The 72089-nt window shown below is 42.6% G+C and overlaps 1 protein-coding gene across 1 annotated transcript; it reads right to left on the bottom strand.

Annotated features, from left to right (window-relative positions):
• Positions 1 to 43228: 43228 nt before the first annotated feature.
• On the bottom strand, positions 43229 to 71574 carry DPT (dermatopontin). The gene is made up of 4 exons (XM_074595139.1): positions 71139 to 71574; positions 61385 to 61510; positions 50324 to 50431; positions 43229 to 44649 (listed from the first exon to the last, which is right to left on the bottom strand). The coding sequence occupies exons 1-4, from the start codon at positions 71435 to 71437 to the stop codon at positions 44583 to 44585; spliced, it is 600 nt and encodes a 199-aa protein (XP_074451240.1). The 5' UTR covers positions 71438 to 71574; the 3' UTR covers positions 43229 to 44582.
• Between the last annotated feature and the right edge of the window lie 515 nt (positions 71575 to 72089).

Here is a 72089-nt window from a genome sequence, read left to right as displayed (position 1 = left end):
AGATGAACTAACTTCATAAATGTAGAGCCCAACTCCCTCCTGTTTAAAGAAAGTCAGCCCTTCTCAATGTGGAATCACGTACCTCTTCAATGAGGAATCTAAACCAGAGAATTAGGAGCTTTGGTTCATCCAAAAGAATTCACCACAGTAACCTTGTAAAATGATGTAAATAAAAACGTGGGTTTTAAAAAGCTATTTCATATATGTTTAACAGAAATGAAACTAGACTTTCTTTGCCAGCTCTGATTAATGTAGACTTTGTGGAAAAGTTACATTATGAAAAGACAGGAGATAGATAAACAGAAGGATAGAAACTGGAAGTAACCATATTGACTGAGCCCATCTCAGGCTGACTGAAGTGCAGAAAGTAAGCAAACAGATTCACTAATGGATCCATTTTACTGCCTTTGCTCTTGTAATTTACCCGGAATCAGGCTCTGCTATTTTACTAGTTGCCTTCATTTTATCCCTTGCAAGAAAAATAATGTGTGTCTAACACGTATGACTGATACAAACCAAAGATGTTTGTCTGCCTTTATGGTTTTTTTACAAGACGATAGCATTTGTACTTTCTTTGCTTTCTTGTTTCCTTCTCCAAATTATGGTTAATTGGCCTCAGTTGCTACTGTTGATGCTTAAGGTTGGAGTGATATGACAAACTGGACAAAAACACAGAAAGTTTCTACAGTATAAAAAGAAAACCTGAATATATGTGTGGAGTATATACATCTTTTGCCTTTATTATTCTAGTCGTAAACTTCTATTTTAACAGAATTATCATTGCAGAGTATACTCTGATCATTGACATGCTATATGAATTCACTATCTTAATCTTGGGCTCAGAAGACCATTGGGTCAGGGTGCTGCCAGATTAAGTGAATTACCTTTAAAGTAAAAGATGGAATACTGGCAGAAATATTCAAGCTAGGTTATGTATTAAGTTCCTTCATTTCCATGTTGCTCCTAATGTTGTGAAGAATTTATATCTGAAGATAGTTTACACTTTTTTGTCTAGCAATTAATCACCTCATGGACAAGGAGTTACAAGGCATTTTTGTGAGTCCTTCTAAGTGTTTGATTTGTTGGCTGCTATCCAAGATAGAGTCAACTGATTCCAAAGGAGATGGCATTGGTTGCATAAGCTTGAAGAGGGGTTGCGTCTTTTCTTATATACAACTTACATCAGTGTAGGCGATTCCTTTAATTGCATTGCATATCTTATGTCTGTCTGTGGTTTCATCAATTATTCAGAGATATTGGCCTCATGTAAGTTTAACAATCACTTCAGCTGATATCTTTGGGAAGGATATTTTTGGCCTAAGGAAGAATTTTCTTTGTCACCACAATAAGATCCAGGAACTCCAGTCTTGCACCAAGAACCATTGTGGCATATAATAAATATGTAACCAAAAACCACTCTGTGAAGGACAAGCCTGCACCTAAGTAAATAAGCTGAAAGGTCTATACCAAACAGGCACCAAAACCATGTTCGAAGGAAGAGCCCTCAGTATGACAATGAAGTTGTCACTATGCCAAATGATTTTATGATATGCTGTAGGTCTACCTAGCCACATAAACATTTATTTATATATGTGACAGACATTCTGTATGTTTCATATCGGATTTTTAGATAAGTCCTCTGTGTGTCTGTTTAGATATACAATATCAATAGCTCATCATAATAGCACCAACTAGACTGTTTACAGGCTTGCAGGCCTCCTAGCCCATTTCTCCTTCATGTAGGCAGGTGGTGAAATGTTTTCTTTTCAGGGAATTTCTGCTACAGAAGCTTCTGTGGTCAATGCTGACCTGCACAAGAGTTCATTGGACTTTCCCTGTGCATCCTTCTGTGCGCCTTTACTGCTTGCACACACAGAGAAGAGAATAGGGAAATAGGAAAGTAACTCCGAATCTAGTAATACAAAGTTGACATTGAGAAGAACTCAAAGACGTTCTTCTTGGAGAAGGCAAAGCTCAGCTAAACAATCTGTTTTGCACAACAAAAGAAGTGAGAGTTCTCTGTTACATTCATAAAACTTCTCTCCCAGCTGACGTTGATTTAACGATTAAATTAGTACGTTCATCTACATGACAGTTACAAGAGAGTGCATACTCATGTTGGTAAGGATGAGAAGTGTTAAGCTAAAAAAGGGAAGTGTTATTATTAAGAATTAAATCCAATAAGATGAAAATTTAGAATAAATACCACGAGTATGATTAATAATCAAATGTCTAAAAATGCATAGTACTATGAAGTGCAAGGGAAATGTTATCCTTTTTTAAAGCTAAAATACCAACAGATACAACCCAATGAAAGGCCACCTACTGAATGTCTTGCAAGGCCGGGGATGTGTTGTGGTTACTCCCAGCAGGCAGCTCAGCACCACCCAGCTGCTTGCTACCCTCCCAGTGGGATGGGGGAGAGAACTGGAAGGGCAAAATTGAGTACACTTGTGGGTTGACATAAAGACATTGTAACAGGTAAAACAAAAGCTCCATGTGCAAGCAAAGCAAAATAAGGAATTCATTCACTACTTCCCATCGGCAGGCAGGTGATCATTGCTTTTTATCTTTGGGAAAGCGGGGCTTCATCATGTGCAACGTTTCCTTGGGAAGACAAAAGCCATAACCCTGAACCTTCCCTCTTCCCCCATCTTTTAAGGCAAAGCATGATGTCATATGGCGTGGGATAGCCCTTCAGTCAGTAAGGGACGGCTGGGACAGCTGTGTCTCCTCCCAACTTCTTGTGAACCCCCAGCCTGCTCGCTGGCTGGGCAGGGTGAGAAACAAAAAAAGGCCTTGTCGCTTTGTAAGCACTGCTCAGCAATAACGAAAACATCCTTGTGTTATCAACACTGGTTTGGTCACAAATCCCAAACATGGCACCATACAAGCTATTACGCAGAAAACTGACAGCCAAAATGAGTACAGGATAAAATATCCCTTGCCTTTTGAAAATACAGAGGACTGAGAATTATGGCCCATAGCGTTAGAATTGTTACACGAGACTAAAAAAATTCTTGATATGAGTCTGAACAAGGGAACTCCTGAGGGCCTGGCTTCATTTGCTTAATTTTATCTCTTTTTCCCTTTCTCTACGTAATCATGTGCTTTGTTTGTTTGGCTTTTTTTTGTTGTTTGTTTTGTTAATGTTGGTCTATGGTCTAATGAGTCTGCATTGCATGTTTCATTAAGCTTATTTCCAGCCGTGCTGTCACTGGCCATGTTGGATAGCTGTTAATAACTAGTATCTGAAGTCTCCATTGGCACGTGTGAGAAGCATAAGAAAAGGATCTCAAGAAGCAGGTATACAAGTGGGATATCACCTCTAATGTTTTACTTGTCGGGTGCGTGCTCATGACCCCTTGGTATCAGAGAGGGCAGAGATTTTGTATGAAGTGGTAATATCTTTTGTTAGACCGGTTGAAATATTCAGAATATGGAAAGAATATCAGGGTCATGAAAGGCTTCACTGAAGGAGGAGTGGAGCTAACCTACCTTCAGCCTCTCAGGGACAGAAATGAAAACTACAAAAATATTCAAATTAGAGGTGGTCCTATATGGAGTCCCTTCCTTTCCACATGCTTTCTAAATTTGTTGCAAGGAGTTTATGTTTGGAAATGGTTTCTCCTTTTCCATCTGTCAATAGCTACTTCATGAGCTTGCAATCATAAGGTGTTTTTTTAAGGCCTTCTGAAGGTCCGAGGCTGCCTGTGCGTAAGTTCAAGGGAGCATGATTTGTACACCAAGAGGCAAAAGAAAGTGTAAACTGATGGATAGAATAAATATCCTGAATTTTAAAATCCTGATGATTGTTTTCTTTCTGAAAGGACTCAGCTACTCCAACCCCTCAGTGTGTCAGTTACACCATTGTCAGCTCCCAGGACCAAAACTTAGGTGATGGGGTATGAGTTAGTTGCTGGCAAGAGGGCTGGTAGATGTGTGTAGCCTGTGAGTCAGACCAGACAGCATTTAATTTAACATGACTTACTGGATGTATTGAGGGGAAAGACGGGCAGTTTTGGTTTCCTCGTTTAAACTCAGTGACTATATCTATGCTAATAAATTAAACAGTCCCAGAGGTTGTTCCCAGATGCTGAGTATGATTTTGTTTATAATGCTCAGCTATTGTCACTGACTTGTTTTGGCCCCAGACAAATAACACACTCCCAGATGCTGCACATGCACAGCTTGAAAGTTAACAAGGACTAAAATGTTCTGGGCTGTAAGAGAGTTGGGCTATAAGAGTAGGTGAAAAAGGGCCAATATGTACTAGAGAACAAGTGTTGAGCACATCTGTCTTCCCGGTATAGACATTATGTACCTAGTGAGTAATGTACTTTTGTCAGCAGTCCACAGTAAAGAAGTTGTGCTGTTACTTGTTATGAATTAACCAGGGCCGAATCTAATATGCACTTGGCAAAGGGTATTTTTGGTCACTATATTTGGTTCTGACAAGAAGGTTTGGCAGATCCCAGTGCTACTGTCTTTTCAGAACAGGTAGTCTTCTCCATCATGTAGTTTGCGTATCATCATGATCTGTATGAAGATTAAATAATTATGTTAGTGGTGTTTTGATTTGGTTTCCTATTACATAATAGTTCTCCCCCTGGAACCTGATCTGGCTGATTACCTTGTTTCATATTGGAGAAAACTGCAGGTACGTAAGAATAGTAGTGGAGAATTGTGACTCTCTGTGAAATTTTTTAAAAGAACCTAACCATTACACTTCTGAAATGCCATCATAATTCCTGAAAAGAGCTTTACATCGGTTGCTTTCAGTCCTCTGGTCGGCTACTTGGTTTGGGGCCAACTCCTTCAACTACATGTCCCATGATGCACCTTCAGCCTTGGCCACCCCCTCCCTGCAGGTGTGGGGTCTCTGATGCCTCCGGGCAGTCACCTGCCTTTGCTGATTCATCTGTGATGATACCTACTAGGAAACCTGTTTTCAAGCAGTCAGACATTTTTCTGCATAGTATTTTGGTCAAAATCCCATCTTTCCAATCTTTCCAGCCCTTTGTGGTTTCTAAAGAGGAGCCAGCCAGCCCAAGTTAATGGCTTTAACTCTTCACTTGGCTCTGAAAATGCTCTGCAGCGCAGCAAAAATACTGCTACCCCCAGCTGATAGGTAGGGAAAGCGAGGCATGCTGTCTAATCCCCGGTGAATAGCATAGCTTGGGAACAGAGTCCAGGTCGTGTGCCCCCCTGCCAAGCATGCTGGAATAGGTGACTTGGAGGTGAAAGGCCGCAGCTGTGAGACAGCCGGTCCGCCTTGTTTAGCAGCGATTAACATTCCTGAAAAGCCTACCCAGGCTTATGTCAGGTAGTTCATGATTTACTGTGTCTGAGGGTCTTTATATAAGGCTTTACATGCCGGCTGTAGCAAGCTCAGATGTCTCCAACCCTGAATTTTCATTTGTATTAAAGTCTATCCTTGATTTAAATAAGGAATATTCCTAAATGTTTTTACAGGAATAACAAGGAGATATGTCATTTCTTCTGCAGGAGGTGAACTACTGTAAAACCTCACTAGGGCATTGAACGGATTTGTTTAAAAAGAGAAAATTGAACCCAGAACTGAACTTTCTAATTCAGTTCCTTCCTGTGCTGGCACAATAGAGCAGTGGCTGCTACTGCATCACCCAAGCTTCCCTGCCTGCGGTGGTTTTACTTTCCTGCCTCCAGTATCGAGGTACCTCCCCTTCTAACGCAGCAAAGCTAAATTTAGCCCCTGCAGAGCACACATTTCCTATATTTAGTGTTGTGAAAGTCAGACTTCAGCAAGGAACTGGCTAAACTATGAGGTGTTCTGCAGTCCGGGAGACAGAAATAGAAACAGCAAAGTGCCTCCTTGGGTTTTCCCCTCCGGCCAGGCATCAACGGCAACGGAGGGGCCTGTAAAGGGCTGAGCTTTTTTAAAAAATATGTATCACGGCAGTTGTCATGGGATTCCTGAACGTGAGCAGGCAGAGAGCTGCAGAGCCCAGTGCCACTGGGAGTACGCTGAGTGTAGCTGCTGGCTTTGTGACGGAGGGAGGCTGCTTAGCAGCTCACCCAGCCCTGGCAGCCCGGTGGGGACACAGCACTGGTGGCTCTGGCAGGCTGATGCAGCATCCCCAGGTGCCAGGTGCACCACAGGGGTGATACAGGCTGCGTTTTACTCCCCTGCCCTACAGGTTTTTATCTGCATATATACAATATATGCAGAAATAGACAGGTGCCTGGAGATACAGAAAGGGCCCAATTCTCATTTACCCAAAGCTTGCCTAGTGTCAGCTTTGCAGGATTTGTAAGGCAATATAATACCATTTCTTAAGCCGGGTGATGTATTTGGAAGAGAAATGGGAAATTTGGGAGCATTCTCCTTTGGCACTTGCATCAGAGCAGGTGAAGGTATAGAGCATAGTGAAGCTATGTAGGGAAAAAATCAGGAGGGCCAAAGCCCAGCTAGAACTAAACCTGGCTTCTGTTGTCAAGGACAACAAAAAAAGTTTCTACAAATATATTAGCAATAAGAAGAGGACTAAGGATTATCTCTGTCCTCTAGTAGATGGGGCCGGCAACATAGTGACCAAGGATGAGGAAAAGGCTGAGGTACTTAATGCAGTCTTTGCCTTGGCCTTCAGCAGTAGGACCAGTTGTTCCCTGAGTACCCAGACCCCTGAGCTAGAAGACAGGGAAGGGGAGCAGAATGAAGCCCCTGTAATCCAAAGGGAAACGGTGAGGGACCTGCTTCAGCACCTGGAGGTGCACAAATCTATGGGGCCGGATGGGATCCACCCAAGGGTATTGAAAGAGCTGGCGGAAGTGCTCGCCAGGCCACTTTGCATCATTTATGAGCAGTCCTGGACAACCGGGGAGGTCCCAGCTGACTGGAGGTTAGCAAATGTGACACCCATCCACAAGAAGGGCCGGAAGGAGGATCCGGGGAACTACAGGCCAGTCAGTCTGACCTCGGTGCCTGGGAAGGTCATGGAACAGATCCTCCTCAGTGCCATTACAGGGCACATGCAGGAGAACAGGGTGATCAGGCCCAGTCAGCATGGGTTTGTGAAGGGCAGGTCATGCCTATCAAACCTAATATCCTTCTATGTTAAGGTGACCCACTTAGTGGATGAGGGAAAAGCTGTGGATGTTATCTACTTGGATTTTTGCAAAGCTTTTGACACTGTTTCCCACAGCATTCTCCTGGAGAAACTGGCTGCTCATGGCCTGGACAGGTGTACTCTTCGCTGGGTAAAAAACTGGCTGGATGGCCGTGCCCAGAGAGTGGTGGTAAATGGAGTTAAATCCAGTTGGTGTCCAGTCACAAGTGGTGTCCCCCAGGGCTCGGTGCTGGGGCCGGTTCTCTTTAATATCTTTATCAATGATCTGGATGAAGGGATCGAATGCACCCTCAGTAAGTTCGCAGATGACACTAAACTGGCCGGGCGTGTTGATCTGCCTGAGGGTAGGTTGGCTCTGCAGAGGGATCTGGACAGGCTGGACCGATGGGCTGAGACCAATGGTATGAGGTTCAACAAGGCCAAGTGCCGGGTCCTGCACTTGGGTCACAACAACCCCATGCAGCGCTACAGGATTGGGGCGGAGTGGCTCGAAAGCAGCCTGGCAGAAAAGGACCTGGGGGTGTTGGTTGACAGCCGTCTGAATATGAGCCAGCAGTGTGCCCAGGTGGCCAAGAAGGCCAACAGCATCCTAGCCTGTATCAGGAACAGTGTGGTGAGCCGGACTAGGGAAGTGATCATCCCCCTGTACTCGGCACTGGTGAGGCCCCACCTCGAGTACTGCGTTCAGTTTTGGGCTCCTCGCTACAAGAGGGACATTGAGGTGTTGGAGCGTGTCCAGAGGAGGGCTACAAAGCTGGTGAGGGGTCTGGAGGACAAACCTTACGAAGAACGACTGAGGGAGCTGGGCATGTTTAGCTTGGAGAAGAGGAGGCTGAGGGGAGACCTCATCACCCTCCACCTGAAAGGAGGTTGTAGAGAGATGGGGGCTGACCTCTTCTCCCTGGTGACAAGTGATAGGACGAGAGGAAACGGGTTCAAGTTACATCAGGGGAGGTTTAGATTGGATATTAGGAAACATTTTTTCACTGAAAGGGTTATTAAACATTGGAATAGGCTGCCCAGGGAGGTGGTGGATTCACCATCCCTGGAGGTGTTTAAAAAAAGGGTAGACGGGGCACTTAGGGACATGGTTTAGAAGTGGCTTTTGTCAGGGTAGGTTAAAGGTTGGACTCGATGATCTTAAAGGTCCCTTCCAACCTCAGCAATTCTATGATTCTATGATTCTATGATGCAGGCCACAGGTATGGCAGTAGGGGTGGAAATGTGTTGTGACTTCTACTCACGTGGCACCTATCCGGATGGATGAGTGGGGTGGACAGGCACCCTGATGGCAGTGTGCACTCCCTCTGCGCGGCTCTGCACGGATCCCCAAGAACAGTGGGCACCGCTAGAGGCCTCACAGACTGGCACTTACCACGTCTAAAAGCAAACTCTAATACAAATTGTAAGGTGTGCTGGAATTGAGCCCTTTTTGTGCTACTGGCGGAGGTTAACAGAGTTAATATAAAAGCATATTCAATGATCACTTCAGACTGCCTCTTGGGTACTGCAAACGATGCAATTTAATTCCTGCGTGAATCAGAAAGCATCTTTTGGACAAATATCAGATCGATTTGGTTGAGCAAATCGTTGTTTTTTTCATTCAAGTCTGCAGAGTCTGCACTTTAAACAAGATGGGATTAAAATTTGATCAAAAAGGCTGGTACATTACAGTGACAAGCCTCCGTCAGGGTATTTGAAGAGCCTTGTGGAAGCCTGTTTTCAGAAGAAATGTAAATGCCCTGGAAAGAGAATTATATAGGCCTAGAAGATTCCTGAAATGATCCCCTGCTATCATAGCCATCAGGTCATACAATGGTAAAACTTTACTAAATGGATCTTGTTATTTTCTAAAAATAGCTATGTTTTTTTTGCCCTCTGTACTTCTCCTGGGAGGCTCTTCCAGAACAGCACAGGTAGAACAATTTTCTAATTTCCAGCCTAATTTTATTCTGGCTCATTTATTCCCATTTGTTCTTGTGCCTTTTGTTCTTCATTAGCTCTTCTTCCTCCCCGATGTATCTCCTCTATAAATATACCTGAGATAATCATATTTTGTGCCAGCCTTTGCTTGGCTGGGCTAAACAAGCAGATCTCTTCAAATTGCAGATTCTGAAATACCCTATCAAGCTTCAGGACTGTTGCCACAAGGCATAAATACTTCCTTTTTTTCCTTCTTTTACCCCTTTGTTAGAGAACATTGGAAAAGTGGGGTTACTATGGCACAGGGAAAGATTGCCATTATGCCTTATTATGAAGTGTGGCATTAAGGTAGTTTACTGAGACAGAGCATTACACGGAGAACCATTCTATGATGCAAATTGCCAGCTACTGGTCTAGATGGGCCATTTGCCTTTTCTATCCTTGATTTCTAATTTTTGTGTGCAGATTAGCTTAGTTGCTATCAAGCAAATGATACTGTTGTAAGCCAAGGAGCATGACCTCAGAAAAGGACTGAAAACAAAGCAGCAAGAGAAGAGAAAAAAGAGCAGAGCCTTCAAAACATCTCAAATTTTCCTAAATTTTCTGTGAGATGCAGGAGCATATTAAAAGCATTCAGGACAGCATTCACCTATTCATTGCTTCTCACACACAGCCTGGTCCTTGGAAAGGGGAAAATGTTTCTAGCCTTGTGACAGTATCCCAGACTGGAATGAACCCTCTGTTCCTTTTACCTCAGTCTCCTGGCTGAGTTTCCATGCATGTAATGAGTTGCCATTGATGGCTTTTGACCACTCCTTTCAGCTGGGCGCCAGCAGCATGGAGCTGGCAGGTAGTAAAAACTCAATCTGTGTAGGAATGAGAAGAGGGAAGCATCTCTGAAGAGCACGGCTGAGTCTGTGCAGTGTTGTGTTTGTGCAGCAAAGCAGAGCTCACGGCTGAGGACAAACAGTCAGTCAGTAACCACTGCTGTCTATGGAATCACAAAACCCAAACCGTCCTGGGTGGGAGGTGTTTGCTGCACACTGTGGCCATGAGTGACAGGCACAAAGACAATCCTGTGCTGCTCAAGTTCTGATTTAACTTGTCTGTTACCCATAAAGCACACTCTGACTTGAGCATTCATTCATTTACACAAGCATCAAGTGCATCTGCAAAAGTATATCTATCTTGACATCCTTTGGCCCCATGTTCAGGGCAATGCTTTGATGAAAAAGGGGATTGAAAGGGCATTATTTTAGCTGGAGGCCAAAAGCTGCTAGAAAGGAATGGAATGGGAAGAGGATTCCATGCTGAAGGTAATTAGAGAAGATGAAGTACTTAAATGAAGTGAATGCTTCACTGCGCTTAGAGTTAATGCTGAATTTCACTGGTCTGGGAAAAAAAGCTGAAATGTTGCTGCTCAGATTTGTGTTAATAATTTTTTTATGTGCTACTAAATGACCCAACTCACTTTGTCATGGGAACAGAATAGAAATGATCCAACTGGTGTCCTGAAGACTCCAGGAAAAGACTCAGTACAAAGAAAGCCAGCTCTGTGCTATGTGACAAGACAGCGTGTGAATGATTTAATATTATCTCACTGGTAGATCCAAGAGCCAAAGGAAATGGAGGCCTTGCAGGGCAAACAGTGCCCAAGAGCTAGAGTCACAGCTCCAGTAACATGTAGTCTGAACAATTATAACAGAGAAACAAGGGAGGATGTGGCATTGAACTAATCGGGAGGTGAGAAGTGATAGCAGTGTGGTATGAGGTGGGAGCATGTGCCGCTCCAGCAAGCATTAGTATCTCACAAGCAATCTTACCCCAACTCTCCCAGTCAATCTGCACTTAAAGAAAGGTGATGGAACTTAAGTGCAATATAGCTGCTTCTGTAGCAGAGTCCAGCAGCAGAGTGACTGCAGGTAGTTTCCTATGGCCTGGCTGTGTGGCAAATGCCAAGGTGATGTCTAAATGCGCAGCTCCCTGTATAGCCCTGTCAGCGCATTGCCTTGCCTCAGCTGCAGGTCTCAGGCACAGCCTGGGGCACCTTCCGGCAGTGGGGAACCTTCCGAGCAGTGCCACCTGCCCGTGGCCAGCTGGGAGCTTCCCACGGCATGGAGCAGAGGTGCTTAGGGAGATCTGGCCACGGTGCATCCAGCTAGACAGTAATGCAGCTCAGCCTTCGTCCTGGCCTCAAGCTTTTGCCATTTCTCTGTATCACGTGGCACTAAAGCCATGGTGAAAACCAGCTCTGCTCAGGTCCGTAGCCAAATTCCCAGTGGCTCTCATGAGGCCAGGATTACAGCCTGGCAAGCTATTCAGTAGTGCCATCCTCAACAGCCATAGCACAATTAGCCAAGAGTTGCAAAACCCTTTGTGATTTTCCCCTTCATTTTCGTAGTTCACCTGCTAACTAGCTACTTAGTACCAGTTGCCATTTTTCTGTCTCTCAGGTACTTACGTCTGTTGCCAAAACGTCTCCCTCCCTGGCAGGCAACATGAGGGAGGATGGCACCCCTCTCTCCTTCCCCAGATGGTCACTGCCGTCTCCTCCTCAGCCACCAACTGCTGAATGTGAAAAGATTCATGACACGAGTGTTGACATAGCGAGAGGCTGAGAAATTCCCTGGCTTGTAGTACTGTCCTCAGCCCGACCTTCCTCTTTATCTATATTTTCATTTGCCGCTCAGGGTGGAGGAGTGTGGCCGTGAGTCATCCTGGGGGCTGATGACTCATATTTTCAGCCAGAGCCGTCAGCGTGCTGAGGGTTTCTTGAGGCTCTGCCCAAGCTTTCATGCCCGGAAGCTCAGCAGAGGGCTGTCTCCACTGGGGGTATGTGCACGGGTTTTCCTCACTGTGATTTCTAGCCCCCGGTTGTCTTTTCTCTCAACTTCATTGTTTCCTCCCTTGCCAGTAGCTTTTCCCTCCCCCATGATCCACCTCTGTGCTTTCCAGTTCCATACTGAATTTGCCTGTTTTCCATCCATGCTGATATTTTTCTCTAACATCCTGTACTTTTCTGCTGCTGAGAGAGAGCCCACTAGTACTTACTGTCTATATGAGATCCAGCTCTGTCATGGCTTGAACAGCCTGTGTCAGTCAGTGTGTTTAAGGTTGTGCTAAGAAATACCACATTCTTTTGAGCGCTCAGTCGCTAAAGTGTACATGTTGCTGTATGTTATCCCTCGCAGCTGGTATCACCATGGGTTAAACGGGCTGCTTTCCAACTGCGCATCTGTGGTTCTTAAAATACCCCTCCAGTCCTCAATTGAGGTTTGCATATCATCCCTGGTGACTGGCTGAAGCAGCTGCTAGGCCCAAGCATTACTTGTCTCCTTCTCTTGTTTGAGATTCACCTTCACATCAGACTACATCAGTAGCAAGAAGCAGCACGTGGGGGATCTTGGGGAGCAACGGCAGCTAGGAGGTTGTCCAAAGCTGAGGGGGGTCTGCTCCAAAAGGAGGTGATGAGAGACAATCTTGGGATAGTTGGTGAGAAGCTGCGGGAAACATTCTGCTTGAAGGGTAAGCCAGCGGTGATATAGGAAGGGGATCTGAGTGAGAAGGGCATATGAAAGATGCAATATGATGACACTGGAAACTGTAAAAGAGGATGGTATTGGAAGGTAGCAAAAAAGTAATCAAAGTAACCCTTCCCAGCTCCTTTGAACTGAGAAATACTGTGACATTCAAAGGCAACAAAACATAAACACTCAAAAAAATAACTTAGTTTTATTGTACGGTGCATGACTGATGTGTTGGCAACGTTTCATTGTCACTCTGCATGGCTTTTAATTTGGGTTACCTAGAAACAGTAAGGGACAAAAATGTTTCACCATGACTGAGTTCTAACCATGGGAGAGTTCATAGGAAATCCAAAAAGTACCATGGGGAAGAATGGAAAGCCAAATGATGTTTTCCTCAGCCTTTTTAGTTTCTCCTTTATTTGTAGACTTATATTGTAAAACACACACAGGGAAGTGACGCAAAGAGGTCACAGTTTAGTTCTGTCATATTTTTTTTGTCTGGTTTCTTTCCTTTTCCCAAATTGAAAAGAAAAAGAAAGGAGAGAGGGAAGTGAAAAATAATTCAGTCGGGGGCTGTTAATTGAAAAAAAAAAAACATTTTTAATCTTACTACAAATTTTCTTCATAATTTTCATTTTTGAAGAAGGCCAAAGTTTCTGTGTTTGTTGGAGAAGCAAACAAAACCAATGTGAATTGAAACTTTAAACCACTCTTGTGCCTGACAGAATGAGCAAATGGTTCCTGCTCTCTGCATACATCATTGCTTCAGTAGATCTAAACGTGCAGGATACATAAAAAAGACTTCATAACTACACCATTTACCAAACTGCAGTGCATCTCAGATTTTGTGTGATAGGTTAAAAAATTTGTATTTTATCTCAGCCAGCTCATGCATGGATAATAAATAAATGAGCTGCTAACAGGCTCTCAAGGAAGTGAAGCCCTTCTGCACCCTTTTTCTAATCATCAAGTTTAAAAAAGAGTATTGAGCCAGGAAGCGTATATACGTAGAAGTTCTCAGATCAAAGTGTCCTCAGAAAAAGGCTTTGCTGGAATAAAGCAGCTTCCAAAAAACTCTGGATAGTTGCAGTGTTAGGGGAGCCAAGCTCCCTGGAAGCTGCCAGCCACGTTGTGTCTTTTGGCACCCCTGCAACATACGTAAATAGCTGGAGACCTTTCTGCAGCCAGGAACAAGTGAGATGAGAAAAGGCTCTGTTTCTAAATTTGAAAAGAAAGCTGTAAACAACGGGCATGCAGATTGTAAGTATGCCAGGGGACTTCAGGAGTCTGCCCTTTGGTCCTCTGTGCAGGCAAGGTCAACCTCCCCTCTGTTTTTTTTGTAAACATAGACAGTGCATGAGCACAGTCTGGGACTGCTCCTTCCTTAGGACCAAATCCCAAACCAGGAAGAGGAAACTTATCCCAGTGTGATAAGAAGCCCCACACTCACACCTTTGTTTTAATAAGGCATTGCTTACCAATTGTCCAGAGTGACTGCCTTAACAATACGTGGTCCTGCTGTGCAATTCCTTTACTTAATCTAGCCTTTGAAGAGGTCAGGCAGGATTACTTTTAGTGGAAATTAGAGCAATAAATAAAGATCTTAGCCATGGGACGTGGTGCTAAGTTACGTAAATGGCAATTCACTACAATATGAGTGGGGAAAGAGCCACATCCTATCCCTGTCCAGGACCACCATGTATTTGGCATCTGGTGACATGAATTTGTAACAGATATTAGATGTCTTTGCTGTTCCTTAGTCCTATTCAAATGCCAGACATATTTTCAACTTCCATGAACTCTGCACACTCCACACAGTGGGTCGCAGATTCTGTTGATGGTACAGTTTTAACCACTTCTGATCCAGTCAGGAGAGAGCAACGTGGTCTACTCAGAGAAGCAACGCCATATGTTAAGCTATCTTTTCCCAGATTTCCATTATTTAAAGAATCAAGGTCTCATTTTAAAGTGTTTTAGTTTGTTCTTAACTGAAAATTTTGCTACGTTATGATAGAATCATAGAATACCAGGTTGGAAGGGACCTCAAGGATCATCTGGTCCAACCTTTCTTGGCAAAAGCACGGTCTAGACAAAGTGGCCCAGCACCCTGCCCAGCCAAAACTTAAAAGTGTCCAATATTGGGGAATCCACCACTTCTCTGGGAAGATTATTCCAATGGCTGATTATTCTCATTATGAAAAATTTTCCTCTTGTCTCCACTTGGAATCTCCCCAGGAGTAACTGGTACCCATCACCCCTCGTCTTTTCCATGTGACTCCTTGTAAAAAGGGAGTCTCCATCTTCTTTGTAGCCACCTTTTAAATACTGGAACATGGTGATAAGGTCTCCCCTAAACCTTCTTTTCTCAAGGATGAAAAAACCTAGTTCTCTCAGCCTTTCCTCATGTGTCAGGCTTCCCAGTCCTTTGATCATCTTGGTGGCCCTTCTCTGGACCGTCTCCAGCTTGTCCACATCTTTTTTGTATAGCCAGGACCAAAACCGAACACAGTATTCCAGGTGTGGCCTGACAAGCACTGAGTAGAGGGTAGTAGAGGATAGTGGCTTCTTTATCTCTGCTGGTGATGCCCTTGTTGGTTTTGCAGAGGTGTTTGTACAATTTCATAGAATCAGTTAGGTTGGAAAAGACCCTAAGCACCATGTCTACACATTCATGTATCTGAAGAGAAACATAATCCAACAAGGTAACTGAGGACTTTTCTGGCCACAGTGTTATGTCGATGGCATTTTAGTTCCTTTAGAAAAGAGGGTTGTATAGTACACTAGGAGTACAACTGAAGGCACTGACTACCTAGGTGGTATATGCCTCGATGAAAACTGGAACCGAGTAGGCAGCTGCATGTGGTGCATTTCACACCTCACCAGCTCATAACCAGTAGAATAACTTTTCAATTATTCCTTCCTGCAGGCAAGGTTGTGAACTCCAGAGAAAACATAAACCAATGGCTAATCCTCCAAATGGCTCAAGGTGCTTCAGTTTATTAAGCCTTTTGGCTGCTTTTTGCATGCTTTTCTAGTTCACTGAAGTGACCCTTTGAAGTTTTCAGCATGTTATGTGGAGCTCTGGCTACAGGCACTTTTTGTTAGCTTTTTTGCTAATGTGTTTCAAATACTATTCTTTAGAGTAATTTTTTCAGCAATTTTCTACTTCCATCTTTGTAAAGCTGAGTAGCAGAAGATCAGATTTTATACCCTTTTTTTTCTTTTTGGCTCTAGACTTGATGTAGAAGGGTTAGTTTTGTGGGGGCCACCAAAATGTTCATGGTGGCACTTTCTGTTCTGCAATCTGAGAGGATGCTCTTTCCTCCATCTGTCCAGTCACATTTACCCAACTGCTTTTTCCAGAATCCACAGCCCATTTATCACAAATGGTCCAGGCGTATTCAACCGTATGTGCAAAGCATGCTTTCCTCAGACATCTCCAGTCTGTTATAGTTTTTGCTTTTATTTATCTTTTCCACAGCATTCTTGGAAATGTCATGACCCTGTTCATTGATTGCACCTGTCACCACAATAAACTCAATTTTATTAGTAGCATGTAATGTTTAATAACATACACAGCAGAGTCTGGACACTATAAATGAGATCGGTTCCTCTGTTTCACAAGGGAGCACTGTTCTTCCTGTTTTATAGACAGGGAAAAGTGCCTTGAAGAGACTAACAAGGAAACCATGGCAAAACCCGGTTTGTTTTCTGAATGCTTTAATGTTATCCTAATCAGAGGACAGTCCTGCCTTGCTGGCATTCCTCTGGTGCTGCGAATTACAATGTGCTTAATTACCAAGTAGCAGTGTTCTTCTGTGCAAGAATATTTTGTTCTCAAATCTTCATCACTTCAAGACACGAGAAATAACTGTGCGGATGAAAGAGCTGTTGCTTTAGAACAGCTGTTCAAATGCACATAAACACCCTACTGAAATTTCTCTGGCTATTTTGCATGTGATCTACATCAGTAAGAGGCCTTAATAACTGTTTCTAGTATGAAATTTCTTCTCGTGCTTACAGCAAATGCTGGTACAAGTCGCAGCAGATTTGAGCGGTGCCAGAACACTGTTCTGCTGAGTTACCTGCCAAGAGTGGAGGTGGCTGGGGGAAAACTGCCTCAGGGACATGTAATGGAGGACCCTTCTTCTCACCCGTTGCCTAATAATTTTCATCCATTTTATCCACAAAGTTCCTACTTCTAATAGTTTCCTAATTCCTCTGTGATGGGCATTAGGATGGCTTCAATTACATTGCTGGTGAAGAGTTTCCATATCAGGATCAGCTGGGGTTTTTTTTGGATTATCATAACAAGGAAAGTATCAGGGCATTGGGGAGACAAAGCTGTTCCCTGAGTGCAGGGCCAGGCTAAAAGCTCATTGTGATGTGATGGGAACATATCTGAGGTGTGGAAAAAGAGAGGGCTGCCATCTCCATGACACCGCTGCTGTTCTTAAAGGTGCATAATTTCTTTTTCTTCTCACATAATGAGTTTCTAAGTGACTGACATGGAAATACAGAGACATATCAAAATGAGATACAGTACAGGGAAAACTGTATGGGATGATGTGTTAATGGTGGAAGCAGATATGTACATACTCACATTGATCAGATCTTGAGCAGGGATAAATTTGCTCAGTGTGGTGACCTTCATGGAGGTACATCACTTAGCAGTAGATGGTGGTTTTGACAGAGGTTCTTTAGTTTCTAACATAAAATGCTCAATTAAGAATATGTTTGATATCTGCCATTTGCTCCACTTTATCTTTTCTTTCTAAAACAGTTTTCTTAGGTCTAGTAGTACGACACACTGCATTTCTCTGTCAGTAGAAATATAAAAATCTCCTTAGTAGTGTTACTATAGCAGCAAAGCTTAACAGTTGTCAACCTGTCATAGGTACTGGGTGAAAATTTAAACAATTTCTCATTTGCTAATGGTAGTTTGTTGATTTTTTTTCAAACTTGAAGGTTTTGGCGATGATTTGTGAACAAATACTTAAGGTTGAAGACTGACCTTAATACCCAGGGAATATGATGGGAACCAAAAGCATAGTAATTTTGTCCTGAATGTCCTGTAAGAACAGGATCAAACCATCTCTGGCTTCACTGAAACACAGGATAATTGCCATGCCTTGCCCTTGAGAGGGTTGAGCGGATATACCTGTTTGGTGGGCATGAAGGCCACCAGAGATGCAGCCATGTTAAGTAAATAGTGAATGTTGTCAATATAGGTTGTTTATAGGTTTTCCTTATTAGTGTGTGCATACCTCCTGTCACATCCATTATAACAACTTATTGTGGGAGCTGGTCATTTTCCTTCCAATACACCAATTCAAACTCAGTCACAGAATCATAGAATGGTTTGGGTTGGAAGGGACCTTAAAGATCACCTAGTTCCAACCCCCTGCCCTGGGCAGGGGCACCTCCCACTAGACCAGGCTGCTCAAAGCCCCATCCAGCCTGGCCTTGAACACTTCCAGGGATGGGGCATCCACAGCGTCCCTGGGCAACCTGTTCCAGTGCCTCACCACCCTCACAGTAAAGAATTTCATACTAATATCTTATCTAAATCTACCCTTTTCTAGTTTGAAGGCATTACCCCTCATCCTATCACTACACTCCCTGATAAAGAGCCCCTCCCCATCCTTCCTGTAGGCCCCCTTCAGGTACTGGAAGGCCGTTATAAGGTCTCCCCGGAGCCTTCTCCTCTCCAGGCTGAACACCCCCAGCTCTCTCAGCCTGTCCTCATAGCAGAGGTGCTCCAGCCCTCTCATCAGCTTCATGGCCCTCTCTGGACTCACTCTTACAGCTCATGGACCAGTCCACAGAGAAAAATATGTTGCTGTCTGTACTGGGTGCTGGTGTCGGGGTTTTGGCAGTGGGGGGCTGCAGGGCAGCCCTTGTGAGGAGTGGCCGAGGCTGGTTCCAGCTGGTTCCATCCAGCTCCGACCGCCCTGCCCCAGGGCACGGCCAAGCCCCACAGCCACAGGCGGGTGCCTCGGGGAGAGCCTGTGTCAGAAAGGGCAAAACGCCGACCTGTCCCGAGGAGTGACGGAAAACTGTGCGAAACAGCCCTGTGAGCCCAAGGTGAGGGCGGGAGGAGGGGGAGGAGGCGCCCCAGCGGCCTGCAGGCCTCCCCCTGCACCCGGGGGCAAGGGGCTTCCATTGGGAAGGTTTTCTCCATGGTCCTAAGAGGTCGCGTTTGGAGACAAAATGTTACAATCTATGAAGCATAGTCCGCTGCTGGGCTGCGTCTGGGGCTGGTTCTTCCACCTTGAAACTATTGTTGGCATCTTGAATTGAAGTTTATCCCAGTTTAGAAACTGGGAGTTAGTGAGGTTTATAAATGTAGGGGCTAATGAGTGGGAAACTGTCTTACGTTTTTGTCAGGTAGTGACGTGGCTGTGTAAGTGAATACTCCCTTCTGATCGACCCAAAATAATGAAATAATGGTCTTTACCCATCTGTGTGATTATACTGCTTTTATTCTACTTGCAGGCTGGTAGGGAAGGCTGTCTGTTACACAGAATGAGAAAGACATATTTTCAGGTTGTTTTCTGAATGTGTAAGTCAGCTTGGCAGACAAGGCCCTCAGAAGAAGGACAATCTAATGCCCTTCTTGCATCAGGACAGTACAGCCATCGAAATACAACTTTTTCTGTGTTCTGAAACTTGAAGCTGTTATTATACCAGAGGTGCCAGTTTTTTCAGTGGTTTAAATGACAGTTTTTCTCAGGCTCCTGGCTTTCTGGAGAGATGCAGGCTTCTGAGCAGTCTAGATGGCTTCCTTCAAAAGTTGCCTTGGAGAGTTAGTCACTCGGAAAACTGCACTTCTCAGGGCTTCTTTTCAATGAAGTAACAGGATTTGTGATAATGAGAGAAGTGCAAGGAAGTGGAGAGTGAGGGGAATTAGATTATCACCCTACAGGGTCAGGCTGTCTGGCTGGGAATGTGTCCAGCGCAACAGAGGACCAGCAAGACACTGCAGGCCTCTTCCTGATTGCAGTCTGAGCGTTTTATGGCGTGTCAAATCCTTGCTCCTTCAGTGAAGAGGTTGCTTATGCTGAGACCCCACCCAGGTCTGGGTAGAACCTACGGAGCAACTCTGTGGAGTCCCAAGATTTTGGAATGGGCATCCTACAGTTTAGTAAGTCAAAAAAAAGAAAAAAAAGAAAACCAGAGTCACACCAAAAGAGTCTGCTTGGGCACGCTGAGCATCATAAATGACAATGTGGCAGAATTGGGTAGAGGTTAAGAGAAACAAGGATTTTGTGAAGAGAGGAGAGGAGAGATCATCTCCGTCAAAGGGAGAAGGTAGTGGGAAGATACATTTAAAGGATGGAGGACAAAGGTTTATCAGGCAAAGATTGTCAAAAAGGAGTATGCTTGTGCAATTTTGTTTTGATGAGCTCTTACAGATTGGCACCAAGGTATATACCTAGTTTACTTTAGCAGTCTAGATGAGCTCAACAGTTAATCTTCACCTAGCAATCAGCCACTGGCACTGTGATATGTTACAGAGAGAGCCTGTGTTTTAGAAGAAGAAAGTGATTTATTGAGAGCAAAACGTCACAAGCTTGTGTCAAGATAGAAGGGGAACAAAGAGACCGATACATTTGCAACTTCACATTCCCAGCAGCCTGATTACAGAACCTGCCTCTTTAAAGTGAAGGATGTCACATTTTTAAACACAACTACATCCCTAAGGATGCACAGAGGCACCTCATGGTATTCACAAAAGTGTCTACACGTACTACTTAAGGGCAGTAAGTGAAGTAACTTTAATTTCCTTACTTGCATTTTGGATGCTTAATTTTTTTTAGAAGGCTAATGCTGGAAGGTCAGATATGTCACAGCTTATGTTTATTTCCCGACTAATGTGTACGTGTGGTCATGAGTATTGTTTAAACATTTTCACCGTATTTATAGCCATCATAGAGCATGCGTGTCACAGGATTACTTTAAAATGGACTACATATTTTTTAAAGGAATTTATAAAGATTATTTTCTCCTTTCCATTTCTCATATAAAAGGCATAAACAGTACAGTGTATTGTAATGATGATAAGTAAAGTGTTAATTTATCTGAATCTGGAGTGAATCTGGGGCCTATTGTGATTTCCTTTCTACGGAATTATCCTTCTCTTCCAGAGAGATTTGATTTCCCCATGATTGCTTAATCATGCTTCTTATTATAAATATTGGGTTAGAGTAGGCATGGAAATGAAAATTCACCTTTAACAGATGTGAACAGTCAAACAAATCAAGTACGTGTTGCAGAATGCACAGATTGAACTACGTATCAAATACAACAAAATTATTAACCAAACAGTTCCTTTCCTCTCCTCTCCTCTCCTCTCCTCTCCTCTCCTCTCCTCTCCTCTCCTCTCCTCTCCTCTCCTCTCCTCTCCTCTCCTCTCCTCTCCTCTCCTCTCCTCTCCTCTCCTCTCCTCTCCTCTCCTCTCCTCTCCTCTCCTCTCCTCTCCTCTCCTCTCCTCTCCTCCAGTAGGTTCTGCAGGTAACTGGTTCATCAGCCTGCCTGCAGTGGGGACACAAAGCTCTGCAGACACTTCTACTTCTTGTGCTGGAACTGTGCCTGGTGTCACTTCGTTGTCCTCCATCCACAGAGTTGGTTCCAGGAGCACAGCAAGGCAGCCAGGTTAGCAGCCACTCTGGGAGCTGCATTCCTGCTACAAAACCCTAGAGATCGTCCTTTCTAAGTTGCCAGAGGCACTAATAAAATCAATAGCTCTTGACATGCCAACAGGCTTGAAAGGCCATCCTGCTGGTGGTATCCCCAGCGTCTGTCAAATTACTACTTGGCCCTCAGTGGTGAAGAAAAGTGGGAATTTGTGGTGAAGTGCGAGTCAGGCGCCAGTACGAGCCTGGGAGGAGGCGAATGAGCCTGAGAACAAGATTTGTATTATAATTAATGCTATTGAATAGTGCTGGGTAATACTTGTTCTTTCTGTGAAGTCACTGCGGGTGATGCTTGAAAATGCAAATGCTCTCTGGCTAGCTGGCAAAAAGATGCAAGTTTAAGCCAACTGCATTCCAGATAGGGCTCAGCAGTACCTGCGTGTGTTACTGCTGCTTCAGCTCTTGGAGGAGAAATGTGGAAAAACTGGGGGGACACCGAAATCTGAGTGAAGGCAGAGAATGGTAGATACCAGGTGCTGAGCTCTGTGTATGGAGGCTGTGGGCTTCCCCTTCCTGCCACAGGGATAGTGCTCGCTGCTCTGACCAGCTTCCGCTCTGGTGGAGCGCAGGGCTGGCACAGTCCACTGCTTTTCCACGTGAAGGGCCCTACAAATAGATGACCGGCAACAGCCAACCTAAGAACATGAGCTTGTTAAGAAGCTTGGAAACCTATGATACACAAACAGTGCTCCTGTCCTTATTCCATAAAAACTTCTGGAAGGTATCTTTTGATCAGAATCTTAAAAAATGCATTGTAACAAGAGATACAAACGGTCTGAAAAACAAAGAAGGTTGCTGAATGACATGGGGTGGGACTTGTCGGTATTAGCAGACTTCATTTTTTTCCTTCACATTTCTGATGCAAATCAGTTACAGCACCAAGTTTTAAGATTAGTTTTTCAGTAGAAGATCAGTTTGAATGGGGGGTGTTGGTATTAACTCATCAGGCTGTAGGAATATTTGGGACTTTCTTCCATCTTTGCTGCAGATTTACACTTGGGAGATCTTTACTTTTATGCTGTGGTGCATAGGCTTTTATGGTTTTCCTGACTGCTGTTTTTGTAGCCTCACAGTACTGTAAGAGGAATACCCTAGAAACAGCAGTCCACAGTAGTGGCTGTGGTTGACCTTCATCTTGCAGCACATTGTCACAGCTTTGTTATCAGCTGCTTTTGTGTGTGTTTCCCTCTAAAATTCCAATATATATTTCTCACAAATATCTACAAAAGACATTTTCGCCACTCTTCTAGTTTTCCATGGGCTGAGGTTTTCATAGCTGATTGAAAGTTGTGTGCAAAGTGTATGTTTCACTTGTCTTCTTTCCCTTGGCACTCTCGTATTTGAGGCAGGATGGGTACTAAAGTATGAAGTAGGAGACACAGTCACTTTTCATTTCAGTTTCATTATGCAGGGGGGTACAATTATGGAACAGAACTGGCTTCCTACACATTGCCAGACTCTTTTCATTGGTTCCCAGTGACAGGACGAGGGGCAACGGGCACGAGTTAGAACATAGGAAGTTACGATCAAATACACGGAAAAACTTGTTTACAGTGAGAGTGACAGAGCACTGGAACAGGCTGCCCAGGGAGGTTGTGGGGTCCCCTTCTCTAGAGACTTTCAAGACCCGCCTGGATGCAGTCCTGAGTGATGTGCTCTAGGCAGTCCTGCTTTATCAGGGGAGTTGGACTAGATGATCTCTGGAGGTCCCTTCCAACTCTGAAGTTTCTGTGATTCTGTGATTCTATATTAGCCAAGATAGGATAAATCAGGACATTGTTAAAAGGTCCTAGATACGATTGTCAGGGTAGGTAATTTTCAGGTGAAGATACTCACCTTCCTCAGGCCTGACACAGCCTTTACTGACCTAGATTTGCTAGGTAATCAGGCTAGTTCTCTGGCTTCTTCAATGGCGTTCGGCTGGGTGGAGAAGGGGTGTGAGAGAGCCGTCCTTCTATGGCAGGTGAATGTGGTGCTATTGTAGTTTGCAGACTGGCACTTAGGATGCATTCTGAGTCCTGTGTGCATTGTAGTTTTGAAAAACAGTATAAATATTTACAGACTGTGCTTCCTTCTAACTCTCCAAACAGACTTCTTCATGAGAGAGAAAACTGGATATTATGTGCTTCCCACGCAACCAGCAGGATATAAACTGGGTTTTGACCCTGTGATGATTGAGCCCGTCAGATTCAGAGGTTTGTGGACAGCCATGACATGGCCTTCATTTAAAAAAAGAGCTGTGGAGCTGTGACTGTGTCATATAATGCAGGACTGCAGACTACACTGATCAGTGCTGGTAGAAAGGCTTAATTTGCTGGTAATTGTGTGCTTGAGTTTGCAAAGCCAGCATTTGGGGAAGGAAGGGAGCATTATTTTTGTTTTGAGAGACTCCATCTTTCATCTGGAATTAATGAAAGGCAATAAATGTTGAATGAGAAAGTACCATATTTAGTGAATCTCTGCTCCGGGACAGAAACAATGGCTTCTGAGTTGATTAGAAATGTTGTATGTGTATTCTCAGTGGTTGTATTCTTATTGCTTAACAGAGGGGTTTACTACAGTTTCAGTATATAACTAAATAGGCAGGTGTGGCTGTGAAGTGTTCAGTGGTTTGGTCAGGCTTCCCCTTAAGTTAGATGATGAGCACAAATGAGCAGGAAAGGTTTTGCTTGGGCAAATAACCCTTGGCCTTCTATGCTTCCTGGGCAGCATCCTTACAATACTGACTTGTGCCCTCTGAGAGGAATTAGATTTAAATCATCAGCTGGTTTCTACAGCCACCAAGCATCACATCAGACTGTACCAGATTTTGGCCACTGTGAAACTGGACCACATTTAAATTGGTCATGTGGACCCGAAACGTTATCAGTCATGTTACAAACCCCGTGAATCGCTCGTCGCCACAGATAGGTTTACCCAGTTCTCTCCTCATCTTTGCAAGTGCTTTCCCTCAGTTTAATTTCAGTTTGTATACCAATAGTAACTGTTACTAATTTCTGTTTTATTTATTTTTCATGCCCTCTTCGTTTTGTTTCATCTCTACTGTAGCTGCTTCTTTATCATTATAAAGTGATCAAGCAGGTTGACACTCTTACAGTAAACTAGAAGATACAAGGGAAAAAATGAGTGCAGAGGTACCACCAAAATTTTGACCCACAGGTAACTCTGCTAACAGTTAGCAGTTTCCAGTTTCGTGAGATCAGTTCTTAACCTGAAAATCATTCTGACCTATTGTTTTATATAAAGATTTATTATGAATAGGGAACAAACTGGGTGACTCTTCCCTTGTGCATCCACAAACACCTACATGCTTTTATAATTTATCTCTTCTTCCCTTTTTTAAACTATAATAATGAGAGAAAAGCCCAAGTGAGAATTATGACTTGGCAGAAATTTAGATTAGTTTATGTTGAAATAATTTGATGTTGTTACGATGTAAAAACAGTTCTTTGCTCCTGCATCAGAAAGGGCCATATAAATCATCATCTTTTACCCAATTACTTCCCTAATTTTCTTCCTTGATGAAAGGATGTGACTGATGATTGTCATAAGTTAGCTAAATTTATTTGCAGTGTGCTGAGAGAATGTAATAGGATGCATGGGCAAGTGACAAGGTTTAGTGGCTGACTAAGCCATTAGCTATTTTTAATGACCTGCTTGGCCTGTAATGGTACCTGAGGCAAGAGTAATTGCTTTTCCCCACAGCAGAAGGCTAGGGGCGGCTTCCCCTGCTGAGACCCTGTAAAACAAGGTATTTTAAAAGTCTGTATGATTTTGAGAGGCCATGTGACTGCAACGCAACTTTTCCAGACAGTGATTTTTCCCAATGTGATTAGGCTGAAGCGCACCCTTCACAGCAAGCATTATGGGAAGATATTTCCACAAAATAGATTACCGGTTTGGCTCCCAAAATGTGGGACTGTCAAAATACGGGAGTTCAACATGTGAAAATAAGAAAATATCAGAAAGCTACGCATTCTCTATCTTCATTATCAACACCTGTAGCTAGAGAGCTGTCTTGGCCACCCAAGAAGGAAGAAGAAAGGATCACAGTGGTCTTCACTGCCAGGTGACTGACCTACTACTATGTGGGAGAACCCCACTGATGAAAAATCTGTACAAATACCTTCTCTGTTGGCTACTTTTTGCAGCTGAGGTGAAATTCCCGCAAAGTTCAGAAAAGAAGATAACAGATCAAAAGTAGCTCATCATTTCTGTTTTGTAAGGATCTTGCTTTTCCTGTTCTTTTCTCTTTTTATTTTGAAGGAAAATGTTTCTGGTGGCAGCATGCGGAGTGTGTGTATTTGACATTGGCCCTGGTAACACTCCCCGTTCTTTAAAACCTAAATCTGCAGTTCATCTGTTCCAGATGTTTCATCTGTTTCTTCATTTAAGAAAGCTATCTGAAACTGCTACCTTGTAAGGTGTCAACTTTGTTTAGTAAAGCTACTTTGATCTGAAATAAGTAGGTAAACTTCTCTGTAGGTGATTAGATTAAGAAGAGGATATAGGATAAGAAGAAAATAATTCCTTCTGTTGCCAGCTGCATGATCTGCTCTGGCTGTTGATAACTAAGCCAGATAGCTGTAATGTCATTAGCAACCAATCTGCTGATCTGCAAGGACAGGTTCAGTTGTGAGCAAGATTTTGTCATTCGGTGCTAATGAAACCAGTTAACAGTTTTCACTGGTATGGTGGGTTTCTTTTAAATTAATGTAATCTTGCTTATTTATTTTATTCAGGTCTATGAAAATTAGGGAGCACTGATTTACTCCTTCCAAAAGCCTCATGGGCTGGAAAAGTGTGAGGAGGTGAGGCTCTTGAGTTTATATGAGTTTACACTGAGTTTACATATTACCTACACACTTTGAAGCGTTATTCTTGCAACCTTTCAAGAAACAAGTATCATCGATGTTATATGTGACATTTTTGAAATAAATTATCCTTGCAACTGAGTATGATGCCACCAAATGTACTAAGCAAAACTATATGCTGGTTGTTCCTAAATGGACTGTGGTCACGCCTTGCACACCCAATAGGAATTAGTCATGGATTGGACTAGGCACAAGTAAATACATGAGAGACAAGAATATGAAAAGGAAGCTCCTGTGTTGAAGAGCTTGTAGCATTCACATGTGAATAAATGCAAAAAGGTAGAGGCTCTGGTACAGTTTAGACACAGGAGTGTATTAGGTTCTGCAGAAAGTGATCTGTTCTTTCCCAGAGCTTTGCATTGGGTGCTAGATGGGCTTGTAACTTAAATTTAAATTCAGGAATTGTAGCCAACTTTCAAATCACCCATGTGCTGCCTTTCTCTAAATCCCACACTTCCTGTAAAATAGAAGAGAGTTGGCAGCAATTTGACTATTCAGCGTATCATTTGTCTTTGAAAGTGCAAGAGAGACCATCCATTGAAACAGCTGCAACATATCATGTCACATAGCTTCTCTAAGAGATCCCCCACAGACAATCCAATACCTACTCTCCTCTTTTTGCCACTACTTTTCTGGGAAATCATATACTAGATCAGTTAGATCCAATATCTCATAGAAACTGGAGCACATTGCAAATTGATGAGTAATGAGATTTCTTTTAGTATAAACTCACCTTTAATAGAGACAGGGAATAAATTGTAATTGCAGGCCAGAGCTTTATAGTTGATTGGGAGTTACCAGGCTTTTTTTGAAATATGTTTTTTTATCCCAATAAAGATTTGTAACAGGTGCATTAGCTTTCATTTTGATCTACATGTGTCATAATTTCTTGATGTTTGTTGAAAATGTCCAAATAAAGGAAGAAAAACAGGCCAGAAAGTTGTTTTGTTTCATGAAAGATTGGATCCTTTTTTTTTTTTGTAACAACACAGGCACTGTTGTGTTTGCAGACATGAGAAGGCTCTTCCGTGCTGGTTAGCCAGGGAGGGTGTTTGAATGCTGGAGAGGAAGCTATGAACCTCATACGTGAGTGAGCTTGTTCTGTAGCACTGCTGTGAAAGAAGAGGGAAGTTTTCTCGGGCCTCGGCCTGTCAGCCTGTGACATGAGGGACTTGCAGCAGCCCTGTTGTCTTGCTGCAGTGTGTGCCGGTACAAATGGGTGAGTTCTTCTCTGGAAGAACTGCCAGCCCATGGTGCACAAGATAACAGGGTGTCAGTTTGGGGAATACGTAATCTCTAAACAAGCGCTGTTCCTGGTTGTGTGTGGTTGTGTCTTTTTTTTTTTTTTTTTGTAGTAATTGATGGACAATTATGGTTGAAAGACCTATAGCTGGGAGGCGAGTGCCTGTTGGGGGATCAGCTGATGGCCTGCTGGCATTACCATCAGGCTTGCCCGGCTGCTTTGCTTTTTCTGAAAATTGGACAACATGCTCTGATACTAGGTTACAGGGCAGCACATGAGAACCACCTTCAGGGATATGCCAAGGAGAAACAGGGATGATGTGCACTGTGTGTTGCCTTCATAGTCTTTTTGAAATAAATCCATTATGCAAATAAAGGAAACGTGCCTTAGGGGAGAGCGAGCAGGATTCTTGTCACAGTCTATGGCACTAATTCAGTATGATCCCAGGTAAATCCTTTCCCCTCGCTTAGACTAATTTTCAGGAGCTGTAGAATCAGACATAGAATAATATTTGCTTCTGTTATCATGCGCTGTTAGTGACTGGGAAATGCTTTGAGGTCTATAGGCAAATGGCACCAGATTTATGAATACAATGTGCTGCATAAAATACTGTTGTATTTGAAAAGGGTAGATGAAAAAGGGCTGATTATAGAGCCCTTTGAAGTTTATGTTAAAGTTTTCAAAGATTTCTGTGGGCTCTGGATCAGATAATCAGTGTGGAGGGAAGGGTGGGAGAGAAAAAACTTATGCAAGGTCATCATCTACTAGTTTTTAAACAAGGAAGCAAGCTGGTGAACTTTTGATTGATTGCCCTTTATGCTGGTCCTCAGAAATAAGGAAGGCGAGGGAAACGTTGTTGAGATCCCATTGATGTGCAGCCAGTTTTGGAATGGATCATGGAAACTCTCTGCATCAGCGCTGTCTGAATTTCTCTGTCTGAATTTCTGTCTGCAAATGATGATCCACACTGATGAACGCACCCATAAAAATGGAAAGAACACTCTATGCTGCAGCCCTGCTCGGCAAATCCTCTCACAAATCGACCCTCCAGCTACTCAGAGTCACATTGCCTGGATTATTTCAAGGGTCAGTGCCCGGGTGAGGAATGTGACATCTTGGATCATTTATGTAACCACCTAATCATGTAACAGGTGAGCAGGGAGCCCGTGTACAGTGTAAACAAATCCCTTTGCCATTTTCCCCCTCATTGTCAGGCAAATTCTGATGAAGAAAACATGCGAAGCTGAAGCCAGGGAATCAAGGCTTGGAGCCTGCTTGGAGCTTCCAGAGGAAGTGCTTCAGTGAGGGCACTTTCCGATGTGTTTCAAGTGAAGACTAAAATATTTCCCCCGCCTCCACTCCCTCGTTCGTTAGTTCACTTCTGTGCCACCTTGGCTGCGTGCCGGAGATACTTGTGCTCTGAGGAAGAGAGAGGATGGTTGACTCCGCAGCATGTGGCTTGGCGCCAGGAGCTGTAGTTTGTGTGGAAATTGTTATTTGGTCCCTGATCAAGTTACGGTGACTTGGTTTCTCTTCTGTGAGCGATGCATTATAGAAGAGGCTGTGTTCATTTGGTACTTCCTGAAGGTGGAGATAGGTGTCTTCATTGCCTCTGCCACAAACTTCTGACCTGGGATCCAGTTAAGCACTGGCTGCAGACAGTGGAAAGGTGCCCCTGGCTGCACTTAGTCCGTGATGAGCGTGCACAGCAGCTGATAATCACCAGCTTTTCTCCCCCAATGAATTTGTGGAAAAGAAGAGCTTCTGCATCCACTTACCATCATCAAAAATGAACATTTATAATGGGCACCTCTTAATTGTTCAAGACCGTCAATTTACTCAGCTGGGACACCCCATAGATTCTGGCATTTGTTTTACATCTTTTGCAGCTTTCTCTCCATTTAAATGCAGCATACCTAGGAAACTTAACCTGATCTTTAAAAAAGAAAGGCATTTCTCAAGGTTTACTAGGGCTCTACTGTAGCTATCATCAGTAAGAATATTTAATAACTAGTTAAACTTTCTTGAGGGAAATACGTATGTGTATGGAGAGGCATTGCTTGATGCCAGATGAATATTTTCAGCCAAGTTTTGTAAGTTGCTTGATTGTTTTATGTGTGCTTTCTCTGGCAAGCACACAGTTACAGGCAGCATTGTGCATATTTTATGGTACATAGTAAATATTTTATTAGCATTATTAGTCAGGTTAAAGGGAAAGAATAGAGAATTAATAGCTTAGGTTAAGCTGATCTCAGAAGGCATATAACTCTTGTAGCTAATATATTTGCCACATTTCCTAGTTGGTGACCAAATTGTCTTCTATCTGCACAGCACTTTGCCACTCTGCTGGACGGTTTCCCACTGTGCGTGTGGTATTTATAATTAATGTGTCCATTAAATCGGCATCCTTCAATGGGTCTTCATGTTCCCTGGGTTTTCCCTGTGCAATGAGCATCTCATGTCTTGTCTATCTGGGTGTTATTTTTATATTCGAGGAAGATAAAGAACAAAAGAAGCAGCAGTGCTCTGATGCTGAGACAGTCACAGTGGGCAGGAGGTCTTGCTCTGTGTGTGTGCCTCCCTAACTCATTTTATGCTCTGTACATGTATACATCAGAATCATAGCAACTCCTGTAAATTAACACAGCTTCATATGCTGTCACCACACAGACGCTGATCTAAAGCCTGAGGAATTCCTGGGGAGTTGGTTTGTCTGCTGAGATGATAGTCTTTATTATCTAGGAGAGAGTCAGGAGAAGGAGAGTATCAGAAGCAAGTAGGTGTGTAGGAGGGGTTTCTCCCAGCTAGTCACAAGCAGACAGTACTCACGGAGGCTACACAGGACCAAGGCAGAGGGAGGGAGACTTCTGTCAGACAGAAGTCTTTTGCACCTCTTTAGGAGATCTGGAGGTGGATCTTCTTTGTGTAACACTTATTGAAAGTGCCCATGGAAGTACAGGAATCTCAGAAGGAGAGATACTTCACTGAGAGTCGATGACAAACATAGAGAATTGTGAACGTTTTGTCTTGTCCGGCCCTCTTTGAAACACCCCAAGTACAGGCCTTCAGCACTCAAGCACTGAAAACATCCAAGCTGTTTGCAGGAACTGTCCATATGTTTTACTGCTAAGCAACTGAGATTTTCTTTTTTGCTTCCTTTAGTCTGTGCTAACACGTCTTTACTGGAAACACAGTGGTGAGAGAGTGGAAACAATTTAACAGGATTTGCAAAGAAGGGAATGATGCTGTACTAAACCTGACTCACAGTAAACCCACTAAGCCCCGTGGAAAGCCCTCATTATGGCTTCAGGACCTTAGCTTAGTGTTGAAAAATATGACCATAATAGCTCAAAAGTGAGGCAATTTCTGCCTTATGGAGGATTTTCCATTGAGAATTCCTGTGCGTGGTCTGACAGCGTCTGATGTACTTAGCCTACTGTATGAAGGCTGCCTCGATCACCACTCTGTGCTGTGCTTTCCATTTGCTTGCTTCTGGACACGGTCCAGTGTCCCTGACGTCCCTCCATTGATTTCAAGTTGCACTGGATTAAGCCCAGCAGTCGCCTAAGCATATGCATTTCATGGTTGTTTGTGGGTTATGTTTTGGAGGTTACAAGGGTACTGACTATTATAAATATCTTTATAGTTTGGCCTTATAAAAATGCAGTGCCTTTACCGTGTTCTCATACCTTTATTATTATCATTATTGTGTTACCCCTTTTAACCACTCTGCGGTTTAAAAGTGGAAAAACCTTCCATTACAAAAACATAGCAGCTTCCTCCATAGAAGAGTATGATTTAATGTCAAGTCATTAGCTGTGGAGCATTTGGACTTGATTTGTGAACATTCACCCTAATCCCCTAGCCAATGCGAGTTCCAGCAGGTGGGTCTTGGTTCACACCGCTCCTCACTTGAAGTTTCTTTAAGCCCTGTAGCCTGTAAAAAGCTGTGCTAACTAGAACAGTGACTATGTCCATATGTTACTAGCTATCTATGGAGGCAAGTTTTGAGAACACAGCGCTAAAAAGGGTTCACATTTTCTTGGCTACTGTATCGAGCAGCTTTATGTCAACATCTTCAAGTTACATCTAGCCTTGACCTTCAGTGTCTGCCTTGGGACTTTCCAGAGTGAGATTCTTTAAATGAACAGTATGAAAATCTTGGAGCCCAGAGTCCAATTTCTTTTGTATGGGCTACCACAGGAGATGCGCATGCAATTGCAGTATGTTTTTAAAGAGCCAGTTCCGCAAAGTGCCCAGTTAGGTGCCTCGGCATTTCCTTTCAAGCCCCACCCTGCAGCTGTTTCAGTCAGAGATGCCTGTTTTCTATATGTGTATGAACCTTCCAGGAAAATCCTGACTAATTTATGCTGCTGGCCACAAACCCAGCTGCTCAGTTTCAGTTGGCTGCAACCTTAAAACCCAACAGGGTTCTCGGGCATCTTTGACCTGCAAGGCCCAATTGTGTAGGCATTCCCCAGGCCAGCGGTCTGGTTCAGGCTGTGCACAAGACAGAAGTGGTTAAGCTTCACTAGGGTGTAGGTTGAACTGGCTTGAGGTCTCTCCACTGCCTGATTTAGAATAAGAATTTGCCTTCAGATTTTCCACTTGCTGGAGAGTATTAGGCTGCCTTGTCTTCTGGCCTACATTCCTTGTTTTGCTGAAGCTCGTCTCCATTGCATGAAAAACTTAATATTTTTTAAAGGAAATTGCTTTTTACAGTTGAAGATGTGAGTGGATCAAGTTACTCTTCTCTTCTTTGGGGGCTCAGTGAATGATAACAGTGTATGTGCTGTTGTGGGCTTGCACAAGAAGTTATTTTCTTCTGACGTGAGTAGAGGCAGTAGGCAAAACAGACCTAGGTCTGGGAGGAGGTTAAGGGGTGGTTAACTTCGCCCAGTATCATAATCATGGAAGTCTCCCTGTGTTGAACGGGGGCAAAAGCATGTACACACATACGCATGTGAAGTTCACTACTTTCTGTTAGCCTTCCCCACCTGGGAGACCTTTCTTCCTTTATAGGAAGAGCCACATTGTTTAAGGGACTGTATGAGTGCGTGAGAAAGTTTTTCATCCACCAAATCAGCACTAGTAAGAAACTGTAATTAAGCAATAGCATACTGTAGCATCCTTCCCTGATGGAGGGATTTGGTTTTCCCCGTCTGAGTAAAACTGGTATGTTGTTGACTGTTTAAAGCATGCATATGCCAACTTCAGCCACTCTTACTCCTTGGAATGAGAGGTGCAAGGTAAGACAAAATAGAAGAAAAAAGGAAAATAAAAATGATTTATTATGGTGGTTTTGAGTTAGAGAAATCTATTCTTACACCCTGTGAAGAATGTAAAATGAAGTATATGAAATCACTTGGGTTGTAATAACACAACAATGCAAGTGGATCACAGCGTGCACTCTTCCTGAACATAAAATATATGCCTTATACTCTAATATGAAACTGGTAGATCTTGTCAGGGGGAATATGCCTGCCAGCTCCTTAGATCAGTGTCTGTAAAGCATTTTAATCCATGCCTCACTTTGATCCTTTAAGAACCTTTTCCCTCCTTGCTGCAGTGGAGGTGTGCGGCGACGGCTGGGGAAAGCGACTTTTGCACCATGTGTGTTACCTACAGCACTTTAACAGTTGGTATCCCACGGATGAGAAGTGCAGCCCTAGTAACTTAGGGGCAGCAGAGTAGCTCCACAGCTCTGTCCTGAAAGACCCTAGCCCAGAAAATAGGTAGCTGGCATGGCTTAAAAAGATGATGCCTGCCTAGACCACTGGTGCGCCTTACCTGCTCAGCAGAGTGATTCCTGAAGGGTGTGGACAGCCAAGTCGAATTAATGACTGTCTCATTGACACCGTCTGCATGTGGAAGCTGGCCTATAGCAGCAAAAGGCAAAGTAAGTCGCTGGCCATGTGAGTTGTTGCACACTGCCACTCCCAGAAGAACCAGCCGTATTTGATGGGTTAGAAATGGTCCCCTGAGTGGGGAACTTAGTATTGTTTGGTGCATTGTAATGGTGGTGATCATGCTGACTGGGAAGCTGCCATGCTGCTGTGTTAGTTCTGGAGGGACCTGTAGGGCAGCAGAGCCCTGAGGAGCTGGGCACAATGCTCTTGGCATCGGTGTGCCAGGCAAGCACAAAATGCCAGAGTGTGGAGCCAGAGCTATCACACTGTGATGCATCTGATCTGTTGTATTTAGAGCTGTCTCCCTGCTTTCTCATCACAGTATCTTAAAGCCTCACTGTTGTCATTGCATTTATTTGTGCATGATGCCAATGATGATTGCTCTCCCTTTTTTACATTAAGAGAGATGAGATGAGATGCAAAGAGACACAGGGCATGTTTCATATGTCTAAGTTACATATGAAACAAAGCACAGTCTTAGTGTTAACCAGCTATCACTGAATTAGGCAAGTCGTGTTAGCTGAAGTATGTGCTTAGATTAATTAGCAGCCTGGGCACAATGAAAGTATTGCTTTGAAAATGTGTGTTAGCATCTCTGTGTGAGGCTTTTAGGAGTATCATCCTGCTAAAAGCTCAGAGTGATCTCCAGCCTTGTTCTGCAATGTGGCGTGGGAGCATAACCCGAGTGACCTACTCTGCTCACATGGAGAGTGGATGGCCAAGCAGAGGAACTGGACTTGAGCCTCTCAAGTCCCTGGCTAGCACTTTAAGCACTGAACACTCTTTCCATGGAGACTATTCACAGTGTGACTGTTCACAGTGACTTATAAGAGGGTTTTTCATGGGATTAATCACATCTCAGTCCTGCTGTGGATGCTTATTCCCAGAACTAGCTTATTTTGTGCAGGTTTCTTTCTTACATCCATTCCTTCCCCTTTTCTTTTCACTGTGAAACAGTCCCTGGTATGACTCAGACATCTTTTTGCCTTGCACAACGTTCAAGACACAAATTGGAGCATGTTCCTCTAAACAGAATAACGTATTTGTTCCCTCAATTGAAGGACTTAGCAGGAATCAGTTAAAAGCCTTTGCCCAGGTAAAGCCTGGAAGATGACACAGGTGATTCTGCACTTTCAACCTGAAAGCCCCCTAAGAAACAGGCAGTTGTAATTATTTTTTGCTGGAATTATCTTCAGGTTTGTTATCCTGTACCCACACAAGCACTCTTTAAGTTTTTAAGATTTCAGACAATTGACTGCTCCACTAGCAAAGCCTTATGATGAATATTCCTTCTTAATTTGTTTTTAATTGGAGTTTTCGCACTTCATCAGTGTAACATTTAAAGAAAACATTAGCGCTCTTCCTACTGTCAAGTTGACTGCACATGGTTTTAGGGTATGTATTTATTCTCTCCTTCTCCCTTTCAGACCTTATGTTATTTTAGGCACGTGCCTGGCTCTGGTATTCAAATCTATGGCTGAACTTGTTGTGGGGTATGGGGGACCATGTCCATTGTACTAATCTGGTGCTTATAATGAGGCAGATGTCACCTTCTTATACTTTCCCATCCCCTATCAATCTCAATTTCTAAGATTTTTTTTTCATTGTCCGTGCGGAAGTCAGGAAAGTACAGTATCTCATTACAGGTGAGGCATGAAGAACACTGGGGCTTTGTCTGCATTGTACACTGCAGGGAGTAGCACCTAGCAACACCCAAGCAAATGCTAAGCAAACTAGCTGATATACAGAAATATACCGAATTATGATGGAATGGGCCATGGTGGGCTAATTTACCTTCCTCCTCTAGAAGAGTGTCAAGTAGCATTAGGCTTTGTATCAGGAAGATCTAGGTCTCAGCAGAAAGGAAGAGCCAATAGTAGAAAATAGCCTGTTTTCTGATGACAGCTATCTCTGCAGCACTAGCTATTTTTTATAGTTTTAATTAACACAACAGGAGAAGCATGATAAAATACTTAATGCCAAGCTCAGTCCAACTGGAATTAGACTGCTCTAGCAAGTTCATTTCAAGATGCACCACACTGCAGTCTGCTCTCTGTTATGTCTAAGACCCTTAGTGACAAAGGAAAATTCAGAACCAGCATGAGAGCTGAAGCATGTCTTCCATGGCCCATCCTTCTCAGTCAGGGCGTTTGGCTCTGAAAGCATTTATATCTTGATTTTCTCTAGTTCTGGTCATCACACACTGCTTCATTACCGTCTTGGCTTATTTAGCATGGTCCTCCAAGCAACAGACTGAAGGCTGAGTCTCAATTTTTTAATAGAGCAGGCAGGGGAATAATATATATTAGTCACTTGCTCTTCCTTTCTTTTTGCTTGATCACAAGAGTTAATTCATTGCTGCTGTAAACTTTCATCTCACAAAGATGTAACGACAGCTCATTATCTTTGCAGGTATTCATACAGCACATTATGGAAATATGTTATTAGCTTTATTGAATACATATATAGAACTTAAGTGTTGTGGTACAAGTGAATGTATCTGACTTTGTAGAACCAGAGTTGTTTAAATCTAACTCAAGTAATGAGATCAACAGGCACAACAAATGAAGAACAAGTGCACACATACACTGTTCAACTAATTTGATATCCTTCTATGATAAAGTCACCTGCCTAGTGGATGAAGGGAATGTGGTGGACGTAGTGGGGGTGTTGGTTGACAGCAGGCTCGGTATGAGTCAGCAGCATTCCCTGGCAGCCAAGAGGGCAAACCGCATCCTGGGGTGCGTTAAAGCATAACCAGCTGGTCAAAAGAGGCGATTATCCTGCTGAATTTAGCATTGGTGCGGCCTCACCTTGAATACTGTGTGCAGTTCTGGGCCCTATAATTTAAGAAGGATGTGAAGGTACTCGAATGTGCCCAGAGGAGGGCAACAAAGCTGGTGAAAGGGATGAAGGAATGTCCTGTGAGGAATGGCTAAGGACTTTGGGTTTGTCTAGTTCGGAGAAAAAGGGGCTGAGAGGTGACCTCATTGCTCTCTACAGCTTCCTGAGGAGGGGCAGTAGAGAGGGAGGTGCTGAGCTCTTCTCCCTGGTATCCTCTGACAGGATGAGTGGGAATGGTTGAAAGCTGCACTCCTCTCCTCTCCTCTCCTCTCCTCTCCTCTCCTCTCCTCTCCTCTCCTCTCCTCTCCTCTCCTCTCCTCTCCTCTCCTCTCCTCTCCTCTCCTCTCCTCTCCTCTCCTCTCCTCTCCTCTCCTCTCCTCTCCTCTCCTCTCCTCTCCTCTCCTCTCCTCTCCTCTCCTCTCCTCCTAATGTGTTAAGGTTGTTTTTTAACAACATGTGGAGATGCCACTGGATTGTGTTTAAATATCTGAAATTCCATATGGTGTCAATGATTTCACTGTTGATGTTAATGGTTTTTGTTGTTTAGTCATTACAATTGTTACTATGGTGCGAGGGGAAAGAGGGTGAAATTGGCATCTCAGATGGCTTGACAGGAGCCAGGTCAAACTAGTTACATTGTGGAGCGGCTTGTGGCACACAGCACTGTTCAGGCAGAGCACAGAGGCTGGATGGAGACGTTGGTGCTGAGATTCCTTGCCCCTGGGCGAGCAGTGTGGCCACATCCTCAACTCACACTGAGCAGGAGAAGTTCTGCTATTGCTGAGGAATCCAACCCATTTGTACTAGCCAGGGGACCAGGTGGCAAATTCAGTACAACAGAGTAAAATAATGACTTCAAGTCATGACATACATTTCTTGCTAGTAATCCCGTGAATGTGCTGTATCTGTATGAAGTGGGTGCAGAGTGCCGGTGCGCTCTCAGTCACCATTTCAGATGAATGCCATGGTGATCTATGTAGTTACTGTAGCTGGTGAACAGCACTTCATTACTCAAAGCCTTTTTTTCTCCTGCCTGCTTTGTTAAATAATGCAGAGAGTAACTGCAAATGATAGCTCAGGTTATTGGCCTGTGAATTCAATATTTGCTGTGCTGCAGTGTTAAGTGCAGAGTCTGTGATGTGTATGTCATAGTTCCCACCTGCAGCAAAGGCAGACGTCAGACAGAGGCACCTGGGAAGTGGGTAATGTTGAACCAGCAGAAGAGCAAACTACCGATCATGCTGCTAAAAAGGTTCAGGTTTAGCATTTCTAAGTGGTAGAGAAGGATGTTTGTATCAGTCTTGTCTCATCTAGTTCTCTCCCTCGACTGTAATTAAAGAAATTGGAGTAGGTGACTTTTTCCAACCTGGTGCAGCACATTCAGCAAATAAAATCCTTGGAAAAATCTTTTCTTCATGCTACAGTCCAGTCTGTGAGCTGTAACAAGTGCAAGCCTACTACAATTTATATAACTATTTGATTGCTGATCTTAAGTTTATGGTCACGCGTCAGTTTCTAGCAGAAAAGTTATGGCAACTAGCATTACTTTTGCCCTTTGTTGCTTGCCTCAGCAGTACAGCTGTTGGTGAATGAGCCACGGACACTCCTCTATTCTGGACCCCAAAGAGGTCCATCCAGGGAAGGTCAGAAATACGTGGCAGAAAAGTGCCCTGTCTGTTATGTGGTTAAGAGTTTCTCCAAAGCCACCTCAGATTTTTCACCAGTGCAAAATTTACTCTGAATAGGTAAAATCAAGGTAAAGAAAGAAAGGAACTTCCCTTGTAAGATCACAATCAAATTTATTATAGCCCTATTGCTTCACATTTTATTAAACCTGCTCCCCTGCCTGGTGCCAGCTTAGGACTGGGAAAGATATGTGAGCTTTCTCCATGTGAGATGGCTCTATTTCCTTACAAAAGGAATAGTGCAAATCTTATAAAAATTGGTGGACAGGCTTCTACCATTATCAGTGGGCTTTGAACCAGGACTTTGGGCAGTGAGGATGTATATATGAAATTACACTATAATACACTGTTTTAAGTGTTGTCTTTTATCATTTTTATGGTGCTACGTGCAGTTAGTTTGTATGTGACTTGACAGGCCAGGCAGGCAGAGAAGGTTGCTGCCCCAAAATCTTTCAGTGGCTGTAAGGATAATATGAACACGAGAGTGATAGTGAAAGCACAGGAACAGACAGTTGCAGTGCAAAATCATGTGAAACCAGAGGAAGAGAAGCTTTACTGTGAAAATGATAGAGGGGAAGCTAGTTGCTTGTCTCCCCGGTTATAGTACCCTGTCTTGGGGCTACCAAGGTGAGACCCACAAAAGACCATCTTAGATGCTTTACAAGGCCATGTTCCCTGCCTTCCAAATGAAAACAGAAGTAAGGTTTGAGGAGTAAAAAAACACCTGTGAGCTTGCCTGGATGGAAACCAGTGAATGGGAATCACACTCACTCCTGGACGTAGCTGTAGCAGCTGTTAGATTTCAGTGGTAGGCAAAAGCACTTAATTTTGCATGACTTGTGTAATTATGGCAGTGTTTTTGCTGATGAATATATCCATTTCCAAGTCAAAGTTTGTTCACTTTAAGATGGGTCTGAACCCAAGCCAAAGTCTTAAGTAACTTCAAACTTTTAAGTAACTTGAGCAATGTGTTTATCTTAGCTGAAGCAAAATGTTGTATGCAGTCTCACACAACCATTGAAAGCTAGAAGTTCAGTTCTGGGGCTACGTGTTGTGCCAAAGGCCCATTTTCTTTAGTTTGCTGAGAATTTATTTGCTTTTGTTTTTTTCTTGCCTCTTTCTTCATCTGTGATCACACCTCCTCCTTATACTCACACTTCATTGTTATTATTCCTTCTGTTCTCATCTCTCTGTTTTCTTTGGTCAAGGGTTAAGAGCTCCCAACACAGATTAGAAGAATTATATCAACATTATCAGTTGGTTCTGCTTCACTTGGCAAATCCTCTGCTTTTCGAGGATGGCATTTTGATATACTGTGCTGGCTTTTTTCATCGCAAAGTTATTTGGGAAGCTTTCTCCAAATTCTTCAAATTTTGGTGGTATTAAATTATCCTAGTCATCTCAACTCCTAAGATTGAGGAGCATGGATTTATTTTAAGAAATTACATAATGGCATATTCTTTAGGTGGCTTGATGTCTCTCTCTCATTGTTTTCATTTAAGTTCTTGTCATTCCCATTGGTTTTCTCTCAGATAGAGCCATCTCTTGTGCATCTGCGTCTTCTGTGTTTTGCACATTTTGGGCTGATCTTTTTAGGACCAGGTTCTGCAGTGTGATGATTTGTCTGGTTCTGGCAAGACCTGAATAATTTGATCCTGCATGTAAACTAAAGCTCATATCCTGCAAAAATGTAGCTGTCCTTTTTTTTTTTGCATACTGTGATTTATCCTATTGACATGGCTTTAATTCTAAGCTCAGCAAAACTTCTCTTGATTCTTCTTAAATGGTTTAAAGATAACCTAAGGCAGAGTGTGTCCCACTCTTCATGAGGTTAAGTCAGTGTCGTGGTTTAGCCTCAGATGGCAACAAAGAACCACGTGCCGCTCGCACGTGCCTTCCTAATACAGGAAGGATCGTAAGAAAAGGCAAGACTCTTGGGCTGGGACAAAGGCAGTTTAACAGAACAGCAAAGGGAACAGGCAAACAACAACAACAACAACAACAACAACAACAACAACAACAACAACAACAACAACAACAACAACAACAACAACAACAACAACAACACGGATAGGGGAATATACAAACGCGATTACGGAACCGCCGCTCCCCGCCGCTCGCCGACTGGCCGGACCCCGGACGCCCCAGCCCGCTTTTAAGCAGCAACTTCCTGCCCCCTCCCCCGGCAGCTCAGGGTGGGCGTGGCTCACATGGCATGGAATACCAGGAAAAGTTAACCCTATCCCCACCGGAACCAGGACAGTCTGTTTGATTTTTCAAGCAGAATAGAATAGAATAGACCATTTCAGTTGGAAGGGACCTACAATGATCATCTAGTCCAACTGCCTGACCAATTCAGGGCTTTTGTGTCTGAGGAAGTATGAACAGAATATGCAGTGCCTTGTCCATCCCTGCACACTCCTAGATTGATTCCCTCTAACTCAAGGTCCAGTTTTTCCGGTCTTCCTTGTAGAGGTGCATCGGCTAAGCTAAGATCCTGAAAAGTATTTAGAAGCCTGACTCTTCCTTAAGATTGAACTCCACTGATTTTGGCCAAAGTTCACAAGCTGGATACAACTGAAATCAATGCTGTTCAGGTATGGAGCTCAGAAAGACAGAGCCAAGCCTTCTGGCTCTGACCCACAAGCACTTGTGCATGTCTTTCCGTTTCAGCGTGTGTGCAGCCCTGCTGCCTTTTCTAAACTTCTGGATGCATAGGTCCAGATTACTATGCAGAGCATCAGCCACACACATACTGGTACCCTGAAATAGTGAGGAATAAGGTAGCAGTCCCCTGTGTAACTACTGTGTCTTGAAAAGTAAATCTAGGCACAAGCGATGTTTTAGGTTTGATAATGTGTTATTAGCAGAACTCCTCCTGCCTACGGTTCACGCCAACAACTCTGGCACAAAGTGCCGCTACCAGTGATGTTCATACTCTCTGTTTGAAAACAGTACTGTGGCCTTAAAGATGCAGGCCAGTACAGTAACATGTTGCTGATGTGATAAGCGTGCACTTGAAATAAAGTTTAAAACCAGAAAATGATTCAATGGCTATGAGTCAAAGGTCAAATCAACGTAAGTTTTCCTAAGAGCCAACTGATCTTCTGCCAGGTCTTCTGCTTCATCCACAGACTGGTTTCCCTTCAGCTGTGTTGGCATCTCCCAGCCATGACTCTCTGCCAGGTTTATCTCATATTACAAAATCCTGAACACTGGACTGGAAGAGGTTGAAAGGTCTCTCGTGATTTTACAGGAAATGTGCCTCATTTCAACATGGCTATGGGTTTGCTGTTTCTTTTTTTAATTGGTCCTGTATTGCTAAGTCTGATATACTTATCTTTAGTCTCATAGTAATTGATGTCCTGTAAAACTGTTCCCAGCTCTCATTGTCAAGTGATTAAACAAGAATCTCAGCCTTCACTTAAAAACCTCATTTCTAGGCTCAGTGTTGTTGATAAGTGATTGAAAAATACTGAAAGTGAAAAATGTTGAAAAATGTTGAAAGTGCTTATATAGTCTGCAAACTGAGAAATCAGAATACACGAAAAAAAGTAGAGCTCTTTTTTTCTACAAAAGTCCCATGGTTTTTAAGTTAGTCCTGAGATTTGGGAGGAAAAGCAGTCAAGTCCTTCTCTTTTTGACTCTTTGGGGTTGATAGGATTGTCTGTGTTTTCTCCAATTACTCGAGCCTCTTCAAGAGGAGTGGATCAAATGGAGGACGTGTGTTTGGCTTAGCACCAGCCTTCACTGAGTGTCAGGTTAAAGGAGACCCACAAAGGGAGTCAGTGTTGGTGTTTCTCTTCCCCAGCCACCCCACCTTTTCTTGTTCACCTTTCTATTTAGAGTTAGAAAAGCTCAAAAGCTTCTCCTTTTTTTTTGAAGTTTGCTGTATTTCTCTTTCTGAATGCAAAGACTACCCTGCCCTAATTTATCTAAAAAAATCACTGACAGCACTGACAGTATGCCATCTGCAGCCCTTGTAGCATGACTGGGGCAATGCTCAGCATTTATGAAAGAGTGCTTTTCTCTCAGATATTTGAATTCAAACCATACTGTTGTTATTTATTAAATAAATAAGACTTTTTTTTCCTGGTGTTTTATTTATTAAAAAATAAGAGGTAATTTAAAATGTTAGGCCTATATGGGACTTCAGATCAGGGGTGACTTATTCCATATAGTACAAGTGTGGGTGGAGTGCTTCTGTGCGACACAATACGTGAGAATCAAGAAGAGCTGTGGGCTTCCCCTACCAGGCATCTGCGCTCGGGTACGCTTGGTCTGAATAGGCACAACTCTGTTCATTTCCCTGCAATGGCATCTGATTTGTGTTAGCAGGAGTGAAAGGTGGTTCAGATGCGGTCAGGTGTCCTAAGCAGGTTGAAAGGCTCTCTCTTCCAGAATGGCTTTAGGAAAGTCAAATCAGGCTTGATCGGATTTTGAAGCCAGTGAACTTCTCCAAGGCAGGCTTTTCATCACCTTGCTCTGTGCTGAGGAATTTGGGCTGGAACCTTATCAGCTTTGGAGCAATGTCTTCCCACACGCAAAGATTACCTAAAGGTTAGCAGTGGATGCTGCAACTTAGATAAAAACTTAGGTAAAAACTAAGTTCAGTTCCTAGCTTTGCTAACTAGCTGTCCTAGGACTTCACAGGAACCACTCTTTCTCTGCCTCAGTTCTGCTTTTTGGGGTTTTTTTTTGGTCCACATCCCATTTCTGCCTTTCCCCGAGATACATTCTGTTTCCCACCCACGCCTTTCCTCATCTGAGAATTACTTAACTTTCTGAAGAGGAGTCCTGTGAAATGTATCCTACACAGATGCACTGCTAGGGTGGAGCTGGGAATAGAGCATGGGTGGAAGGAAGTGACTGGGACAAGGACGAGGATGAAAGGTGGCATATGGGACAATATGACACTGCAGTTACAGTGAACAAGAGAGCAGAACTGCTCCTTTCCGGGGCTGATATAAATCAGCCTAAGCTGATCTTGCACTGTCCCCTCAGAGGCCTCCGTGAGCCCATGGTGTGCACACAGCCTAAATAGTCAAGATAAAGTTCTGTGGGAGATGGGTGTCCATCTAGAGCCAGTTTTCCCAGAGATGACCCTTCTGTGCCTAATTATAGTGCCTGGCCTTCTCTATCTACTCCTTGGCATGCGTGCCTTCTCCTCTGGTGCTCTCCTGTTTGGAGCTCTCTTGGCTTCCTTTGTCTACCAGTGTCAGCTAATAAGCTTCTCCAGTTTCCCTAGGCCTCTTGATTGATTTCTCTTTCCCACTCTTATACTAACATGTCCTAGCAGCTGGCTCTCACAGAAACTCCCTAATCACCATCACGGTCTCTGAGGATGAAAGAAGGTTTCTTTGCGTGCAAATTAATAAGCTAGTGTAAGTAAAATCAAGAAACAACAAGGCTACAGCAATGCAAAACCTATTATTCTTTTATTGGACAAGTGCAGTTTTAATGCTCACACTTGAGGGTATGCTAGTAAATATGTTAAAAATGCTTGGAACATGGAAACTGACTGGCTGACACCAGTGTTCCCCATGAAGCTTTACAACCTTAAATTGGTCCACGAGGTCCATCATGGCCCTTGAGCCAGCACTGCTGAAGTCACTGCTAAGTTTACCATTGACTTCATCAGCTGAGAAACTGAGCCCTAAATTCTGGTTTGTTCAAGAGCAAAAATCCTACCTCTGATCTTCCTGAAAGAGACCAATAGTCTGTCTTGTTGAATTACATCTGCACAAGTGCTGTGCAGGCTTGAAGCATGGTCAGCTTATTCTTTACAGGGAATGAGATCTGCAAGTTGGAGGAACTGAGGTCACCTAAGCCATTAGCTTTATTTGTCTATTCTAAGCCAAGAATATATTACCAAGGACAGATGGATGTTGTACAGGCACCCATAGTGGAAACACAATCCACCTGAGAATTAGACTCCTGACAAGTGCAGTATATGTGTTTACTGAGAGTGCGAGTGGCCTGACCTACTCCTGGGTTTGCCCAGGGTAGAGCTTCTGGCTTATTATGTCATTAGAAGCTTTTAAGACAATATAAAAGAGACTCTCAATAAAGCTGGAATAGTCTTCTGTTTTTATTGATGGATCTACTCTCATTTTAATCACATATTGACATCTTCCAGTGTTGTAAATACCTGGAATTCCTCTGTGCAGGAGGACCTTTGTTGCAATGGAGTTATGCTGGGGGGCTGTAACAGGTAATGCCAGATGCAGTACGTCAGACACCTCCTGATGCCGCTTTCAGCACACTTTCGGCTACTAAATGCTGAGAAGCTGGTAGGGATCACTGGGTTGGTTCCAAGTACAAAGCAGAGACAGGAAAGTCTAGTGGATGTTGGAGAGCTTATAGTATGTTTCCACCTCATTCGGAGTGACTGTGCTGGGAAGCAGTTTATACAAAGTTGCTACGTGCAAGTAAGTTGTATGTGTTCAGAATGGCTATATGTATATATAAAAAAGGCAACTGCGTATGCCATAGACTTGTGTATCATAAACATGTATGTCAAAAGCAATTTTATTTGGGGGATACAACTGCCAGTGGAGCTTGAAGGAATCCTCCAGAATCGCCGTTGCATGCTTGTGGACTGGCAATTTGTTTAATAGCTCCAGAGGGAAAGAACTGTATTTTCAGCAGACAGCTGATAAGTCTTTGTACCTTTTTTGTGAGCCTAATTGCCCTTCTCCCATAATCACTGACCCTCATCTCACCCTGTCTGTCCCCAAGCTTTCCAAGCTGGGTACACTTGATCTTTTTAAACATTTTGAAACGGGCAGTCATATTCTGTCATCCTGCAGACAATGAATTTCCACTGACGATCCCTGCAAGGGAGACGAGAGAGAGATATTAGCAAGCCAGAATTGCAGAGGATAAGACTATACAAGTAAGAATAACTTTACATCAGGTATTGTGGCAACAAAAACATCTGTCTGCCATTAGCTGACTTTCCTCTGAGTGCTTTCCGTTTTTATGGGCTGGAAGGAGATTAAATATGTCCGATAGCCCATGGCAGGGGGGTTGGAACTAGATGATCTTTAAGAGCCCTTCCAACTGTAGCCATTCTATGATTCTATTATAGTTATAATTCTTTCACACTGCCTTACAAGGTTAGAAAATCATCTCCCTGAATAATTAGGTCTCTGAGTATCCTTCAGAAAACAATTAGCCTTGATGGTGATCAATCCTAAATTGACTTTAAATCAGTGATCAAGAGAAAAAGGACGGTTCTGTCAAAAATTATTGTCATGTGATATATTGCTCAGGAACGTGTACAAAGTAAAATGTGTGGGTGATTTTCAAGCTATTTCTAAGTGGGGAGTTATCCATACAGCAGAATTCACTGTTCTTTTTTTTTTATTTTATCTTCCACTACTAGGTCTTCTAGCTAGTGTCCTTTATTAAAGATGTGAAGGAATCAATAGTGAGAGAAATTAAATTAACTTCTCATCCTTGATCTCCACAAGCCACATGCGAGTCAGAGAAATGTTTAGGAGTGTAAAGAGAGTTTATGCTCTTCCTGGTTTGTGAGTAATTGGATGTCTGTATTCTCTCTCAGGAGAGTGATACAATACCTACTAACAATTTTTAGTACGAAGCATGGCTGAAGCAGCAGGATTCAACAGTGGAGGCCAGTGATTTAGCGACCAATAGCTGCAATAGGCTGCAAATTTCCCCCTTAGCTTATTGTGCATCAAATTTTCCCTTGACAAAAACGCGTGAGCTCAGAGGAGCAAATACTGTCCTGCTGTGGAGCAAATGTTCAATTTAGGCTGTTTGGTATTGGCTAACAGGAGTTTAGATCTAAAGTACAGTCCTCGTAGATGGCAGCCATCTTTTAAATTGGTAACAGGTACTACTCAGAGAGGTTTCCGACAGTTTGAATTCTGATGATAGTTATCTCCTAAACCTGAGGCATGGGACAAGTAATGCTGCTGGAGTGGTTCAATAGGAGCTGGCTGTATAAGACACCTGCACAGCCCTGGTTTTCTGGTGGCCAGCTCCAGTGAGGAAACTGGTGCAGAACCTACTGCCTCTTAGGGATGTGACGAGACACCTGAGCCCAGATTTTGGTATTAATTGCTCTTATATGGTTTTATTGGCTGGGTGACTCTATCGTGGAATAAGAATAATTTGACTCTTAAGCTCTGTGTAGGTATAAAGCGTCTAATTTCAGCTTTCATTAACTGAGGTTTTTTAATTGGAAATTTACTATGCTGCTTCACCAGTTTATGCTGAGTTTCGTTTGGAATTGGGTCTGTCTCATACTCATCAGCAAATCTGCGTTTAGTTATATAGTGTTTATTTTTGGTTTTCTTTAGGCCTTTGCTAGATGGTTTGTAATTGTAATTGCCTCATAAAACTGTTACCAAAGGTTAATGAAATGCAAGATTCATTTTTAGGTTTATTTTAGAAAGTCCTCATTTGGACTATGTGCGTGCTCTTCAAAGACAGTTATTACTCTTTTGGTCACTGAGCTACCCAGAGAGACACAAAAAAAAAAAAGGACTACAAGATTATATGGGTCAAAATTAAGGTCTGCTAAACTAGCACCCATTGTCAGAAAGACTTTTAGCTCAAAAGCTGAGGTCAAGTAGTTTTTCTAAAACGGAATATTGTAAAGTTAAAAGTCAAGCTATTTAAAATAAATGTATTTTAGTTACCTGAATGAATAACATGCTTTAAAATATAAGAACAGAATTATTTCTGAAGTTGTAATTTAAGCCTGAACTTGCAGAAACTTTAGCATATATGCATGGAGTTGATGGCCAATAGGTTTATGCATTTAGTATCTTGATTTATCTTTTTTTGCATTACTTCTGTTTGAAAGCTAAACATATATATTCAACTTTTCAGGATGCAGGCAACTACCTTGCACCATTGGTGCTGTGTGTTTAATTCAGTAGTTATCAGCCTGTTTCTGTTTGTAGATCCCTTACAAGTTTTCCAGTAGAGGTGCAGATCCCTCAGGAATTGCCCTATGTGGAATATTGTAGAATATATATGAACTTGTCTTGTCAGATCCTTAACACCAGTTTATAGCCCCCCCCCCAATTGATAATGTCATGCATTTTCCTTGACTTCGGGAGTCAATATTGAATTGTCACTTTTACTCACCAGCTGTCATGTGCTGTCAGAATTAAATTTTTGTTTCTATCGGGAAAATATCTTTTATCTTCAAATATTGCTGAATAATCTGTTTCCAATTCAGTTTAAAAATTCTATGAATTCCTATTCATATTGAGTTTGACAAAATCCTCTTTCTTTGGTCATATGAAACTTATTAGGGACCTAAAATACCCTATAATTTAGCTCAGCTGAGCTCAGTAGCTATCTGGCTTGTCCAGCCATTTCAAATATACTTACTGCTAGGGCACCTGGGTGTTGATCTGTCTTTCAATGATGGATGTCTGAGCAGTTAAGAAATTACTGGCTATGCAGATCACCCAAACAAATGGAGCAGAGAACAGTTTTGTAAAAGAAATGAGCTTATGACAGTCTGCATGTGCTATTTTTATACTACGCACTGAAGGGCAAGCTGTGGCACCTACCAAGCACGTCTGGTAATCCCCACATCCCGGTCCAAGCTACTCGCCACAGGTTGGGCTGTGAATGCCCCAGTGGTGCCCTCTGGACTCGAGAGAGCGATCCAACCAGACCACAGCCCTGTAACAAGGCTTCATGAGGGAGCCATGCTGTCATCACTTAGCATGTGTCAGAGCTCAGGCTGAAGCTATTTTGAAGCTCTTTTGAATTTATTTATTTTTTTTTAATTTTGGAAGGTATTTTTCCAGGGGTTTACAATGTGCATGTCTATGTGGGCAGTTTCAGTTGTTTACAACCTGCTTCACATACCCCATGTCTATCTCTGAAACCTGACTGTATCAGTCTGTCTAACAAAAGGTACTGTCTTTCCCTGCAAATACTCCCTTACTTATGTCCGTAGGTCAGCCTGTCTGCATCAGCATTATCACCATGCTCTCGAATGTGCTTGCAGAGATACTTCAAGCCTCTACTAATTCTTTCCAGCTACTTTTTTCTTGCTTTATAGGCAATTGTTTTCTCCTTTTGACCAATTTAAAATGGGACTGAAAAATGTAAATATTAACCCTTTCTAAAATCTGCTCTCCACAGATGAGTGCTTAAAACCTCTGATATGAACAGCAGCTCCTTCTTTTATTCCTGATACGCAGGCATGGAAACTTGCAGAGTGATTACAGAAGAGGAGGTGGGGATGCCACCTTTCTAATCTTTCTGCAGCTTTTGCCAGAGGCATCACGTGCTCTCAAATATCTGTGCATCAGCAGTGACCCCAGTGATGCAATGTCTTAGGGAGTAGGAAGGGAGGATATGATTTCTGCAAGTTTATTCAGAAAGTCTAAAAATACCTAACTGAAGTGATTAGGAAAGCTTAAACTAAAATACCTTCAAAGGCTTTTTTTGTGCCTCTCGTTAGCTCAAGAACATTGCCCATCACAGGCTAAATAGTATGGACACAAGTTTAATATGCTTGAGAATGAAAAGCAGTCTCAAAATCTACAGCATGTTTACATAGACAAGCTGCATGTGTGTGTGCTGCTGGCAGACTGGGACTGGGAATAGCTTTTTTCGCTCCTATCCTGCCTCAACCAGCTGCAAAGAACCACTTAGGATGACAAACTTTGCCGACTTTTGCAAGTATACCACTCAGGAGAGTTACTGCATGAATCTGAATTACAAACAGGCATAGCAGGAATTTTTTTTCACTTGTTATGTGAAGCAACACAAGTTGGTTTTAGTCATTCTGGAAGCTGGGGGCCAGGAAGTTCATTGGCACAGAAAAGTTTCCAAGATTGCAGTTCATAAAATGTTTTCTGTATGGTTTTCATCTGCTGCTATTGCAGGTTCATCTGTGGTATCACAGCAGTGGTAGGACAAAGGCGTTGGTGGCTTCTTCCCTTTCCAGGTACTGTGGTGCTATAACCTGTGAAGACCTGTACTCCCGATGTGTATCCCCATGGTGCTGCCTCCACTCCTGGCCAGTCCCTGCACTGCTACCCTGTTCTGAAGGCTGTGTTAAGCCTTCAGCAGTCACAGACAGAAATCTGCTCAGAGGTATCATTTACCTCAACTGCTCTGTTTTCCAGGCTCGCCCTTGTGATTCCTTACTTTACCCTGGTCCGCATTTGATGGTGGCTGGAATACAGCTGCAAGGGAGCACGCTGTCTGCATTATCTCTTCTACTTTCTGCCATGGCCGTCAGGAACAAGGATTGAGAATAGCACTGGAGAATATTTAAGAGAAAAACCCAAAAGAAGGATGTCCCTTGCAACCTTGTAAATTCTTTATCCAAAGGGATAAGTAGATAACTTTGAGTCAATTAACTGTGATAGTTACGCTTCCGCTTGTAGGAATAATTTGCAGACATGGGTTCCATTTGTTAATAAACAGGCTAATGAATTTTAGCCAGAAAATTACAGTTATGGACCTGCAGCAGTTTGACAGTGTGTTATCATTTCAGGAAAAGTCTTCTTATTTTAGGTAATCTTTTGGCTGAGGGGATCCTCAGTGAAGTCCAGCAAGCTGAGTGCATCACAGTGGCAAAAGCACCTCAGCTCCTTTGAGCATTCTTAGAGACAGCTTGAATTGATGGTGTGTTTAAACTCCTCCTCTCTTCTCTTTCCCCTTCCCCTCTAGCCAGTCTTGGCAATGATAGGCCAGTGCAGCACTCCTTGCCCTGCTGACTCTGCTGTGTTTGATAACAAATGCTTTAATATACCGGGCTGAGGTGTCTGAGAAAAAACATCAGCAAAGAAATAACTCACAGTCGATGTATTAGAGGTCAGCTTGAGAGGAAAGAATCAAGATCCAACTACAACTTCACTAGCCATAGGGCCTGGTCAAGTAATGACCAGGACTGATCAAGAAAATGTAATGAACTCATTTTCTGGAAAGGCTTTAATGTGCACTGCATTGCCTTAATTCCCAGTGTGGCCTCAAATATGTCAGAATTGTGTTGCAATGGATTGGGCAGTTTACAGCATTCAGATTGCAATTTGTATGGTCTTATCTTTGCATGCTGGCATGTTCCCCACTTCTCTGCAAAGAAGAGTGGGCCAAGATAAGTCCCTTATCCCCTCAAAGAACAGCGTGTTCCAGGCTGAGTTTTTACTGGGTTGGTTAGATAAAAGATGCTCTAACTAGAGGTAGGTGAGAAACAATATTGAAGATTGGTTAAGCTTTGTGGAGTTCAGTTTTAGCCAAGCCTACCATTGCTATATTTTTCACTACTTGGATGGACATGGCAGATGATCCCCTTGTGCATGAAGAGGCCCTTTTCCTGATACACCATGCTGGACAATTAGCCACATGCACAGTGAACTTTGGTCCTCATAAGTACTAGCCTGATGCCGAGTACCACAGCAGATGATGCGTAGCCATGCACACATCATCTTTGGGAGAAATAGAAAAGGAAAACCATTTTTTTTTAATTGCTAGTGAAACAGATGAAAACCAAACCTGTCCACAGCAGAGAAAGTTGTGGTTGCCCCACGGATGTAATAGTCATAAGTGTACATCATCATGTCCATGTCTTCTCCATAGTGTCCCGGATATTCTGTTGTTAACCTTTACATTAAGGAAAAAGAAGATAAAATAATTCACCATCTCATAGAAAAGTGCAGTTGACTGAATGCAACTCAAAATAGTAGATTTTTCCTGTTTCTTTGAAAGTTCTTGTTTCTTAATAGCGCCACAGATGCAGTCTGACCTATAAGACTGCATTTCTCTTCTGTGCAATTAATTAATGTAGCTATTTGAATAAATTTCAGGAAGTTTAGAAGTGTTAAGAGCAAGTTGGAGTATTATATGCATATACATCTGCAGCTCTGGGATAAAAGCAGCCTGAACAAGAGTGTAAAACCTGTCTTCTACTTATGCCTTTATTGCAGAGAGTTGCTCCGGCCTCTTGTCAGTCTGTTTGGTTTGCTGCTGTAGAGTTCTGTAAATGTTGCCAAGTCAAATAGCTACAAGCATTTATCCATTTATGAATTACATTAAATGAATGTAGCAATTAATCCATTTCTCTCTGTTCTTTCCACTTTCTGCCTAGTTTGTAATGTAAAAATATTGGCCTGGACAATATTTATGCAGTCTATTTTATCTAAGAAGTTCAAAGTGCTTCTGCATTTATTAATCAAATTATGGTTACTGCTTCCCTGGGAAATAGGCAAGTAATACTGTACTTGGTTTTACAGACATTTTGCAGATAATGAACAGATGCAGGAAGGGGCTGGGACCTTGACCAATACTTTATGCCAACATTATGTTAGAGGTCAGGAATGGAAACCTGGCACTCAGTCTTTCCCTGTATTACACCATTTTATGTGGGGGTTACTAGTGGAGTTGTGTCAGATTCACTACGAAGCAGCACAGGGAAGAATCAGGTTCCCTGTAAGGGAGGTGCTGGCACCGTGGAAATGAACAGCTCAACTCCCGTTGATACTAACAGGGTTAAGATGCTGTTACTGAAATCCTGACAATGGTTTTTCAGACTTAATTTAGCCCTGTAGCGGTACTTGAATGATGCTTGAAGGTGATCCTGGCACATCCCAGCCAAGCACTCAAGTGCATGTTTACTTTTTATTAAATCTGTGGGGGTTGAGCACAAGCTTAAATATTTTACTTCCTAAGAATTTAATTATTGGGATGGTCTTAAGTTTTTAAAATGAAATGCTTTGAGGTTATTTGGAGCCCAAACCAGTAACTGTTGTAATATTCAGAAACTGAAAGTTTACCTGAAAACTGAGGGACTCTGGAATATTAGGCTGCTATCTCCTAGAGCTACTTACTAAAACAAAAAATCCCCTGGAATCGCCACACTCTCCATATATTTTATATGTATTTTTGATCACTTCATTTACCCTGTTCTTATACTGTTACATCGTCTTTGTAAAAGCAGATGTGACTTAATTGCAGGTCATTTTCAGCTTTTGAAAATGGAAGAAAAACATCATTTAATTGGAACATCATTCCTAACAAATCATTATTCCTTGATGGATGAAAAATGGGACTGAGTGTGAAACTCAAGCATGGCCTTATAAGATCCCTAAGTCTCAACAGTCAATGTCTTTGAATGTGTCTTGTTCTGTGTCTCCTGTCCTTTGGCCATGGTAATCATCAAGCAAATTATTAGTTGTAGTACAAGAACACCCATGCCCAAGTGGTTTTGAGAGGCAGGAGATGAGGCCTGGTCACAGCTCCCGTTGTCAGAGCTCTGACCAAGGGCCCGTGGATTCGCAGAGCCTTCGCAGCGCTGTGCTGATGATAAGAAATGAACAGCAGTATTTCACGGGTCATGCAGACAGCTGCTACAGGCTAGGAGAAATAGAAAAAAACATGTACACTGGCAGTTGTTAGGATGGGTAAATAGGTAGTCTCATCAGTATGCTCTGCAAGTGGGAAAATTAGAGCCACAGTTTTCAGTCCAGCCCCCCTGAAAGTCCAAAGTGAGACCACTGTGGATTTTAAGGGAACTGGCTCTGACCCAAAGAGAATAAATACAAATATTATAAAAAGCTGTTTCTCATGACTTCTCACCAGTTAGCTGATGTTTTTTCCTAGACCAAAGATTATCACCTGAACGTGTTTCTGTCAAACCATGGCAAACCTAATTTATCTGTGACTTTGATTGAAGGCTGATGTTATAATTTTTTCTTTCAGGATATCTCTCCTTGTGCTCCCAAATATATATTTATTTGTCATTGTCAGACAGTTTACAGCTCAGATTTTAATACTTTTTTACCTAGATAATCTATGACTTGAATCTCTAATACACTTTTATGGCCCCATAAAAGAGCCTTAATGTGAGCATAAGCTGGTTCTTCAGTGTAGCCAACTTGCTGAAAGCCCTCCAGTTTGCAAAGACATGCTTTCAGGGCCGCTCCACGCCCAGAGCTGTGATGAGAACTAGAACATACTTCACAAACCCTGACCTCTGCTTCCTCATCTGTATTTTATCCATTTTCTTTACACAGAAATTAAGGCCTTGAGAAGGACTTTTTTGCATGCCTGAGCCTCCCAACAGTGAAGCCATGGATCTGAATCTGGGAACTTGAGAGTATTTCTGGATCTGTAGCCAGAGGCCAAGAGAAACTGGGGCTACATATATGCTAGTAAATTAAACAACACCAGATAAGGTTTCTGGGCACTTTAACTTGATTGCCTAGACATGTAAATTATTAGGACAATCCCAGGGAGAGTTTTAGCCTAGACCAACTAGCACAGTCTCAGCAGATACCTCAAAGACACAGTTAGTGAGTTAGCAGGTCGGTAGGTACCATTCCTAACAGGCATATTGTGGATACCCTGTTTTGGAGGGTAAGAAAGTTTAATAGTGTGGTTGCTTACTCTGCTAGAGGACAGTCTCCATATTTAGCTTACTAATTTGTAGCCTGCATCTCTGATACCTCATCTTCGAAGATTGCTGGGTCACAGGAGGTTTTTAAAACTTGTGGCATGAAGACTAGCTATGGACCAGGATTTAATTTTGCATCCCCCCATCAGCTGCAGGTTTTGGGGCTTTTTTGGGCTATTATTATGAGAAAACACTAAGGCATGTGTTTATATATGTTCCACCAAATGTGTTTCATAACATCTGTTTGGCATTCAACAAGGAAAATGTTCTGTAATCTTGACCAGCACTATGTGCTGGGCAGATGAGACTGTGCAAAACACAAGGTTAAAAAACTGTTTTCAGCTATACTCAGAGACAAAACTGAAAGTCAGTTCTTTGAACTTGTTTCACAAGCCTTTCAGTTAAAAAGTAAATCTGATGACAAGCTCCTGAATTACTGGGAAGGGTCTCACAGACCTTTTGCAGAGGCAGGCAATGTTATTTTGAAGTGAATGGATGCAGTAGGGAGCCTTCATTTAGCTTCCCTCTCTGTTCTTTCTGCCTGCTGTCATCTGCCCCTCCCTCTCTACTAAGTTCTTCACATAACCATTTGGCCTCTTAAGGCTCCTCCACTAAGAAATGTTTGAAAAGCCAATATATGCAATTACTGAAAGTAAATGATACAGGGACTTGAGCTGCTCTGAAATTTGTCTTGTTACATAGACAGTTGCCTACTGAGTGCTTTTGTTCTGGAGAGAAAAATTATAAATAGTGCTATGACAGCAATGTTCAAGTTCACTTGGGTCTGTGTGGTCTGTCTGTCTATTCAGTTCCCTTTGATGTTTGCTGTACTTGTTTATGAAACTGTTCCCTTAAGCCCATGCATCTCAAGGTCATCCGGATTGCACTGTATTCTTTGGAAGGAAGTGCATTTGGTTGTCCATATAGCAGGGCTCTGTGGTGTTACCCAGCTCTTACCTATTATCCCTGGTTTTGGAATCTTGGGGATAAGTCGCATAAAACGTATCTGCACTGAGAGATGCTGTAGTGTTTAATACATAGGGATATTCAGTACTTGATTTTCTTGTCATGAATGGGAGAAAGGTTGTTGAACTCAGCCATTAAGGCTCTTCTCAAAGTGGTCTGCCCAGCACAGGACAGTGGTTCCCTCAGCATTTGTTGTAGCTTGGTGTGTAATGTTATTGTCAAATGCTTAACTGAAAATATTGAGCATTTTACTCTGTAACGCCTATCAACTGAGTATCAACTGTGAACCACCTACCGTGGTACCATTTGTAAGTCGTGTGGCAGTGTATGGCTTATACCTGAGAGAAGTCATGAAACAAGTGAGAAAGACTTTTTTCCCTAGTTGCTGAAGGTTTGCCTGTCCACGGGAGTCTGGACTCCCAAGGAGTCCAAGCCCAGGGGCAAGACCCTTTTGGGAAGAGCCATCCACAAGTAGCCTGCATGAGGGCCCCATAAGCACTTCTGGCATTGATCTCTTAGCAAAGAAGACCAGGCTAGGAGGACAGTGAAAAGCTTGGGAATTGCCAAGTGTTGAGACAAAGTTGCTACCGCTGTTTGAGGTGATCTAAGGCCTCTAAGACCAAGCTGTGGTGCGTGTGGTGCCTGAGAAGCTACATGAGGGAAAGCCGGAGAAGAGAGGCTTGCAAAGCAGCTGTGAGAAGACCTGTGTTATACTGATTGTGGGGCCTAGGCACCAAGTAGTTTGGTGCCAGATGAACTCTGAGGAGACAGAGAATCTGCGTAGGGGCTAGCAGGGTACACTTAATGGGGTTGTATACTAAACCCAGATATGCACATAGGTGTTCAGTTTGGGGAAGGACTCAGAGGGGAGAAAATGGTAACATGAGATCTTTAGCAAGTGGTAGTGTTTTCAATCCATATGATCTATTTTCAAGAATTAATACAGAAAACAAACGATTTCTGCTTCAGCTTGCAAATCCACTTCAGGTTAATATCAGGTGTATGATGTTTGGACACAAGAGACTTGGAGCGTTAGTGGCATTGTGGAGAGAGGAAAAAGCAGGTAATTCTACATTAAAGACTGAGAAAGAAGAGCTTGTGAGAAGGGATGTAAATAGTTTGACATGTATGGGGAAGAGCAGAAAAACCTGACAGGAAAAAGTATTTCCATAATGGGTTTTTAGCTGGTAGAGTTAATGTGGGATGGTTTATCTTCTGACTGTTTGCATCGCCCCACCTATCCCTGCAATTTTCTGATGTACTTTACTGTAATCCTATAAATCTTGTTCAGGGCAGGAAAAATATTGAAAAAAGGCATTAAATCTTTAACAGGATTACTGTTATTATTGTTTTAGTCTGAAAGTAGTAATATTGTTTATTTTCCATGGTGAAGAATTACTATGTTAGAGATTAATAGAAAACACAGTTACTCATTTAGCACTGTTTTGTACTACTCTACAGTGATCCTTAGCACTCTTTTAACAATTGACTTCGGAAATGGTTATCATTAGTCTGTTTTTTACCCATAAGAAGATCGAGTCACACCAATGGCCTTACTAGTATTGTACAGCCTTGTCCCTTAGAGAAGTAAATGGGAGCTGTGGGTATGCCTTGCCTTCAGGTATCAAGCAGACAAAAGAAATGAGTCTTTTAAAATATCAAAGACAGTCAGTGGTGGACCTGGTGGTTTCCTGCTTCAACTGTTGAATATACTCATTCCCTGCTAGTAAGTGTGTTGTTTTGCAGTGCCTTACACTTGTCACTTCTTGTGCAACTACAGTGCTAGCAAGATGAATGGCTCCTCTTTAACCTTCATTTTCCTCTTTGCTGCTGAACTCTTCCTCTAAGAATGCCACAGCCAGAAGAAGGAGCTGTTCCATTTCAAGAGGAAAACATAAGCTTTGACATTAACTTTCTGACCTTTGAGGACAAGGAGCGTCCCCTGAATGGCCTTACTGTTTCAGATGTTATTTAGAGGTGCTTTAAGAATATGTCTCTCCTAAAGGAGAATTTTGTTTCAAGAGCCATGAGCCCGCATGTTACATTCAGTGAACATGGGGATTATATGCTCTTTAATCAATTTCAATTCTACCTCCAGCTGCAAGATAGCAGGCATCCCTTTTTGAAAAGCATACTGTGCTGAAAAGCCAAAGAAGGTCTTAGTAAACTGACTACAGAAATTCCTGCCAATGCTCCCCATTATAGATCCCAGATTGCTGGGCTGCCAGGGAACTAGAGGTGTCCTGGAGCTGCTCGAGAGATGAGGAGTCCTCTCATGTGGCATGCATGTGCGTTTCGGGATAGAGTTCAGGATCCAGGCTCTGAGATCATGGATTCACCTAGACACATCACCATCATTTTGTTTCCACTCTGTTGTATTGAAAGCCACAAACTCTCAGAAGGGTGAGGAGCCACGAGGCCAACACAGTGGGACCGCAGTTGTTCTTGGAGGCCTACACAAGCTAGTGCTATACAGTTACAAGGAGCAGCAGACAGCTTAGGGCAGCCTATGCCTGTTCCAAGAAAGACGTGTCTGAAATAACATTAGCCAGTTTTCCAACATTAAGCAAATGTGTTTCTCCTAAGATGTCTCTGGAAGGTGGTCCTGGAGATTGAACTGTAAGGTTGTATTTCCTGGGATATAAAAAAAATCAGTTAAATACTTCATTAAAAAAAAAACAAACAACCAACAAACCAAAAACCAAACCAAACGGGGGATGGGAATTGAGTTGCCCAGAAGTGCATGTTTCCACCACATCTGTTCTGAGTTCACCTCCTGCATTTATATCTCTGCGGTTGGTAATATCTGAGAAACCTGCGTAGGATCTCATCAGTCTCAATATAGCTTCGGTGTCAGAAAACAAGTAAGTTTTGTAAAGCCAATAACTCTTGGAAAATGTAATTGTTGCCTGGACAATGTTACTGTGACAGAGAGCTGCGAAAGCTCCAGACAGACCTTCTGGCACTTGGACTGCTGGTTGTTTGGAGAGCGGAAACAGTCATAAACAGTCTGTGCAGACTTGGGGCTGCTCTGTGACATGTGTTTGCTTTTGAGAGTATGGAGACAAGCTTTCAGTTTCCTGGCAAAGAGAAAAATCTGAGTTCTAATGGGACGAGTTAATCACACTGTCTCTGTGTCTGCGATGGATTCGCTTCCTTTATGGTTTGAATTGGCGCACAGTTTATTTTACTGTGGTAGCATTCCCTAGCCAGGTAAAATAATGGAGCCTTTCTGCCTCCTGTGAGGAACGTTAATTATTTTCAGTATGGTAAAAATGTGCAGTATTCATGACAAGACTTGGCATGGTGAGGAAGGAAACAAAGTACTTGAAAAAAAATTAAAAATAGCAACTGCAAAACTATGAGGCTGGAAAAGATTATATATTTATTTTCACTATGCGTTTACTGTACAGGTAAACTGCAAATTAGTGGTGGGAAGAGGAGCTGTGAAACAGAACTGCTGGGCTCTAAGAGAAAGCTTATAAATGCTACCAAGCAAAGTCCTTAAGCATGTATTTGTCTTTAACCGTGTTCTTAAGCAAAGTGTTTAAGTGTGTGTTTCAGTCAGCATGATGGTGCCATAAATTAGTATTCCAGTAAGTATTAGCAGGATTCAAAAAGCGCAGGAATGTTCCAGCTGTAAAAACAGGTCAAGTTCTAACAAACCATTTGCATGGCTTATATACATGGGGAAACCCTGTCTTTATTCATTGTAGGGAAGACCAACTCCAGGAGGAGCATAGTGCTGAAGAAGAAGAGCCAAGAGAAGCCATGCATAAAGATCAGCTGTCTTACAGCTTTTTTGTTTGCCAGAGAGCCTCGTAGAGAGACAACTGGAAGAGGAAGGGATCAAATACCCAAGGTGAGAGCTAATTTAAAACAAAGAGTTTTGCTATGCCTCAGTATTATCAGTTTTCTTAAAAACACCTTTCTGGCCATATTTTGTTTTGTAATGAAGGATTCATAGCACATTAATATTCAAGGCTGCTGAGAAATTCTGCGATGTGGATTGTCTTTGAATATAGATTTTCCTATGTGTCATGCATGATCCATGAGGCACCGCAGTCATTACATATTTTCCTGGTATTACTTTTCCACAGTCATATAATAATAGAAGCCTTTGCATGAAATTAAGCTGCTTCAACCAAGAAATAGGAGCCAACAGCATGTTAATAGCCATTTCTCCGTAGATAGTTTATTGACAGCTAGTTTCTGGAAGAGAATAAATACCATTATAGGTTGGTGCAGAAACTATAATAAATAATGATACTGTATATGCACATGTATTTTTATTGTGTCTTATATGCATATACATTTTGAGGTCCTACCAATGGTAGTTCAGAACTGCTTTGAAGATTGTTTGGAAAACACAGTCTCTCTGTCAAATGCATCTTAAACAGAGTGTGAGATACAGACCAGAAGTGTGATGCATGAACAACATTTTGTGACAATCACTTGGAAATGCCGATGGAAGTAAAGTTGTGAGTGAGATCTCCCGGGTTTAGGGAATGCGAAGTTTAGTGGCTGTACTCTGAAGTTTAACAATTCAGACAAGTCACACCTGTAGTAGTAAAAGTGGGTCCAAGGCATGGGGTTTCAGGCTAACACATTGCAGTTCATGTTGTTTATATCTTAGCATAACAACTAGCACTCTTCCAGACACTATCTAGGCAGGGTAAAGGGAATAAAACAGAAAAGAAACCGTTCCCAGCAGACAATAGGCAGGAGAACACTGTTTTGGAGGGGAGAGAGTGTTTCGCTGGATGATGTGGGCCCTGCAGCAGAAGTCCTCCTATTTGTGATTGCAGGATAACTGTGACGGAAAGGGACCTCAAGAGGTCTCTGGTACAGCCCCCTGCTCAAAGTAAGGTCAGCCATGAGGTTGGACGAGGCTGCTCAGGTCTTCATTCAGTTGAATCTTGAAAACCTTCAGGGATGGAGCCTGTATAGCCTCACCAGGCAACCTGCTCTACTGCCTCACTGTTCTCGTAGCGGAAAAGGTTTTCTTTATAACCCTCTGAACAGCAGTCCTGCCCTCAGGCTTGGTGAGAGTGTGCTCTGTTGCCTCCTCCAAGTCACTGATAAAGATGTTAAGCAGGATGGGTCCCAGGGTAGACCTTAGTTACAGTGCTCTGCTCGTAATGGGCACCCGGCAGAGTATAACCCTTTAACCACTACTCTCTGAGCTTGTTAAACCACCAGATTTTTACCCATCCAGTTGTGTGTCCATCCAGACCATAACATCCTAATTTGGATAAAGATATGTACAAAGAGCTTTTATTTACCTTGCTAACTCCAAAGTCAGAATGAGAGCTTGAAAGAAATTGGAAGAAATACATTGCAAGGAGGCACTTCAAAGAGTAAGGTCAAACAAGGCTCTCAAGTAGAAGAAACTGTACGAGAGACTGTCCAGGGTAAGAGTGGATATGGAAGTGTCAAGATAGGCCAGTAGCTTGAACGGAACAAATTGGGCACAGGTGCAGTGACTAAGCCTGGTAATGCAGGGTACAAAATGATATTATAATGAACCCATAATCACAAACCATGTACCAGAAATTTTTCACACGCCAGGTGACAGGTCTTCCCAGAGGTTTTAAAGCTTTTCCCTCCCACGTGGGATTTCTACCCTGCTTAAAGGGAGAAATGCTTCACCTGCCTTTGAAATGCTGCCTTTTCTGCATGGAAAGACAGGAGTATCTGAACTGTGTAAGACATTCTTTTCCAAGCATAAAAAATGGAGTGAAGTCACTATTGGAAATAGAAGGGCAGTATAGGAGTCCATGTGCAGCTGGGATGGAAACGCAAGACATCAGTAACCCCAAACATTTACATTAGGATTTACATTGCTCTGGATGCCAATCTGCAAGGCAGAGAGACAAAGCTGTTCCCAGTTGTCAAGACGACATCTGAGAGAAGCAGAACTGTCAACAACAAAAGAGGTCAGAGAAGATTTCTGTTATCTCTCTGAAAATACATACAATATTAGAGGAGTAAGAGAAATTGGAAGAACTGCTTAAAAGTTACAGTGAGCTTCCCTCAGAGGGAAGAGCCTGGGCAGGTATGTAAATAAACCCCCAGGCAGAGAACATCTGTGGGCTGGAAAGGGGGCAGATGAATGTTCAAAGACTTAGTTACAGAGTTCCTGTCATTTAAAATACTTAAAAATAATAATAAAAAGAAATTATTTTCCTCCTGGCTGCAAGGAGACTGAAGGATGCAAAGCAAGGCCCTGCTGTTGTGTTTGGCCAGTAGCCAGCCAGCCAAGTAAGACCAAAAGGCAAGTAAACAGTTTGTATGCATCTCCATGGGAAGTTTACTTCAAAGCTGAGTTCTGGAAACAAGGATTCAAGCACAGATTTCCCCCCCCCCCTCCATTTTCTTATTTATTCTTTTTTAAAGTACAGGTGGGTTGTTCTTTTTGTCAGTGAGAATAGTTGGATTAGTAGCCCTGGAGCATAAAATAGTGAGTTCTGTTACGCAGAATGGACAGGAGCAATATGAGCTTTCTCACCGTCTGCTACTGTGCTTCTGTCTCAATTTAGAGAAATCACACCTGGGGACATTGAGAAGCTTGGGATGCGGAGCTCATTTTTCCATAGTCTCTGTGAGGTTGCCAGCACCAGTTGTGATACTGCATTTGGGTGAGGCCACCTATTTTTTGGTTTGAACTATGATCCGTAGCTTATTTTGACTTTGGTCTTCAAACAGCCTTGAGAGAGGGATCAAATCGTATGCAGTACAAATACAAAAATCCAGCTTGTCAGCCAGAGGATATTCTTTGTGAGGTAACTGGCAGTAGGTTCACTCCTGTAAGTCATTGTGGCAAAACTGCATGGCATAGAGATGCTCCTATTCCTGTAAATCTGCTGGATTTATAGTGAGAGCTATACCACCACCTTTGAAATGTTGTTCCACTTTGGAGACTTCTGTCACAGTTTCCAGCATAGCTAGGCTGTTGCTGGTACCCAGACCTGTTCATTTAGGGCTAGCTACTGTGTTGTGCTCTTCAGCATAACTGTGCCCTCATCCTTAGCCATGGGTCCTCAAGAATCCTGTTATCAGGAAAAAATTTGCTTAGCCCCATAAAACACAGTTAACTTTTTCTCAGACAAGGTTTTTGATGGGCCAGTCATCCAGAGATGTTTATAGGGGCTGCTGGGGAAAAGAGGCTAAGAGGTTTGGTTTCAGCTTGAACTCACCAGCATGAATACGGGCATCTCCGGCTATAGCGGCAGCAGTAAAATTGCCATTCACGGTCAAGCACAGATGGAAAATACTGACTCTGGAAACCAGCCACCAGCCCATTGTTTGAGCAGGTTTGATACCTAAGAAAGAGGAGAAAGAAGAGAACACATAAGGAAAACATGATATTAGATCCCTGATAGTTTCAAGCATTTCTAAAAACAGAATTAAACATTTTGGTTCAGGGTGGAAGCTAAGGACTTGGCTTTGTATAGAGAAGCACTGTATGCACTTGCTTTGTATTGAGTAACCATTTTGTATAAGAAAGCAGCAGTAGTTAACTAATAATGTCTTAATATTTGTGTGTCATTTAAAAGTATTTAAACTGTTTTTAAGTATTTAATCATTCCAGTATGCTAATCAGGTAAGAAGATTGTTCTGGTGTTGACATTCTTAATTGTTTACAAATCATAAGACTGACTTCAAAATAGTCTGTTAATACTTTTATCTTTGACTGTTGGTATTTGGGCATTTAGGGTTCACTGGAGGAATTTTTTCAACTGCTTTTCTACAAAAAAGAAGCCTTAGAAACTCTTTTGTAAGAGAAGTTCAGCAATTCATTTTATTCTATTTCTTTGTCAATTACCTGTCTCCAGGAGAAGGCACTCTTAATTCAAAATATTATAGGTGTGTGATGAAGTCATGATTTGATAACAATCACATGAGGAAAACTGAGACTCAGATGTTATGAAATTATAAGACTCACATCAATTTTATGACTGGATTTTCAAAAGAAAAATCTGATGCTTCATGCTTTCTGCGTACTCAGGACTTCTGTCACACATGTAAATCACTACCTTCAAGAAGAACAGACATGGTCTCTAAGCATGCAGATATATGCTTCTCTTTCTGCACACCCTACAAGCATCTGGACACTGATACCCAAAGCAATTCAAGTGATAATCAGTTTGAATAGCTTGCTTCCTGAGGACTAAAGACAAGGAGAGTGTGAAAACAGACAGCTCATTAACTCAGGTGTTGAGTGCTCATTCTCTCAAGCACCCTTCTAGCGTCATTGTTTCCCTATTGGATAAAATTACAGGAATTCAGCTTCTTCCATTTCCTTTTCTTTCTTTTTCCTTCATCAAGGAAAACTGGCAACCTAGAGCTGTAGCAAAACCTTCCTTGTGATACCATAAAATCAAATACATTGATGTATGCAAAAGGCACTTTCAGAAGTAGCTTTATGATTAACAAATAAAAAAAAAAATTTCCCTAGTTTCATTCAATGACCTCATAGTTTATTTTAGTGAGCCTGGAGTTCCCAGGAGGGAAAACACATCGTCCAGCAGAGTTTGGTGTTTCGAAAGTCATTCAGTTGTGCATACAGGTGTTAGTGCTTGCAAAGCATAAGGCTCAGAAGCTGAAAAACTGACCAATTTTGACCAGTGCAGGGATGAATTCCTCTCCCCAACTTTCAGCTTCATCCTTTGAAGCAGGGGTCTCTTCTGGATGTCCCTTCCACCGTCTTTCGTTGTTGAGACAAGATTATTTACATTTGTTTGTATCCCCGCATCTCCCACGTTGCTGGGGCCACACATACTTGCTGTGTTTTGTGAGACTCTTCTGAGGACCTTCAGAGTTAAGCAGTGATGGGGACTCTGAGTTGCTATGGTATCACACCAAGTAAGGCAGTTTGGCTCACACTCAGAGGATTTCAGCAGGACTTTGATAGGAAGTTGCTCTGTTTTTTGGCACATAGGCCATGGGAACATATGGCTAAGACTCTGTGTAAACATATTGGATAGCTGCAGATGATTGGTGTTACCCTGATGGAAGAAAGGTTGATACACAGAAATATAGGGAATGGTTGTACCTGTTGCAAGATGAGCACTTTTCTGCATTAATCTGTGTAAAGTAGAACCAAACCTGTGTCTCTTCATCTTCTTCTGCCTCTCGCCTTTCCCAGTTACATGCGTTTCTACTGCTTGAGTCCTTGTGCCCCTGGGAGATTTTCTAGCTCTTTTGCATGGGTGCAATAACAGGAGCATTTAATTCCTCCTTTTCCTTTGCACTTCCTCTCAGAGGCTTGGCATTCCCCTGCAATTTCCCATTCCCACCTATCGGCATCTGATATTCCTTCCCATAGTTGTCTTTGCAGGAGGTTCTTCCTTCCCTTTTCTCTCCCCACCTGCTCACATTCAGTCTGGGAAGTTCTGTATCTTTCCCACTCTCTTTCCTCTACAACAGTTTTTATTTTCTTGACACATTCACTAATACACTCCAATTTTGATGAAAAGATTAATCTTGAGAGAGACATCATTGATGGACCCTTCTCTCTATGGTGGATTGAAAAAAATCTAGCTAACATAACACTCTCATGTTTATATGCGTACATATTTGGGAACCAAACTTTAGGAAGGTTTGGTTATTTTTGATCCTGATTCTATCTTCTCATTAAAAGTTTGTTTAAATAAAAGTAATATTTGGAGTTGCCTTAAAAATTTCTTAGATGGAGAGTATAACTGAACATAAGTCATGTCTTATAATTAAAATTGCCATTTTATTTTAAAAACATTCAAAGTAAAATTTGAAATATACTTTTAAGCTCATGTTCACTTCTCCCTCTCTACTTCTGTCTCACGCACAAAATCCTGCAATTTGTTTTTCAAGCTCAATATTGGGTTCAGAGAAAGAAAGATAATAGTGACGTTGAAGAATTTTTCATTATCTTTGAGATAACACAAGATTTTTTCACCTGATCTTTCTAATTTTCAAGTCAAAGCCAGATATTTCTCCAAAATTGAAGGGATGCTCTCAGAAATTGGAATGCTTATTTGTGAGCTCATATAAAATCTTTTCTTCTCTTTCCTTTTCCCAGTTGGCTTCTTTCCTACAAGCAGAAAGTAGTTCTTCAAGGGAAACAAACAACCCCAACCCCACACCTTTTTAGTCAGATGCTCTATGCACTAATCTGAAAACAACACTTAATATGTGAGGATTTCTTCCTTCTCTGTTGAATTCATTACTCCTGTCACAGCAAATCCTTCAAACCAGTATGGTGAATAAAAACTTTGATTTATGGCCAAGTAAAAAAGATGCCTTTTTCAGTAGACCCACTCTGTAGCACTTTTGTTATAGAGGATAATTCAGCATTTGGAACTAATGTTACTGGGTTCTCCTGACTCATGAAATCCTGACATTGCTAAGAAGAGAGGAAGATAGATACCTTTTAGGTGAATGCATAAGAGCATGAGAAACCAGCTGGGACTGTGTGGGATTAAACTTGGCAAAGGATAGGTTGTTTTGTTTTTCTAGTTGGCTCAAGTTGCAATACATGAAGAGTTGCCTTTTGGATCTGGTACTGGGAGAAGAGGAGGTGAGCTGGCTGGTAGATGGAGGAGTGGGAAGATTGGTGATGGTGAGGGTCAGGTGCTGTTGAATGGGAAGTTGCCCTTCCCTTCCCTCATTTACATCTGTTCGAAATGACTGCAGTATTTCATAGAAACTAAGTAAACTATGCAGCCTTATACTGGGTGGAGTTTTGTGTAGTGACAGGTGTACGCTAGCTGAGACTTTCCACATCCTGCTGCAATTGCTGTGGAAAGCCCCTCCTTTGCTGACCCTTTTTCTGATCTGTTTAATGGGTGTTGTAGAGCTGAGTTCTATCAGGATAAGCAACCAAAGTGTGCATCTGTGTTGTTGGTTTAGTTCAGCTCAGGACTGCTTTCTGTGTTCACCAGTGAGCATTTTATTTGTGAGACCAAACTAAAGCTGGTCTGAAACAAACTCACTCAAAATGCATATGTGGATTTTGTGCCCATGCACGAGCTGTTTTGTCCTACAGATACACTTAAATTGTGCTACATTATTTGCAAACATTTATATAGCCTCAGTGACCAAGTGTGTACCTCATTGACTCAAAGTTGCCTGCCACACTGGAGGCAAATACGGCTTGCAACAGCGTGATTGTTTTGTGCAATGTCACCAGTTGTAGTGACATAAGCTTGACAATGGATTTGCCTACATAATTACGCCTACGTCTTATTTTTGCTCTTTGCTAGACAAAGCCCCAGAGTGCTCTGCCCCATCTAATGCTGGTGCTGTGTTGTAAACCTGTCTCCGAGGTCCCTCAGAAACATCAGGAATTAGCCTGAGCAGCGTGTTGTCCTGAGGATGACAACCCAAAGAGGAAGCCTGTTCACTACAAATCCTCTCAGGGAAGCCCAAGTCAAGATGCACCGAGTGGTGCTGTTAGAGCCTACATTGAGCCCCTGCCACACCAACCAGTCACACTCCCTGAAGCTCTATGGAAATGTGCAGAGTCTGACACACAGCTCAGTAGTCACTGGGTCATGCTGCATTAAGGGCGATTTGTTCCTTATAACAGGGTAACCTGGCAGTGTCATTCTACGTACCTCAAAAAAATCCTTCTGTTTTGCTGTAGACCAGATGGCTCCTGTAAATTAATTACTTTAAAGCCATCTCTCTGGAGCCTGTCAGAGGAGAATGGATCTATATATTATGGAGATATGCCAGACATGGCAAACTGACCTAAGAGAAATAATGCCGCGTGCTTTCATCTGCAGTCCTCCCTGGAGTGCCTACGGACAGCGGTGGCCTAAACTCCCACAGCAAGACCATGGTTAGAGAGTGGGAGGCATTTTTTAATGGGACAATGGATGCATTTTTCCTGGAGTGTTGTTTCAACAAAACCTGTTACTTTCAATATCCAAAACTTAATTTCCTTTTGGTACGGATGTGAAGGGGAGGCCCTGTCCTGCTCTCCTGAGTTGTTTTTGTGGAGTTTCCTCCTCTGTGTAGTTTGGTTAGTTGCATGATGAAAGCTGATTTAATGCTCAGTCTGTTACACATGAGTGGGGAGAGATAACTGGCTGAGGGCAGGCTCAGGACACTTGAAGCACTGGCACTCAGACGAAGGGAATGACTTTTCCATGTTTGATCAGGCAGTGCCAGTCTCCAATGGCCACTTCTATGAGGAGTCTCCCCTATCTGTTGTGGGGTGGCAAAACGTGTCATCGTGACTTCCACATGCCAAAGAAAGAAAAAGCTATCTTTTTCTTTCATGTGGGGGTAAGTTATGACTTACTTTCTCCTCCCTGCCAAAGGGAAGGCAAGGCCCTAATCACTCTGTTGATTTCTTCCTGACAGGTGCTGATGAGGCCTCCCTGTCTACAGAAACACCCCTCTTCTCACATGCTCCCACTGGACTCAGTCAATTACAGCTATTCTAAGAGCTTGCACACTATCCCTTTAACGTAAACCTAGGACTTTGAAGAAAATTAACTTGTTTGTGTAGACAGCTCAAATGGGAATATTTCGAAAGGGCAGCTTGACTGTTGGGTTTGGGTAATACAGCCTCAGATTTGAGACTTGTGATTGGTCAGGGACTGAGAACAAAAGCAGTTCCTTGTAGATGTGCCAGCGCCTGAACAGGAGGCTCCTGCAGACACTTCCTTTGCTATTGTCTTTGCACCCAGTTTGTGGGAAACAGAGTTGTGTGCCTACTTAAAGGATCTGCGTGCGGGTGTTTGTGCACTTAAAGAGAAGGCAAAGGAGAGAGAGAATGGGAGTGGGGAGGGAGAATCTAGATATTTGTTTTTTCCAAGTCCCATACAAACACTTTTTCAGAAGTCTAAACAAGGAAAAGAGGCAATAAACAGGCATTAAATATCACTCGGCTGGAAATGTTTCTGCTTTTTGCCTTATGGGTAACTGGGAGTATATTAGGGAGATGGCGTGGTTCCATCCGTATTATGTGGTGTAAACCAAATATTTTCTCCTGGAAGGAAGAGTTGCTTGTCTTTCACTTGCAAGCTTTTGTTCATTTGTTTGTTTGATCCCTGTTCTTTGGGACTTTCAGGCAAGAAAAATAGTTTTTCTTGAGAACCTTGTTAAAAGACTGATCTGTAGAGACAACTCTGTAGTATTCAGTGAAGTGTGAAGAACAGTCTCACCTGCAACTACTCAGACCTTACCTTTTCTTAGGTGGTGAAATATTTACCCAAGGTCAAACTTCCTCCAGAACAAATGGAGCTAAAAACATAAGCTTTATTCTGTCTGAAAAGGCAGAATTCCTTGGGATGTTGCAGCATATAAATAATCAGAAGGCGTGTATAAAATCAGGGGATGTCCTGAAGACTTATCACTGCTCCAGACAGGAGTATTTCCAAATCATCCAGGAACAAATTCTGCTGCTAGTATTGAACAGCATCTTGGTTAGCAGATAGTCTTTGCAGAGGCAGTAGAGCCAGCAGTAAGGTGTGAGACAGATTCCACAAAGCCTTTGTAACTTTAAATATATACACAGATTAATGAAGGTGAAAAGGCATCACTGTTCATCTCATCTGATCTCTTGCCAAAATTTTCTCTATGAGTCTTGTAACATGTTTGCAGGCTTCTCATGTCCATTCAGCAAAACATAAAAGAAAATGCTCTCTTCATAATTGCATGTACCCGTATGCTTAACTTCAGGGGTATGTTTATTAAAGAAAGCACTTGTTGTTAGATGTATTCTGAAGTGCCAGTAGGTAATTCTAGGCAACTGTCAGAGGCGATTGGTTTTCATGAGTCTGCTTCTGGAGAGAGAAGGGGTGCCCCAGAGGGCAGTTTTTAGAGTACCTGTTTCTCTCCATTGACATTGAAAGGGGGCAGAGGTCATAAATTAGGCATCGTGATTAGATGCCCAACGTGGATCTGTGTCATTGCCCTCATTCTGTTGAATAATTTTTTCCTAGCTGTAAGATGCAAGTCTTACAAGTTTAATCCTAGAAGTGCAGATAATACCTAGTGTTAGTGTATAAAACAAACTATAACAAAACCAGCTCTGCCAGCGGTTCCCTGCTGCCCTCCAGTCCCCCCAACTCTCCCATTCCTATGGTCCCCACATTCATTTTTGCCTTTTCCCTCTAAGTGATAATGGACAAATAAAATAATGAGTTAGATACTCTTTATGCTCTCTGCTTTATATTCCCACTTCATTTTCTCTCTAAAGCTTTTCTTGGTTTGTTTTCTTTTCTAAAGAAAACTCTCTTGGGTTTGTCTCTGTTGTGCAGCTGCACAACAGTGAGGAATGGTGATTTGTGAAATGCCATAGACATCATTTGTCAGAGGTCATTTTTTTGGTGTTTCTGCCAGACTGGAGTTTCTGGGACACGGCTGAGAAACTGGAGGGAGTTCAGAGGGGAGCTGTGTGTATGATCAGCACTTGCTTATGAGTGTTGGGATATAGAACTTCCAAAAGAGAACTAGAACGGAGATGTGTTCATCCTAAAAGGAAAAGCATGGGTGAAGGTGTGCAGGTGAGGGAAAGGCATAGCTGCTACCTATTAATAAGTTAAAGAGATTTTACAAAGAATGCAGTGTGCTTGTTCTCATAACTCAGTGAATGTAGAGCAAAGAATAAAAAGCCTCAATTACAGCAGAGGAAATGTAACTTAAATTTTAGGAAAAACTTGGCAGCTTTGTAGTTATTGGTGGTACAAGCCATTGAATCTCCCTGGATGTGATGTGCAAGGTGAGACAAAATACCCTGTGAGGCAGAGCCAAAGAAGGAATATTAAAGTCCATCCTACAAGGGTGGGGAATGGACTAGTGAGTCCAGCAGAGTGCTGTGTTGCTCGCCAACAGATTGGATCGTCAGGAGATCAGCAGGGAAACAGAGGTGGCCAAACAGGAACTAATGGTACAGATTGTGGTCCCACTTGATTACTGAGTGAATCTCTTTAGAACTGGGGATGGCTCCAAATAGCACTGAGCTGGGCATGGGAGAGAGAGAAAAGAGAGGCAGCTATGAGAAGTAAGGCTGTCAAGATAGGTGTGGGACTGTCAAATCCACGGCTACATCTGTGCCGTCACATTAATTTGAGGTTTGAGTTTGCACTCAGACACTCCAGGCTGTCTGCCTGCTGCCCCACACTTTCACTCCAGTCTGGGATGAGCCTGCTGGGTTCTTGGGCAGTAGCGTCTGGGCGCAGTGAAGGATATGCTGTCTTACAGCAAGCCTCTCTTCATGAAGCGCTGTAGGTACAACCGGCCTTGGGTGCAGAAAACTGCAGAACACAACCAGGCACAGCTAGGTAAGACATATGGAAATAGCTCAAGTAATTAGGAGCCCAGATTCACCTTTGCAAAGAGGTGTGTGTTCCGTAATCACTTTGGTGTATTCCTCCCTCCCCCAGAAACAGATAGAAGGTGGGCTAGCGAAGAAATAACTCCAAAAGCCAGAAGAGTGAAACAGAGTTAAACACATTAAAGAGGGGTTGGAAAAGAAAACCATTTTGAGAAAAGATAGGGTTGGCAGTTGGAAAAAATGTAGGCAAGAAAGGGGACAAAGTGGAAAGATTTTTTTAAGAGATGAAGGAAATAAGAGTCAGATAATACACCATGGATGTAGTCATGCTAAGCATATGGAGCATGGTGATGAATGTGGCCCCAAGGTTAGATAGCAGAAGAAAATGTTCTGTATAGACTTACACAGTATCCTGTTTGTGAGAAGTGAACTTGAGCAATTGCTGCCTGGGATTTTTAGAAAGAGAATAATCATTTTATTTTGAACAATAGAAAGGTCTAATTAAAAATTAGACTATGCAATAAGTAGAAATTGCATCAATGTATGAAAAATGAAGAAGTCACGCAGTATTATCACAGTGTATTCTTTCTGCCTGTTTTGCAGCCCTCCCCCTTTCTCTTCAGTTCTTATTCCAAAATTAAGTATAGGGTCAATCTTCTTTTCCTTAGCAATTGCATCAGCCATAGGAATGTATCACGTGGTAAGTGAAGGAGTATGAATAATTCAGAACAAAATTTTGAATCATTTAAAAAGCAGAAGCTTCACATTTCATTGTTAGCCTGTTCCCATATAACATGAAATCTGCAAAAATCACATTGCAATTTCTGGAGCAAAACATTTTAAAGTATTTGAAAATATTCTTGCATTCATTTCATTCAATCCAAAGAATATTTCAAACTCAGAGTTATCCAAAACTGTGTTTCATGTTTCATGAAAAAAATCAGAAGATAACTAAATACTGGGTATGTGCTGCATAAACATGAAACACCATACATATTTCCAGAAATTATTGTGGCTATTTGCCTCTAAGGCTGTTGGAAAATGTAACATTTAGTTAACCAAAACTGACTGTATTAGGGAATTAACATGATCTTCTGCTATCATTATCATGTATATATATGTCACCATCATCGCTCACTAGTGTGGATTTTTGGCTTCTGAAATACCAGCACAACTAGAAAACAGCCTTTGGCTGGGCCTAAGCCAAAAAGCTTAGCAACAAAAACACAAAGAGAAAAGCCAGTGCAATACAGAGAAGAATTTCTTTTTTTCTAGTGATAAGAGCAGGATATCAGAGTGAGGAGTTTTACAATTTGTTCCCCGGTTTAGTTACTGATTAGTGTGTGGCCTTTCAAGAGGGACTTTATCCTCTTCTGGCTGAAGGTTCATGCTCATTTTACTCATCTGTGAAACAACAATAGCAAGACCGAATCACTTTGCAGCTGAGGTTGTGAGTGACCAAACGACATAGCATTTCTAAAGCACACTAAGACCCTCCAGCAAGAAATTGCTCCAAGGAAGGAAAATGCGATGCTGATCACCTCACATGCATGCACCATGATAATGAGTCTCAGGCAGTTGTTCAGGGCAGCGAAGCCCCTGGTTATGATGGCATTAATACACGTTTGCATTGCTCTGACCGTAGTATTAGCACCCACATTCCACAGGGGGTATCCTACCATTCAGTTCCCGCCCTGTTGATCTCTTCCCACCAGCACTCTGTCGGCTCACCGAGGCTCTGGGCCGCTGGCATGCAGGCGTAGTTCCACAGTCTGTCCGAACCTTCCTTCTTGCTGAAAACACTCCTGACGGCCACAATCACCTGCCCATGTGGGCACTGGAAGTTGAAACCCTGGCGGTACACGTTAACCCATTCATCATTATCTCCGTAGTTATAGGGGCCATAGTAATAGTCACCGTACTGGCCCCATGCCACGGTCACCAGAGGCAGGAATGCACAGAGAAGGATGAGGTCCATCCTGAGAATGTTCCTGGCTTAGAAATGCCCCACTGGTTTGTTGCGCTGGCCCTTTTATATCGCTTCTCACATTTGGCTTCCAGATGTTATGCTTCCAGATCCAAGTGCAATGTGTCATTGCTTAGCAAACCTTCTCTGAGTTACAGACACGTCCAATTACTTTTAAGGTGGAATTCTGCAAGTACAGTAAGTCTGCAAGCCGTAAGAGCAGGGGCTTCCCACCACCACAAACCATCTGTGATCCCTTGCTGCAGAGCTACTGTATAGAGCCAGATACACATTGTAGTACAACTGTCACAGACATCCCACTTTTATCCGCAAGGAAGCAGTTACATTTGAAAACTACTTTGTTTTAAATTAAAGCTCTATTTGAAGCTACCATTTTCCATCATTAGTAACATGCAACAAAATGCGATCATGTGTGTGTCTCCCTACCCTCTTTTCCCTAAATATGCATGACATGATTTTGCCAGTCCCTAGAAAGAAGGGAACTGGGCAAGGGGGGCGGAATTCACTGCTCCCGTTGTAAAAAATCCTTTAGACATTTTGGGTAGGCTTGGTTGGAGGGGAGGTGGAGCTGGAATGACTGAGACTCCGTCTTGGCATGGAAACAGCCCACCCTGAGAAGCAGGGCATCGGCGTCTTCCATGCA

This window comes from Larus michahellis, chromosome 1 (genome assembly GCF_964199755.1).
Source record: "Larus michahellis chromosome 1, bLarMic1.1, whole genome shotgun sequence".
NCBI lineage: Eukaryota > Metazoa > Chordata > Aves > Charadriiformes > Laridae > Larus > Larus michahellis.
The sequence above is the reverse complement of the archived record's forward strand: the minus strand, read 5'-3'. Positions and strand labels throughout refer to the sequence as shown.

Bases quoted from the DNA above. Each gene is read 5' to 3' on its own strand.
- DPT (XM_074595139.1), bottom strand. From the start codon at position 71,437: ATGGACCTCATCCTTCTCTGTGCATTCCTGCCTCTGGTGACCGTGGCA. The intron at 50,432-61,384 runs GTGAGTTCAAGC...CTTAATGTAAAG, and splicing joins AGATGCCCGTATTCATGCTG to GTTAACAACAGAATATCCGG. The intron at 44,650-50,323 runs GTTTGGTTTTCA...TCTCCCTTGCAG, and splicing joins ACTTTCTCTGCTGTGGACAG to GGATCGTCAGTGGAAATTCA.